The sequence below is a fragment of the Chenopodium album genome, chromosome 2 (genome assembly GCF_948465745.1).
Source record: "Chenopodium album chromosome 2, dcCheAlbu1.1, whole genome shotgun sequence".
Taxonomy (NCBI): domain Eukaryota; kingdom Viridiplantae; phylum Streptophyta; class Magnoliopsida; order Caryophyllales; family Amaranthaceae; genus Chenopodium; species Chenopodium album.
Genome location: NC_137835.1, coordinates 51,023,882 through 51,095,970, shown reverse-complemented (window position 1 = coordinate 51,095,970; position 72,089 = coordinate 51,023,882). Strand labels below are relative to the sequence as shown.

Genomic DNA, 72,089 nt, shown 5'->3' with positions numbered 1-72,089 from the left:
AAAACACATTCAAAAAACTTTTTGAATCAAAAGAAAGTCAAACACATTTAAACAAAACTTTTTGAATCAAGTGAAAGTAAAACACATTCAAACAAATCTTTTTAAATCATATGAAATTCAAACAGATTCAAACATAGCTTTTTGAATCAAATGAGAGTCAAACACATTCAAATATATCTTTTTGAATCGAAATAAAGTCAAACACATTCAAACAAAGTTTTTTCAGTCAAATGAAAGTCAAACACATTCAAACAAAGCTTTTTGAATCAAATGAAAGTCAAACACGTTCAAACAAAGCTTTATGAATCAAATAAAAGTCAAACACATTCAAACAAATCTTTTTGGATCGAAAGAAAGTCAAACACATTTAAACATAGCTTTTTGAATCAAATTAAAGTCAAACACATACAAACAAATCTTTTTAAATCATATGAAAGTCAAACACATTCAAATATATCTTTTTAAATCGAAATAAAGTCAAACACATTCAAACAAAGCTTTTTGAATCAAATGAAAGTCAAACACATTCAAAAAAACTTTTTGAATCAAATGAGAGTCAAACATATTCAAATATATCTTTTTGAATAGAAATAAAGTCAAACAAATTCAAACAAAGGTTTTTTAATCAAATGAAAGTAAAAAACATTCAAACAAATCGTTTTGAATCAAATGAAAGTCAAACACATTAAAACAAATCTTTTTGAATTAAAAGAAAGTCTAACACATTTAAACAAGATTTTTGAATCAAATGAAAGTCAAACACATTCAAACAAATCTTTCAAAAACAAATGAAAGTCAAACACCTTTAAACAAAGCTTTTTGAATCAAATGAAAGTCAAACACATTCAAACAAAGCTTTTTTGAATTAAATGAAAGTCAAACACGTTCCAACAAAGCTTTTTGAATCAAATGAAAGTCAAATACAATCAAACAATTATTTTTGAATCGAAAAAAAGTAAAACACATTCAAACAAAGCTTTTTGAATCAAAAGAAAGTCAATGAAATTCAAACAAAGCTTTTTGAATGAAATGAAAGTCAAGTACATTCAACCAAAGATTTTTGAATCAAATGAAAGTCAAACACGTTCATACAAAGCTTTTTGAATCAAATGAAAGTCAAACACATTCAAACAATTCTTTTTGAATCAAAAAAAGTACAAACACATTCAAAAACTCTTTTCGAATCAAAAGAAAGTCAAACACAATCAAACAAAGCTTTTTGAATCAAATGAAAGTCAAACACATTCAAACAAATCTTTTTAAATCATATCAAAGTCAAACACATTCAAACCTAGATTTTTGAATCAAATGAAAGTCAAACACATTCAAACAAAACTTTTTGAATAAAATGAAGGTCAAACACATTCAAATATATCTTTTTGAATCGAAATAAAGTAAAACACATTCAAACAAAGCTTTTTGAATCAAATGTAAGTCAAACACATTGAAACCAAACTTTTTGAATCAAATGAAAATCAAACACGTTCAAACAAAGCTTAATGAATCAAATGAAAGTTAAACACATTCAAACAAAATTAAACTTTTTGGATCGAAATACAGTCAAACACATTCAAAGAAAACTTTTTGAATCAAAAGAAAGTCAAACACATTCAAACAAAAGTTTTTGAATCAAATGATAGTTTAACACATTCAAACAAAGCTTTTTGAATCAAATGAAAGTCAAATACATTCAAACAAAGCATTTTGAATCTAATAAAAATCAAACACATTCAAATAATTCTTTTTGAATCGAAATAAAGTAAAATAAATTCAAATAAAGCTTTTTGAATCAAAAGAAAGTAAAACACATTTAAATAAGCTTTTTGAACCAAATTAAAGTCAAACACATTCAAACAAATCTTTCAAAATCAAATGAAAGTCAAACACATTCAAACAAAGCTTTTTGAATCAAATCAAAGTCAAATACATTCAAACAATTCTTTTTAAATCGAAAAAAAAGTAAAACACATTCAAATAAAGCTTTTTGAATCAAAATAAAGTCAAAGACGTTCAAACAAAGCTTTTTGAATCGAATGAAAGTCAAACACATTCAAACATATCTTTTTAAATCAAATGAAAGTCAAACGCATTCAAACATAGGTTTTTGAATCAAATGAAATTCACACATATTCAAACAAAGCTTTTTGAATCAAATTAAAGCCAAACACATTAACATCAATCTTTTTGAATCGAAATAAAGTCAAACACATTCAAACAAAGCTTTTTGAATCAAATAAAAGTCAAACACATTCAAACAAAGCTTTTTGAATCAAATAAAATTAAAACACATTCAAACAAATCTTTTTGGATCGAAATATAGTCAAACACATTCAAACAAAGCTTAAGAATAAAAGAAAGTCAAACACATTCAAAAAATTCTTTTTGAATCGAAGAAAAAGTAAAAACACATTCAAAAAACTTTTTGAATCAAAAGAAAGTCAAACACATTCAAACAAAACTTTTTGAATCAAGTGAAATTCAAACACATTCAAACAAATCTTTTTAAATCATATGAAATTCAAACAGATTCAAACATAGGTTTTTGAATCAAATGAGAGTCAAACACATTCAAATATATCTTTTTGAATCGAAATAAAGTCAAACACATTCAAACAAAGTTTTTTCTGTCAAATGAAATTCAAACACATTCAAACAAAGCTTTTTGAATCAAATGAAAGTCAAACACGTTCAAACAAAGCTTTATGAATCAAATAAAAGTCAAACACATTCAAACAAATCTTTTTGGATCGAAAGAAAGTCAAACACATTCAAACATAGCTTTTTGAATCAAATTAAAGTCAAACACATACAAACAAATCTTTTTAAATCATATGAAAGTCAAACACATTCAAATATATCTTTTTAAATCGAAATAAAGTCAAACACATTCAAACAAAGCTTTTTGAATCAAATGAAAGTCAAACACATTCAAAAAAAGCTTTTTGAATCAAATGAGAGTCAAACACATTCAAATATATCTTTTTGAATAGAAATAAAGTCAAACACATTCAAACAAAGATTTTTGAATCAAATGAAAGTCAAACACATTCAAACAAAGCTTTTTGAATCAAATGAGATATAAACACATTCAAATATATCTTTTTGAATCGAAATAAATTCAAACACATTCAAACAAAGCTTTTTGAATCAAATGAAAGTCAAACACATTCAAACAAAACTTTTTGAATCAAAAGAAAGTCAAACACATTCAAACAAAAGTTTTTGAATCAAATGATAACCAAACACATTCAAACAAAGCTTTTTGATCATCAAATGAAAGTCAGACACATTAAAATAAATCTTTTGGAATCAAAATAAAGTCAAACACATTCAAACACTAAGAAAAGGGAAGATAAAGGAGAAAGAAAAGAGGAAGCAAAACTAAGTAAAAATGTTTAGAAACAGGGCCAAACAAGTGCAAATGAGGGGAGAATCCTTAGAGAAAATGGATAAAAGAGTGGCATAAATGCCACTCATCAAAATCCCCCACACTTGCCTTTTGCTTGTCCTCAAGCAAGGAATACTAAAACAAAAAGACAACACACACAACAAGCATAATATGACAAGGGTTAAGAAAATCAATCAAGCTTCACGATGGGAAATGCTCCAAATAGACTCCAATATAGAGACATGTAACAAAGAATGCTTACTTTTCTCAACTCAAAGAGGCGGGACACGTTCTAAGATGCTCATGGTTGAAGGAGACAAACCTAAGCTAAGCGTAGAGAACTAATGATTTCATCCTCCGCCCTAGCCCCAACCAATACGGTCCGCGTTCTCTCCACTAGCTTCAAATCATCCCCAAGTTAGCTCCTCATGATTCCTCGAGGGAACCGGAAAAAGAAATTTTTATGTGGAATCATAAGGTTATCCCGACATCTCAACAATGCACACTCTCTCCATAGGGTTGAAATCTATCTCCCTCCACCGTTCTTTGACCACGCCCCCCCTAAAGTCCAAGGGTCTTAACTAGGGTTGTAATGTTATGGCTAGGGATCAAGGTTGGGAATAAATTTGAAAATTTTGGTGGCAAATCCTAAGTGAAGCATAAGAGTGCCATCTCTCAAGAACATCCTAAGAATTGAACCAAGTCTCAAACTTACAACCTTTCAAAAAAATCACAAAACATTACTTCATCCCTTTTTATTTAGTTCACTTATTATATATTATATACATATATATATATATATATATATATATATATATATATATATATATATATATATATATATATATATATATATATATATATAATTTTATTTTTTTTTATTTTTCTTTTTTCTGGTTTTATGAGTTTCAACCTCCTTGTCAAACCTTTTGCATACTCTTTTCACGAATACCCCTTCAAGACCATATTTGAACCAAATTACACAAAATCAACATTATCAAACTCGAACCTCACAAGCCGATGCTTCACTAACTACAAGGGTTGGTAGAACATAGGCCGCTAGGTTTGTAATATGGTTAAATCAAGAATGGGGAAATAAGGCTCAACATGGTAAGCAAGTGGGTGAATGTAAAATGAAAACCAAATTTGTAACAAAACATAAAGAAAACAAAGAAAATTGAGAAGAAATTTTTCTTCCTCCTCTAAGGTTATATGGTCACGATTTTGGGAGCTAGATACCAACGCAAAGATTAAGATATGCATAGTCAAGGATCCTAAATGCCGCTCACAAGAGTGATGAAGGCTTGAACAAATGACGCTCACATGGGATAAGAAATAAGCAAATACCAACCTAGGGAATCCTATTCACTACGGAGATCAACACCATTTTACCACTTTCCCGTGAACTAGGGGTTCAAACGTCCTCAAGAGTTCTAAACCGGGCTACCTTAGCTTACAATGTGTCTAATTCAACCCTAAGCACTCTCAAACCGTGTAATCCCTCATCAACTAGGAAGGTAAGCATTCAAAGTCATGTCATCAAGAAGGTACACAAGTCCACAAATCCAAATGAATGAGTAAATCCACATCAGAAATATTTCAACTTGTCATGATCATGCTTGTCATACAAAAATAAAAAAGATAAAAAAAAAACAAGAAAAGCACACAAAAAAGGTAGGAAGAAATTAAGAAGGTTCATACTCGAGGCATGTAATCCAAATAAATCCCAATCGACATACAAGTGATCGTTGATATCAACATCAACGATCCCAGATTCCTTAGAACCAAATACCAAATGCCGCTTGAAATAGAAGACAAGGTAATATATCCAATCTCACCAAGGGAGCTAGGATGCTCCTTAACTTCCTTCATCTCCGCTTTCAAGCTTCAAGAAAGGTGAGCCAAACAAAAGAAACTACAACAAAACAAGAAAAAGTTAGAAAACAAAAAAAAAGACTAAAGAAATAAACAAAAAGAAGAAAAATAAATAAAAAAAGGCTATCTACAAAGTTTGGATTAAGGGGATTTGGATTTTCGAGAATTTAGATTTTTTTTTCTTGGGAGCATCTCCACCTACAAAAACTCAGGAATCATAAAAAAAATCATCAGAAATCAGCAAAAATAATCATAAAACATCATCATCATCACCATCACATCACCACATCATCATCATCACAACATCACCATCTCATCACATCACCGTCACATCATCATCACAACATCACCATCACAACGCCATCAACAATAACAAGGCCACTATCCTCACTATTCTCCTTATGTGCAAGCTACTACCCTACCACTCTACCCTCCTATGTACAATTCAACCAACCAAAAGGACATCCTCCCCCACACTATTCTTTTGCTCGTCCTGAGCAAAAGTTACAAGTTAGAAGACCGGGGGGGAGGGAAGGGAACCCTCATCACGGGTTATCATCTCCGCGCCCCCTAGGTTGAGGGGGGTTAGCAGGATCAAACCTGGGAGTGTCCATGAAAGGGTGGAAGGGTTGGTTGAAGTGCTCATAGGGCCACCCCTGGTCACCCCAACTGCCATCAAAAGGAGTAGGGGTAGATGTGGATGCCGGGTCATAAGCCGGATTACACCCACCCGGACGATAGGAGTCGTATGGAGGGGTGCCAACGCGTTGGGTAGGGTCGATGGGACCTTCCCAATAGGCGTAGCAAGGGGGGGGGGGTGGGGTTTTGAGGGTCATAGGGCCCCCAATGATTGACCGGACCCTCTTGAGGAGGGTGGTAAGGGTAGTTAACATAGGGCGCTTGAATGCCCGCTTGCACAAGATTGTCATAATTTGCCCTCGCATAGTACCCCCATTGTTCAATGGAAGCTTGATTGTCTCGACGAATATCATCGAGGGTACTACGAGGGGCATTTAGATCAAAATGAGGAATGGAAGAAGAGGAAGATGCCTCACCTCCCCCGCTAAGGGGGGGAACGGTTTGCTCCTCACGGAGGAACGACGGAGGTTGAGGAACTCCACCCCGGGCTCTAGTTCGTCTCAGCTCATTGGCGATGTTTTGCTGAGGGATCTTCCATTTGAGAGGAGCGGAGTGGTCCACCGTAGTGAGGTCGGGGTCCGGGAGGACATACCATTCGATCTCCATATCGATCAAGAGGATGAATCGGCGCTTGCTAGTGGTGTAGTTGAGGAAGCGGCTGTGACGGAGGGCGCTTATGGAAAGAGAATAGGAAGGGAACTCGTCGGTGAGCTCTTCTCGGGTTTGGTGCATGGGTGGGAACAATTTAATTTGATCTTTTTATGCTCCATTCTTCAAAGAAAGAGCAATGATAGTAATCATGCCACCCATAAAGATCTCATCACCGAGACGGTTATCCCTAGTATCCAAGAGCCGTTGGATGAAGGTGGAAGAGCATTGAAATTTGAGCCGCTGAGGGTTATCGGCCAAGAATAGGCAAGCAACCTCATCTTTTACCATGGAGCCGAGGTTTGCTTTGAAGAATACGGCATATTGGAGAAGCCGTACAAAATACCTCAAGGCTATGTGAATGATATTGTTGACCTTTGAGGCATTAGTTTGAGACCTATCCTTGTTGGTGATACTCCTCCACCACTCTTGCTCGTTGTAAGGTATGCGATGAGTGGAGGTCATTTCGGATGGGTGATCAAGTCCGGTGGCATGCCAAAAGAATATCTCATTTAGCTCACTTTCCGTTAAAGAGTGATCCTTGTTGAACATTCTAAAGTGAATCATAAGTTGAGGATCCTCATCAACATCCTCCGGCTCAATGACTTCCTTGCGAAAGAAGGCAAGGAATTCCAAGGTTACACGCTCGTAAGTGTAAGCGTGGAGGTGAATGAAGTCACCCCATCCAAAGTTCTGAGCCAACCTGACCACCTCATCCAAAATACCTAGCTTCCTCAAAGTTTGGGGGCAAAAGAATCTTGTAGAACGGATTGGACGCTTGATGAGTGACTCATAGATGGGCCAAAATTGCTCGTCCGAAGCAACAATGCCGTGATCATTGATGCCGGGAGGAAGTGGGAATTGTGGTCCTGAAGATTCTCCCACTCTCTTCCTCTTTGACTTTCCTTTGCCTTTGCCGAACATTTTGATTCTACAAATTAACCAAGAGCATATCATTAGAACAAATTGATAAGGAACGACATAAGAAGCCAAGTAGCTAGCCAAGGAAAAAGTGTATGCATGAGAGTATACAATTCAAGGCATGCATGAATACATTTGAACCAAGGCTTGAATAAGAATTCGTATGTCATTCATATATGAGTCCTAACAAAGTCTAGGTAAAATTTTGCATGATGTCCCCTAATTTTCATGATAACCATTCATCAAACCATCATAAACAAACCAAAACAATGAATAACAATCTCCAACAACATCCAACTCATGAATTTCTCAATCATAAAATGGTAACATGAACACCCTAGTCTGAAATCAACATTCTTAAGCAAAGACATTGAGATAAAAAAAAAAAACCAAGGCAAATGTTTCGGGGGTTTTTGTCCCTCGGGAGAGTTATAACACTGAAACTGGATTCAACTGAGGATGCCTGTACCTGCAAAGCAAACGGACCGCCGGATGGTCGGTGGTCCGCCTCCGAAGATTAAGTCAGTAAACGTTCGGAGATAAAACGTGCGGAAGTAAAGTTATCTGCTTGGATTCCAAGCTCAGGTAAAGTGCTGTGTGTTCCTTGAAAACGACAGCTCTGTGGTAAGTGACGTATTGTCTCGTATTGCGTGTCAAAATTCTCTCTCTCCCTGTCATAAATGACATAATGTCCCTATTTATAGGGTCCTTTTGAAAAGTGTGCCTTCCTAGGATCTGGTGACCTAGTAATTAGGTCACGCCGTTTTGCGGCGCCTCGGGATTTGGGCCTTAGAAGGCCGCCATCCCAGGGCCAATGCCTGAGTGACACGTGTCACTGTGCCCAAAGGATTTTGAAGCACTTTTTGTGTGACACGTGTCGCCACCTGAATGGTCCCTGCTGGACCTTCAGTCCACGTAGGACGGAGAAGAGTCCACCCTCCACGTGTCATCATTCCATAGGTCCAAATGGGACCTATACGGAGGACACGTGGCACTTTCTAATTGGGCCACCTGGCCGGGTATAAAATACCCAAATCATTTGCCCCTCACAGGGGTCACGTGCATTGCACGTGACTCCTGTGACAGGTGTCAGTATCTGAGTGGTCAGATTCGAAAATTTACTAGAGGGAAAAAATTAGGGTTTTACCCCCCTATAAATAGTAAGGTTTGACCCCCCCTCTTGGATTCACACCTTGGCGAATCTCTGGAGAATCTTGGACTTTTTGACTTAAAGAATCTCAAAATTCCCTAAGCGTTTTTCTAGCATCCGACACTCGGCTGCCAGTTCGACCGTTCTTTAGTCAACCAGGCGTCTTTCTCCCTTCTTCTAAAGGTAACGCCTGTATTTTCTTTTTACTCTTCATTTTTTCTTTGTTTTCGAAAAAATGGCTCCCCAATTGCATGCGGCACGGCGTAGGATAGTGATCAGCCGGTCACCGGGAACGACTGAATCTAGAACTAGCAGTGCCGAATGCTTGGCCAAAGACCCTGCTTTGCGAACTTCTCCGAATCCGACCGTTTCCGTGTCTGTGCAGGACACTATGGCCAAAATCAAAAGAACAGCAAGGCAGTGTAGCTCCGATGGAGTTTTCTACCATTCGGATGGGTCGACTGTTTTTTCAGACGACTCAATAAGAGTGCCTCGAAGTGAGCTGTCGGAACACCCTGACAGCCCTTCCTATCTTCCTCCTACCCCCACTTATTACCATTCGCCCACATCTAGTGGAACTCCCAGTGATTGAATCCTGGGGGAGGCGGATGAAGAATATCAACCCGGGCCTTCTAGACAGGTGCCGGAAGAGAGTCTAGGGGAGGACCCCGCTGGCACCAGTCGGCGGTCCCCTAGCTCTGATGAGAGCTCTGATGACGAGTCGGCCTCGTCATCTTCTACAGAGAATGCCTCCGTAACTTCAGAGGAGGCTAGATCAAACATAGATTCTGCCAGAGAGTCCCTGGCAGTGGATAGGGGGGAAAGCTGGGCCGAGCCGAGTGCTTCCAGGCGCTTGGAGAGAGCCCCCTACTATCAGCATGTTCCGCCAGGCAGGCGGAGCGCCATGGCATCCGGCCTTGCCAATTTTAGGCGCAAGGTCGTCCTAGGCTATGGCTACACTTTGTCGGTCCCTAACGAGGGCGACACCATAACCTGGCCGAGCCTGGCCAGCTATCAAGACAAAGCATTTGGCTGCTATGAAGCGGCCTTCCAAGCTGGCCTCCGCTTCCCTCTCCATCCGGCCGTGGAGAGGATCTTGGACGGATACCAACTGGGTATCTAGCAACTTGTACCCAACTCCTGGATCAATATTCTGGGGTACGTTGCCGCCTGTGAGATGCTGCAGGTGGAGGCGAGCTTTGAAGCGTTCGCCCACATGCACTATCTGAGCAGGGCGCCTGCTAGGGGCGGTGAAGGCTGGTACACCTTGACCACTTGCAAGGGGTACATGATGGCTGTTGGCAAAGAGAACAAGTGGAAAGACTGGAGGACTAAGTTTTACATAGTCAAGTCTGCCGACAGCCGCCTGAACCAAAAGTATAACAGGTGGAATAAGGATCCACCTCTCCTAGCAGGCAGGAGCGCATTGCCGCCTATTCCCAGGCGGGCAAAGGAGGAGATCATGGACGCGAGGTTGTTTACCGTGTCCGTGTGGACGAATGATGAGGGGGACAAGGAGGTCACCCCTCAATGCTATCTCCCTTTGTACAAGTGGTTTGAAGAAGGGACATTCTTAGCCGCCTGTGGGCTAAGTTCTGAGATGCCGAGAGGTAGTCGGTCGTCTATTTTATATGCAATTTACTTCTGCTTTTCAGTGCTTGTTTAATGATGCTAATCACTTGTTCATTTTTGCAGACAAAGCAATGGAAAAGCTCTCGGCCACAAGGAAGCCGGCTGTATCTGCTGCTCGATACAGGTCGAATGTCTTAAACAGGGCAGAAGTAACCACTCACACCAAAGTGGACGAGCAGAAAACTGGCGGCACCTCCAAGGTAGAAAATTGTTGTACTTTCATTTCTGACCAATCTTAAATTTGCCCGAATGATTTCTAACTTGCGTTTATCTTGTGTTGATGTAGGGTGCGCCTTCCAAATCTCCTTCAAAACCATCCGACCCTAAAATCCAAAAGACTAGGGCGGGTGATGTGAGCGCATCCGGCAAGGGCGGCCGGAAGCACATTGCTCATAGGCCCAAGAAGGGCCCAGACGCCTCTTTTCTCGAAGCTGAAAAGGAGATCAGCAAACCGGATGCCCAGAGGGCATCGAAGGGTGGCTTTAAGCAACCCACCACTGTTGTCGGCTCAGCAGGAGAGAAGAGGAGCCTGGGGAGAGAGGAGGAACAGAAGGACGACGGTAAAATCCATTCGCCTCTATTGTTCTTCCATTTAGATGTACTTGAATTATTTTTCTAACTTTCTCTCCTTCTCAGTTCCTGTGCAGAGGCCGACTGTAGTCCAGATAACCAAGTCCATGCTGAGGGCGGTTGATCCTGACGACAAGGCGTCTGTCAGAGGAGTCGGCACCCTTGACTTGGATGGCATCTTGGGGAACCTCTGCGAGGTATGAGTCTTAGCTCAATTTTTTTTTTTTTTTTTTTTTTTTTTAGCATTATTTCTTTTTTCCGCCTGGTTTTAACCATTCGGCTCTTTTGCAGGCCATGCTGCGCGTCCAAGGGCTCAGGCAACCCCTCAAGGAGAAATCCAAAGAGGTAACAGTCGCTAAAGCTCGGGCCGAGTCCGCCTTGGATCGAGCTCAATTTGATATTGCTCAGAATGAGTATCTGACGCTTGATATGATGTATTCGCAGGCGGAAGCCAATATGCAGGTGAAGAAGGACCTGGACTCGGCCCGCCTGCGCATCACTTCCCTTAAGAAAGAGATTACCAATCTTAAGCAGAAGCTCGAGCCTCTTCAAGATGCCAAAGAAGAGGCCGAGAGAGCCAAGCAGAAGGTGGGCCGCCTGGAGCAGCGCCTCAGCAACCAGGAGCATCAGCTGAAGTCCAAGTTTGAGTCCGTGGCTGATCAAGAGAGAGAGGCTCTTGTTAAGCAAATGATGAGCGATTATGAAGCCATCATGCGGGACACTTGGGCGGCTGTACAGTCGGACTCGGACTATCAGATTTGGAAATCCAAATTTGACGAAGCCAGCAAAGCATTCGACGCTCGCCTTATTGAAGAGGCTGAGAATGCTGAGGCCGAGGAAATTTCTGGGTCCGACTCTTCTGGGGAGTCGTCCTCTGGTGGCGAGGAGGAGGATCAGGCGGAGGAGCAAGAGAAAAAGGATGAAGAGCAGCCGAAGGACGACAGGCCGGCTGCCACTGAAGAGGCTCTCCCCTGATCACTTAAGCTTTTATGCTTTTCTGCGGCCGAATGGCCATGTACTTTTCTTTTCCGGCCTGTGTGCCGAGTATTTGTATCTTTACCGACCGAGGGGTCGGGTAATTTGACAATCTTTCTGGCTTTGCCAGATAACAATCTTAACCAATCGTCAGGTGACGATTGGTCTTTTTAATTTGAATCATTCGGCCATCTGGCTGAAGTTATCCATATTGTTGTCCTTTGCATTTTGAATTTTTCATTTCATGTTTTTGGCCAAGTATTATAACCTGTATACCATGTGAATGTTCTTGCCCCTGGACGGATGTCGAGTGGTTTCGGTTTATTGGATTGATTGGCTTAGAAATTTTTGATACTTAGAAGAGTATGCATGGTTTCTAAGTCAATCAATCACTATGGTGATTTCCCCAAACCACGCGGCAGACGTCCATCCAGAATTGGCAAACATAAAGTGTTCATTCGGCCATTGGCTCGAACTAACTCAAATTTCCAACTTAGCTAATTTGCTAAGGGTAAACCTCCGCCTATTCTGCCCCATAAGCAAAAACAAGCGCCTCCGTGTTGTATATTTGGAGTATCAACCCGAAATATACAAGGGATAAACCAAGATAAGTAAGACTAATGAACCAAATAGCTTCTTAGCTACAGTCACACCACTAAGAAACGAAATGGGTTCCTAAGATCACAAGCCAACTAGTAGTCTAAGCTAGTTAACTAAGCAAAGGAATTGAAATTCCAAATCCAAGAATTTCTGGTTTGTTTCTAATCCAAGAAACGAGTGTAAAACACAAAGTTTGTTTGTTCGAATAATCTGATTTTTTCATTCACATTTGCTTGCTATTTATAGTAAACAAGCATCCTTAAGTACAAGCTAATTTAAGTGGCTGTTTAGCTCACTTGTTACACGCCTAAGCTAAAGCTAAGTACAAATCAGCTTTTTGTTGTCTAGATACATTAATAAAAGAAGCCTTATTTAACTAGATACATCAAAGAGAAAATGGTGGCTTATAACCTCCAAATTAAGGCTGAAATAAAATCAGAATTAAGAGAGTGTAACTCCCCTTAATTCACGCCCATCCAAGCAGCAAGTTGGAGATGTATTTCCTCCAATATTCACGCCCAAATTCAAACAGCAAAGAAGTGTAACTCTTCCTTGGTTCAAGCCTTGAAATAAGCTTGAATGTATGTGGACAAGGGTGTACTTGGACGTCCTTTAGTTGCTCCAAAAGCTGACTGAATTAAACAGCCAATTGAAGGCTGAAATTAAGGCTTAAGATGCTCCAATGTTGACTGATATCAATGGCCACTTGAAGGCTGAAGTTAAGGCTTGTAATGGCTTGTAATTCCTCTTTGAAAACTGATTGTAACTCCCAAGTCAAAGCTTTGAAATTCCTTGTAAAAGAATTTCGGATTCCAAGCTTAAATGGCTGCCATTTTGATGTATCTTTTGCACTTGTACTTTTGTGTGAATGTGACAATATTTTTTTGAACTAAAATCAGCTAAAAAGAACTAAGAAAAATATAACTAATTTGCAAACTTAAAATGACTAAAGTTTACAATTTATTCAAAGCATAAAAAGAACTAGAATAAACTAGTTAATAAGAACAACAAGAAATTCAAGGGATTGAATATCTTGCTGCCCATGGATAGAATGCATAGCACCAATACATGATGCTACGTCTTGAACCAAAGAAATGTCCATAACCAAGTTGTTAGGCTTGGCTACAACACTCCGGCCATAGGCCTCTTTGAGATAAAATGCTAAGTTTGTAACTTAACCAATTTCCTTTAAAAATAATTGTCCGCCTGTCTTGCCCCATAGGCAAGGATCAGGCGTCATCTGGCCAATAGCCTCAATAAGTGTTAAGTAGTTAACTTAACTTGTATATTAATCAAATATTCCGCCTGTTTTGCCCCTAAGCAATAAAAGGCGCATCCGGCTTTATGCCTCGCTTAGCCTCTACTTATGAAACAGTGACCATTTCTGAACTGCGCTAGATAGAAAATTCCGAACTGCGCTAGATAGAAAACTCAGGTCTTTTAGATTTCATTTTCGATTAAAACAAACGACTGCGAATGCTGCCTTAGCATTCGGTAGGGCTGCTTGATATATTCGTAGAGCAATGTGCCACCCAAATGGGAGATGCTTCTCCTCGACGAATTCGCCCAAATGGACGTCGCCGGTTATCTGACTCATGTTGGAGCAGACGGTCATACTCATGTTGGAGCAGACTGTGACCATTCGGTCTCTTTTTGTTTATTAACATCCGGCCATGGGCCTCATCATGATTTTATCTGGCCTTAGGCCTCTTAAATGATTAAGTAAATATTCGTCAAGTGTTGGTGTAAACTTGATGAATTTCGTAGGAACGACTGTTCTAAAACAATCGGTTCCTTCAGAAGGATTGGAATGTCTGTTGTTGAGACAAACGCTCTACAAACGTATTGGCCGTCTGTATTGTATACAGGCGACACTAAGAGCTTAAATAAAAAGACAAGTTGGGAAATGAAGGCATATTCTCATTAACAATACGTGAGATTTACAAAATTGAGGTTTTTACATGCGTACTTAGAAGTAGTACTTTTTCAAGTTGTCTACATTCCAAGTTCTGGGCAGCTGCCTGCCGTCTGGGTTTTCCAGGCGGTAGGTGCCGTCTCTTACTTCCTCATAGATTCGGTAGGGGCCTTCCCAATTTGGGGTTAGCTTTCCCTGTTCGTTCGTCCTATCGACTGCCTCCATTTTCCGTAGCACAAAGTCCCCCACTTTGAGAGGACGCTTGTGTACTCTTTTGTTGTATGCCCGAGTCATTCTCAGACGGTATATCTCATGACGCAAGGCAGCATTGCCCCTGCGCTCTGGAAGTGAGTCCAATGCTAGGCGCATGGCCTCCCAATTCGCCTCTTCATCATACAACATGATTCGAAGGGTCGGCTCATAGTGCTCAATGGGCAGAACAGCTTCTGCACCATACACCATTAGGAATGGGGTTTCTCCCGTTGCCTCTTTAGCAGTCGTTCTGATGGACCAAAGGACGTGTGGTAATTCATCCGCCCAAAGGCCACCAGCCCGCTCAATTTTCTTTTTAATCCCGTCTGAGATTAACTTGTTGAAGGCTTCGACCTGGCCGTTTGCTTGCGGCCGGCCGACTGATGCGAAGAAGCTTGAGACCCCCTGGTCTCCCAGCCAAGTCTTGAGTTGAGGCGTCTCAAATTGAGGACCATTGTCAAAAACCATAGACATGGGCACCCCGAAACGAGTGATTATGTTCCTCCAGATAAAGGAAATGACATCTTTAGTCTTGATGTTTTTTACTGCCTCAGCCTCTACCCACTTGGTAAAGTAATCCACAACCACCAATATATAGCGCTTGCCGCCTGGTGCAGTTGTATATGGCCCCAGAATGTCCATGCCCCATTTGGCAAAGGGTATTGGGCTGTGGATGGCCGTCAGGTCTGTAGCCAGACGATGGATGAGCTTGCCAAACTTTTGGCACTTGTCACATTTTTTCACCATTTCCATGGCATCCGACTCCAGAGTTGGCCAAAAGTAAAGCCGCCTGGCCTTGGCCGCGAGGGATCTGCCGCCTATATGGGAGGCGCAGAATCCCGAATGCAACTCTTCGAGAACTTCCTTCCCCTTTTCAGGGGTAACACACTTCAACAGGGGTTTCAAAAAGCCAGCCCTGAAGAGCTCTCCTTGTCGCACCTCGAAGTTAGCTGCTCGTTTTTTTAGAACAGCCGCCTCCCGTGGTGAGTCAGGGAGCGTGCCGTCTGCAAGATAGGCCCGGATGCTGTCCATCCAGGTTGAGCTTCGGTCAAGAATTCCAATGGGGTCTTCCTCAGATATACTTCTTTTTTTCCATGACCTCCCAGAAGACTGACCGAGGCGTTTCACAGGAGGCGGATGATGCCAACTTGGACAGAGCATCCGCCTGATTGTTTGAAGACCTAGGCACTTGAGTTAGATGAAATTCTTCAAGTGACCCAACTTCACTCTTGACCGCCTGCAAATATTTTATCATGGCCGGATGAGTGGCCTCGTACGTTCCATTAACTTGGAGTACGACCAGTTGAGAATCAGAGCAGGCGGATATCTTCTTCGCCCCTGCCGCCTTGCAATACCGGATGCCGGCCAGCAGGGCCTCATACTCGGCCTCATTATTAGAGACCTGAAACTTGAACCGTAGTGCGTACTTGTACTTATCTCCTTCAGGAGATTGACAGATAATCCCCGCACCACAGCCATTCACAGTGGAGCTCCCATCCACATACACTTTCCAGACCTGGTCCGTATTGTCCGGAACAACCGGCCTTGTCATTTCGACAATAAAGTCAGCGAATGCTTGTCCCTTTATTGCCTTCCTTGATTCGTAAGTGATTTCTAATCCTTGCATTTCAATCGCCCATTTGAGCATTCGTCCAGAAGACTCCAAGGTTGTGAGTGGCCGTTTGATCGGTTGGTTAGTATAGACCTCTACCGCATGCGCCAAGAAGTAAGGTTTAAGCTTCTTGATGGCCATGTAAAGGGCAAGGCCGAATTTCTCAACCATGGGGTACCGAAGCTCCGCATTTCTCAAAACATGGCTTATGAAATACACCGGGAGCTGGATGCCGTCTCTTTCAGCTAAGAGGACAGCACTGAGGGCATGATCAGAGACGGCTAAGTACATGAAGAGCTTCTCTTTAGGCAAAGGGCTGACAAGCCTCGGCAAAGAGTGCAGATGAGTTTTTAGCCTTTGAAAGGCCGCCTCTGCATCATCCCCCCATTCAAAGTTTGTCTTCTTTTTGATTGCCTGGAAAAAGTAGAGACACTTGTTGTTGTATATTTGGAGTATCAACCCGAAATATACAAGGGATAAACCAAGATAAGTAAGACTAATGAACCAAATAGCTTCTTAGCTACAGTCACACCACTAAGAAACGAAATGGGTTCCTAAGATCACAAGCCAACTAGTAGTCTAAGCTAGTTAACTAAGCAAAGGAATTGAAATTCCAAATCCAAGAATTTCTGGTTTGTTTCTAATCCAAGAAACGAGTGTAAAACACAAAGTTTGTTTGTTCGAATAATCTGATTTTTTCATTCACATTTGCTTGCTATTTATAGTAAACAAGCATCCTTAAGTACAAGCTAATTTAAGTGGCTGTTTAGCTCACTTGTTACACGCCTAAGCTAAAGCTAAGTACAAATCAGCTTTTTGTTGTCTAGATACATTAATAAAAGAAGCCTTATTTAACTAGATACATCAAAGAGAAAATGGTGGCTTATAACCTCCAAATTAAGGCTGAAATAAAATCAGAATTAAGAGAGTGTAACTCCCCTTAATTCACGCCCATCCAAGCAGCAAGTTGGAGATGTATTTCCTCCAATATTCACGCCCAAATTCAAACAGCAAAGAAGTGTAACTCTTCCTTGGTTCAAGCCTTGAAATAAGCTTGAATGTATGTGGACAAGGGTGTACTTGGACGTCCTTTAGTTGCTCCAAAAGCTGACTGAATTAAACAGCCAATTGAAGGCTGAAATTAAGGCTTAAGATGCTCCAATGTTGACTGATATCAACGGCCACTTGAAGGCTGAAGTTAAGGCTTGTAATGGCTTGTAATTCCTCTTTGAAAACTGATTGTAACTCCCAAGTCAAAGCTTTGAAATTCCTTGTAAAAGAATTTCGGATTCCAAGCTTAAATGGCTGCCATTTTGATGTATCTTTTGCACTTGTACTTTTGTGTGAATGTGACAATATTTTTTTGAACTAAAATCAGCTAAAAAGAACTAAGAAAAATATAACTAATTTGCAAACTTAAAATGACTAAAGTTTACAATTTATTCAAAGCATAAAAAGAACTAGAATAAACTAGTTAATAAGAACAACAAGAAATTCAAGGGATTGAATATCTTGCTGCCCATGGATAGAATGCATAGCACCAATACATGATGCTACGTCTTGAACCAAAGAAATGTCCATAACCAAGTTGTTAGGCTTGGCTACAACATTCCCCCCTTCTTGAAAAGAGTTTGCCCTCAAACTCGGCAACTCTTCAAACTCATCATAGTAAGGTGATAAATCAGCCACATTAAAGGTGCTAGAAACACCATAATCTCCGGGCAACTCAACTTTGTAAGCATTATCATTCACCTTTTCAACAATAGCAAATGGACCATCACTACGAGGACTAACCTTGGAACGCCTCTTGGAAGGAAATCTTTCCTTTCGAAGATGAATCCAAACCAAATCACCAGGTTGAAAACGGACCTCCTTTCTCTTCTTGTCATAGTAGGCTTTAGTCTTTGCATTAGTTTGTTCAATTCGAGAACGAACTTGCTCATGCATAGACTTGATTTCTTTGGCACGCACCTCGGCATCATGACTAAACTTGTTAGGTGAGGGAATGGGAGCAAGATCAATAGGAGTACAAGGATTGAATCCATACACAACTTCAAAAGGACTCAAACCGGTTGTCTTGCTAGGCACTCTGTTGTAAGCAAACTCCGCATGAGGGAGCATCTCTTCCCATTGCTTGGGACGTTTAGTAGCCAAAGTTCGCAACAAAGTTCCCAAAGTTCTATTAGTCACTTCGGTTTGACCATCTGTTTGAGGATGACTTGAAGTGCTAAAGTTCAATTTCGTGCCCATCTTCCTCCATAATGTAAGCCAAAAATGACTTAAGCATATGAGAAAGGAAAGATTTCCAGGAAAACGCAAGAATAAGTTGATGCCTAGAAGTGAAGGTCCTTTCAAGATTGTTGAGAAGATCAATGACAATGCTTATAAGTTAGAACTTCCGGGAGAATATGGAGTTAGTGCTACATTCAATGTTGGCGATTTGGCTAAGTATATTCCTGATGAAGAACTTCGAGATTTGAGGACAAATTCTTTCGAAGAAGAGGAGGATAATGCAAGTCTAAGCATGGAGAACTTCGAAGATTTGCTTATCATGCATCAAGATAGCTTGTCCCTAAACATTGATTCAAGCCAAGCATTGCATGGACACTTTCTTGGATATCAAAGCAAAGCCACGGTTTGCTTAGTGACTTTTCTTGGAGTCTAGTTCACTTTCTTGAACTTTCTTGAATTTTCTTTACTTAGATTTTGCTTACAAGTTTTTACCTTTCACTTGAAAGGGTTTTTCTTGGTTCAAGCATTAGGATCTTTAATCTTTACTTAGTTGCTTTTAAAATCAGTTAGTTAGCAAAATAAATCAGTTTAGGCGTGTGCTTGTTCTCCAAGGAGATTGGCATATGCTTGTGCTCCAAGGTGCTTGCTCTTCAAGCAAGTTAGAATTCTAGTTTAATTAGGATTGAATTAGGGACTTGTCCTAATCTTCCTAGGTAAACTAAGTCTTATAAATAGGGCTGTAAACACACGAATAAACATACATAGATTAATATTCAGATTTATTTCTTAAGTTGCATACTTGAGTTTTGGTTGATTGCGATCAATTGCTGTTTTGCTTGTTTTAGTTAAAACATTCGTTTAGATTGATTAATTAGGTGGATTCTTAATTGATTAATCTTAGTTTTTGTTTAATTCTTGGTGGATTTCCTGTATAGAATTAGACTTAAACATATCCCTTGTGTTTTGTTGATTTTCGGATCAATAATTCACATCAATCACTCACCATGGATTTAGGTACACCATGCAAACGAACAATCTCATTGAAAAACAAGTTAGCAACATGAGTAGCATCATAAGTTGTATGACAAGAAATAAAATGAGCCATTTTAGAAAAACGGTCCACAACAACCATAATGGAATCTTTCTTTCGTTGGGTCATAGGAAGTCCCACAACGAAATCAAGACTAACATCTTCCCATGGAGCTTGCGGAATAGGTAAGGGCAAAAGATAGCCTTGTGGAAGACTATGACTCTTGGCCTTTTGACATATCACACATCTCTTCACAATGAACTCCACATCACGAACCAATCTAGGCCAATGAAAGTACTCTTGGACAAGAAGAGTAGTCTTCTCTATGCCAAAGTGTCCCGCCATTCCTCCTTCATGAAACTCTTTGATAAGAGATTCTCTTAGGCTTGATCTTGGAATGCACAACCTGTTTCCTTTGAACAAATAGCCATCTAAAATGTAATAATCTTTGTAAGCATGATTAGAACATTTTAGAAATAAATCACCAAAGTCATGATCATTTTTGTAACTTGCTTTCACATCTTCAACACTAATCACTTTTGCCTTGAAAGAATTCAAGAGTGTGTATCTCCTTGAAAGTGCATCAGCTCCTTTGTTCATGGCGCCTCTCCTATGCTTGATCACAAAATGAAAAGCTTGCAAATACTCCACCCATTTGGCATGGCGTGGTTGGAGTTTTTGTTGGCTTTGAAGATATTTGAGAGCTTCATGATCTGAATGAAGGATGAACTCCTTGGAAATGAGGTAATGTCTCCAATGGTCCAAAGCACGAACAAGAGCAAAGAACTCCTTATCATAGGTGTTATACTTCCGTTGTGCTTCATTGAGTTTTTCACTAAAGTAGGCAAGGGGACGCCCAACTTGTGACAAAACAACACCAATACCAACTCCACTAGCATCACATTCTACTTCAAAAACTTCATCAAAGTTAGGTAAAGAAAGAATAGGTGCACTAGTAAGTTGATGTTTTACCTCATCAAAGGCCTTTTGAGCCTTATCATTCCAAACTAACTTCTGATTTTTAGTTAGCTCGGTGATAGGTGCCATGAGAGTACTAAAATTTTGCACAAATCTCCTATAGAAAGAAGCAAGTCCATGAAAACTACGAACTTGTTGAATTGTTTGTGGCGTGGGCCACTCACGAATTGCAGCAACTTTCTTTTCATCAACTTCTATGCCTTGAGATGAAACTTTGAAACCAAGAAAAATAACTTGGGAAGTGAAAAAATGACACTTCTCTAAGTTACCATATAGTTGCTCACGAGCAAGGGCTTCAAAAACCTGTTGCAAATGCATAGCATGCTCTTCTTCTTCCCTACTATACACCAAAATATCATCAAAATAGACTACAACAAATTTACCCATGAAAGGTTGCATAACCTGATTCATAAGGCGCATAAATGTAGATGGTGCATTAGACAAACCAAATGGCATCACAAGCCACTCATAGAGGCCCTCCTTTGTCTTGAAAGCGGTCTTCCATTCATCTCCTTCGAAAATTCGAATTTGATGATAGCCACTTCTCAAATCAATTTTAGAGAACACTTTAGAACCATGCAAATCATCAAGTAAATCATTCAACCTTGGAATAGGAAACCGGTACTTGATAGTGATTTTATTGATTGACCTACTATCAACACACATTCTCCATTCTCCATTTTTCTTAGGTACAATCAAAGTAGAACAAGCACATGGACTAAGAGACTTACGAATAAGACCCTTTGATAACAATTCCTCCACTTGTCATCTAATTTCCTCGGTTTCTTTGGGATTGGTTCTATAGGCTGGTTTGTTTGGGAGCATGGATCCGGGTACAAGATCAATCTTGTGTTGGATGTCACGCTTTGGGGGTAATCCATGAGGGATATCTTTGGGGAAAACATGGGAATAGGTTTTGAGAAGAGAGGTGAGGAGTGGGTGGTTTTCTTCTTTGGACGGTTGAGAGGGGATATCAAGTTGGCTCAAAATGAAGTGTTTGTGACCTCTATATTCATGGAATTCAGATTTTATGAGAGTGGTGAGGGAAGTGGGAGGTGTGGATATGGGGTGATCATTTTTGAGGATTAAAGGGGTAAGGACAATTTTCTTTCCATCCTTAGAAAAGGAGTAGGTGTTTTTGTAACCATCATGCATCACACGCCTATCAAATAACCAAGGTCTACCAAGTAAAACATGACATGCATCCATAGGCACAACATCACACCATAATTCTTCCTCATAAGTTTTACCAATGCTAAATGATAACAAGACTAGTTGTGTGACATGAATCCCTTTACTATGACTTAACCATTGAATTTTATATGGTTTAGGATGAGGGATAGTTTTCATTTTCAACTTGTTTATCATAACTTGCGAAGCTACATTGGTACAACTACCTCCATCAATAATCAAAGTGCATACCTTTCCACCAATGGTGCAACGAGTGTGAAAGATTGCCTCACGTTGCAAGCTCCCTTCTTGGTCCAACATATTGCTAAGCGTACGTCGAACCACCAAGCATTCTCCTTCATCCGGACCTAGGCACGCATACTCATCATTCTCTTCAAGATTGCTGTCCTCTTCAACCTCTAATTCGTTCTCCTCTTCATACTCTACCAAAGTACAATTTTTTTTATTTGGACAATCACTAGCCATATGTCCAAGGCCTTGACACCTAAAGCATCTTCTTGGGGCTGGTTTTGGGTTGGAATTTTGGGTGTTTTTGTGAAGGTGGTTTAGAAGTAGGCTGATTGGATGTGGGTTTGAAAGGTGGGAAATTGGATGTTTGCTTTCTTTGGGGAAATGAGGTTTGAGATGCAAAACGTGATGATTCACTTTTGCCTCTTGCTTTTTGTTGCTGCTCAATCTTATGTGCTAAGATAATGAGCTCTTCAAGGGTGGTGTAAGGGTGTAGTTCGGCCACATTGGCTATTTTTGGGTCAAGTCCGCCTAGGAACCGAACCAAAGTTTGAGGCTCATCTTCCTCTACTCCACACTTCATAACAAATCCTTCAAACTCCCTAGCATATTCCTCTACTGATTTCGTACCTTGCTTAAGGTTATGGAATTTTGAAAAGTTTTCTTGCACATAGTATGTGGGAAGGAACTTTTGTTTCAACAATTTCTTCATCTTAACCCATGATCTCACTTTTTCTTTGTCTTGCCTTTCCCTCTTGGCGCACACACTAGCTCACCAAGTTGAGGCATATTTTCGTAGCTTCAAGGCCACAATTTTCACCTTTTTCTCTTCCGGTGTTTGCTTATAGTCAAACACTCTCTCCACCGTTCTTAACCATTCTACAAACTCATCAGCATCGAGTTTGCCATCATATTCAGGAATGTCTGCTTTTATGTCATTATTAGGCCGTGACCTTTCTCTTTCATGAGAAGGTCTATCATTGTGATTGAAATTAGATTCACTCAATTCTTCATCACTATGATTGGGTGAGCCCTCTTTTTGATGGCGCAACTTAGTAGAAAGATCTTTTAACTGATCTTGCAAATATTGCATTCGTTGCTCCATATCTTCTTTCTCTTGTGCAACCTTATTGACATATTCTTGCCAATTAGGGGGTGGGATGTCGGACATGGTTTGTGTTTGGGGTATGTGTTTGGGTATGTGTTTGGGGTATGTGTTTGGGTATCTGTTTTGCTAGATCCCCCTCCTTCTAGCGCCAAATGTTGTATATTTGGAGTATCAACCCGAAATATACAAGGGATAAACCAAGATAAGTAAGACTAATGAACCAAATAGCTTCTTAGCTACAGTCACACCACTAAGAAACGAAATGGGTTCCTAAGATCACAAGCCAACTAGTAGTCTAAGCTAGTTAACTAAGCAAAGGAATTGAAATTCCAAATCCAAGAATTTCTGGTTTGTTTCTAATCCAAGAAACGAGTGTAAAACACAAAGTTTGTTTGTTCGAATAATCTGATTTTTTCATTCACATTTGCTTGCTATTTATAGTAAACAAGCATCCTTAAGTACAAGCTAATTTAAGTGGCTGTTTAGCTCACTTGTTACACGCCTAAGCTAAAGCTAAGTACAAATCAGCTTTTTGTTGTCTAGATACATTAATAAAAGAAGCCTTATTTAACTAGATACATCAAAGAGAAAATGGTGGCTTATAACCTCCAAATTAAGGCTAAAATAAAATCAGAATTAAGAGAGTGTAACTCCCCTTAATTCACGCCCATCCAAGCAGCAAGTTGGAGATGTATTTCCTCCAATATTCACGCCCAAATTCAAACAGCAAAGAAGTGTAACTCTTCCTTGGTTCAAGCCTTGAAATAAGCTTGAATGTATGTGGACAAGGGTGTACTTGGACGTCCTTTAGTTGCTCCAAAAGCTGACTGAATTAAACAGCCAATTGAAGGCTGAAATTAAGGCTTAAGATGCTCCAATGTTGACTGATATCAACGGCCACTTGAAGGCTGAAGTTAAGGCTTGTAATGGCTTGTAATTCCTCTTTGAAAACTGATTGTAACTCCCAAGTCAAAGCTTTGAAATTCCTTGTAAAAGAATTTCGGATTCCAAGCTTAAATGGCTGCCATTTTGATGTATCTTTTGCACTTGTACTTTTGTGTGAATGTGACAATATTTTTTTGAACTAAAATCAGCTAAAAAGAACTAAGAAAAATATAACTAATTTGCAAACTTAAAATGACTAAAGTTTACAATTTATTCAAAGCATAAAAAGAACTAGAATAAACTAGTTATTCAATCCCTTGAATTTCTTGCTGCCCATGGATAGAATGCATAGCACCAATACATGATGCTACGTCTTGAACCAAAGAAATGTCCATAACCAAGTTGTTAGGCTTGGCTACAACATTCCCCCCTTCTTGAAAAGAGTTTGCCCTCAAACTCGGCAACTCTTCAAACTCATCATAGTAAGGTGATAAATCAGCCACATTAAAGGTGCTAGAAACACCATAATCTCCGGGCAACTCAACTTTGTAAGCATTATCATTCACCTTTTCAACAATAGCAAATGGACCATCACTACGAGGACTAACCTTGGACCGCCTTTTGGAAGGAAATCTTTCCTTTCGAAGATGAATCCAAACTAAGTCACCGGGCTGAAAATGGACCTCCTTTCTTTTCTTGTCATAGTATGCCTTTGTCTTTGCATTAGCTTGTTCAATTTTGGAACGAACTTGCTCATGCATAGACTTGATTTCTTTTGCACGCACCTCGGCATCATTGCAGAACTTGTTTGGTGAGGGAATGGGAGTGAGATCAATAGGAGTGCACGGATTGAATCCATACACCACTGCAAAAGGACTCAAACCTGTTGTCTTGCTGGGTACACGATTGTAAGCAAACTCCGCATGAGGAAGCATCTCTTCCCATTGCTTGGGACGTTTAGTAGCCAAAGACCGCAACAAGGATCCCAAAGTTCTATTAGTCACTTCGGTTTGACCATCTGTTTGAGGATGACTTGAAGTGCTAAAGTTCAATTTCGTGCCCATCTTTCTCCATAATGTAAGCCAAAAATGACTTAGAAATTTTGGATCACGATCACTCACCATGGATTTAGGTACACCATGCAAACGAACAATCTCATTGAAGAACAAGTTAGCAACATGAGTAGCATCATAAGTTGTATGACAAGAAATAAAATGAGCCATTTTAGAAAAACGGTCCACAACAACCATAATGGAATCTTTCTTTCGTTGGGTCATAGGAAGTCCCACAACGAAATCAAGACTAACATCTTCCCATGGAGCTTGCGGAATAGGTAAGGGCAAAAGATAGCCTTGTGGAAGACTATGACTCTTGGCCTTTTGACATATCACACATCTCTTCACAATGAACTCCACATCACGAACCAATCTAGGCCAATGAAAGTACTCTTGGACAAGAAGAGTAGTCTTCTCTATGCCAAAGTGTCCCGCCATTCCTCCTTCATGAAACTCTTTGATAAGAGATTCTCTTAGGCTTGATCTTGGAATGCACAACCTGTTTCCTTTGAACAAATAGCCATCTAAAATGTAATAATAATCTTTGTAAGCATGATTAGAACATTTTAGAAATAAATCACCAAAGTCATGATCATTTTTGTAACTTGCTTTCACATCTTCAACACTAATCACTCTTGCCTTGAAAGAATTCAAGAGTGTGTATCTCCTTGAAAGTGCATCAGCTCCTTTGTTCATGGCGCCTCTCCTATGCTTGATCACAAAATGAAAAGCTTGCAAATACTCCACCCATTTGGCATGGCGTGGTTGGAGTTTTTGTTGGCTTTGAAGATATTTGAGAGCTTCATGATCTGAATGAAGGATGAACTCCTTGGAAATGAGGTAATGTCTCCAATGGTCCAAAGCACGAACAAGAGCAAAGAACTCCTTATCATAGGTACTATACTTCCGTTGTGCTTCATTGAGTTTTTCACTAAAGTAGGCAAGGGGGCGCCCAACTTGTGACAAAACAGCACCAATACCAACTCCACTAGCATCACATTCAACTTCAAAAACTTCATCAAAGTTAGGTAAAGAAAGAATAGGTGCACTAGTAAGTTGATGTTTTACCTCATCAAAGGCCTTTTGAGCCTTATCATTCCAAACTAACTTCTGATTTTTAGTTAGCTCGGTGATAGGTGCCATGAGAGTACTAAAATTTCGCACAAATCTCCTATAGAAAGAAGCAAGTCCATGAAAACTACGAACTTGTTGAATTGTTTGTGGCGTGGGCCACTCACGAATTGCAGCAACTTTCTTTTCATCAACCTCTATGCCTTGAGATGAAACTTTGAAACCAAGAAAAATAACTTGGGAAGTGAAAAAATGACACTTCTCTAAGTTACCATATAGTTGCTCACGAGCAAGGGCTTCAAAAACCTGTTGCAAATGCATAGCATGCTCTTCTTCTTCCCTACTATACACCAAAATATCATCAAAATAGACTACAACAAATTTACCCATGAAAGGTTGCATAACCTGATTCATAAGGCGCATAAATGTAGATGGTGCATTAGACAAACCAAATGGCATCACAAGCCACTCATAGAGGCCCTCCTTTGTCTTGAAAGCGGTCTTCCATTCATCTCCTTCGAAAATTCGAATTTGATGATAGCCACTTCTCAAATCAATTTTAGAGAACACTTTAGAACCATGCAAATCATCAAGTAAATCATTCAACCTTGGAATAGGAAACCGGTACTTGATAGTGATTTTATTGATTGACCTACTATCAACACACATTCTCCATTCTCCATTTTTCTTAGGTACAATCAAAGTAGGACAAGCACATGGACTAAGAGACTTACGAATAAGACCCTTTGATAACAATTCCTCCACTTGTCTTCTAATTTCCTCGGTTTCTTTGGGATTGGTTCTATAGGCTGGTTTGTTTGGGAGCATGGATCCGGGTACAAGATCAATCTTGTGTTGGATGTCACGCTTTGGGGGTAATCCATGAGGGATATCTTTGGGGAAAACATGGGAATAGGTTTTGAGAAGAGAGGTGAGGAGTGGGTGGTTTTCTTCTTTGGACGGTTGAGAGGGGATATCAAGTTGGCTCAAAATGAAGTGTTTGTGACCTCTATATTCATGGAATTCAGATTTTATGAGAGTGGTGAGGGAAGTGGGAGGCGTGGATATGGGGTGATCATTTTTGAGGATTAAAGGGGTAAGGACAATTTTCTTTCCATCCTTAGAAAAGGAGTAGGTGTTTTTGTAACCATCATGCATCACACGCCTATCAAATAACCAAGGTCTACCAAGTAAAACATGACATGCATCCATAGGCACAACATCACACCATAATTCTTCCTCATAAGTTTTACCAATGCTAAATGATAACAAGACTTGTTGTGTGACATGAATCCCTTTACTATGACTTAACCATTGAATTTTATATGGTTTAGGATGAGGGATAGTTTTCATTTTCAACTTGTTTATCATAACTTGCGAAGCTACATTGGTACAACTACCTCCATCAATAATCAAAGTGCATACCTTTCCACCAATGGTGCAACGAGTGTGAAAGATTGCCTCACGTTGCAAGCTCCCTTCTTGGTCCAACATATTGCTAAGCGTACGTCGAACCACCAAGCATTCTCCTTCATCCGGACCTAGGCACGCATACTCATCATTCTCTTCAAGATTGCTGTCCTCTTCAACCTCTAATTCGTTCTCCTCTTCATACTCTACCAAAGTAACAATTTTTTTATTTGGACAATCACTAGCCATATGTCCAAGGCCTTGACACCTAAAGCATCTTCTTGGGGCTGGTTTTGGGTTGGAATTTTGGGTGTTTTGTGAAGGTGGTTTAGAAGTAGGCTGATTGGATGTGGGTTTGAAAGGTGGGAAATTGGATGTTTGCTTTCTTTGGGGAAATGAGGTTTGAGATGCAAAACGTGATGATTCACTTTTGCCTCTTGCTTTTTGTTGCTGCTCAATCTTATGTGCTAAGATAATGAGCTCTTCAAGGGTGGTGTAAGGGTGTAGTTCGGCTACATTGGCTATTTTTGGGTCAAGTCCGCCTAGGAACCGAACCAAAGTTTGAGGCTCATCTTCCTCTACTCCACACTTCATAACAAATCCTTCACACTCCCTAGCATATTCCTCTACTGATTTCGTACCTTGCTTAAGGTTATGGAATTTTGAAAAGTTTTCTTGCACATAGTATGTGGGAAGGAACTTTTGTTTCAACAATTTCTTCATCTTAACCCATGATCTCACTTTTTCTTTGTCTTGCCTTTCCCTCTTGGCGCACACACTAGCCCACCAAGTTGAGGCATATTTTCGTAGCTTCAAGGCCACGATTTTCACCTTTTTCTCTTCCGGTGTTTGCTTATAGTCAAACACTCTCTCCACCGTTCTTAACCATTCTACAAACTCATCAGCATCGAGTTTGCCATCATATTCAGGAATGTCTGCTTTTATGTCATTATTAGGCCGTGACCTTTCTCTTTCATGAGAAGGTCTATCATTGTGATTGAAATTAGATTCACTCAATTCTTCATCACTATGATTGGGTGAGCCCTCTTTTTGATGGCGCAACTTAGTAGAAAGATCTTTTAACTGATCTTGCAAATATTGCATTCGTTGCTCCATATCTTCTTTCTCTTGTGCAACCTTATTGACATATTCTTGCCAATTAGGGGGTGGGATGTCGGACATGGTTTGTGTTTGGGGTATGTGTTTGGGTATGTGTTTGGGTATGTGTTTGGGGTATGTGTTTGGGTATCTGTTTTGCTAGATCCCCCTCCTTCTAGCGCCAAATGTTGTATATTTGGAGTATCAACCCGAAATATACAAGGGATAAACCAAGATAAGTAAGACTAATGAACCAAATAGCTTCTTAGCTACAGTCACACCACTAAGAAACGAAATGGGTTCCTAAGATCACAAGCCAACTAGTAGCCTAAGCTAGTTAACTAAGCAAAGGAATTGAAATTCCAAATCCAAGAATTTCTGGTTTGTTTCTAATCCAAGAAACGAGTGTAAAACACAAAGTTTGTTTGTTCGAATAATCTGATTTTTTCATTCACATTTGCTTGCTATTTATAGTAAACAAGCATCCTTAAGTACAAGCTAATTTAAGTGGCTGTTTAGCTCACTTGTTACACGCCTAAGCTAAAGCTAAGTACAAATCAGCTTTTTGTTGTCTAGATACATTAATAAAAGAAGCCTTATTTAACTAGATACATCAAGGAGAAAATGGTGGCTTATAACCTCCAAATTAAGGCTGAAATAAAATCAGAATTAAGAGAGTGTAACTCCCCTTAATTCACGCCCATCCAAGCAGCAAGTTGGAGATGTATTTCCTCCAATATTCACGCCCAAATTCAAACAGCAAAGAAGTGTAACTCTTCCTTGGTTCAAGCCTTGAAATAAGCTTGAATGTATGTGGACAAGGGTGTACTTGGACGTCCTTTAGTTGCTCCAAAAGCTGACTGAATTAAACAGCCAATTGAAGGCTGAAATTAAGGCTTAAGATGCTCCAATGTTGACTGATATCAACGGCCACTTGAAGGCTGAAGTTAAGGCTTGTAATGGCTTGTAATTCCTCTTTGAAAACTGATTGTAACTCCCAAGTCAAAGCTTTGAAATTCCTTGTAAAAGAATTTCGGATTCCAAGCTTAAATGGCTGCCATTTTGATGTATCTTTTGCACTTGTACTTTTGTGTGAATGTGACAATATTTTTTTGAACTAAAATCAGCTAAAAAGAACTAAGAAAAATATAACTAATTTGCAAACTTAAAATGACTAAAGTTTACAATTTATTCAAAGCATAAAAAGAACTAGAATAAACTAGTTAATAAGAACAACAAGAAATTCAAGGGATTGAATATCTTGCTGCCCATGGATAGAATGCATAGCACCAATACATGATGCTACGTCTTGAACCAAAGAAATGTCCATAACCAAGTTGTTAGGCTTGGCTACAACAATCTCACCCCAAGGGAAGTGAAAAATGTTGGTTGTATCCCAAAAGAACTCCACCAGAGCACGAACCACGTGGTGACTCCCGTCAAAAGAGTACATGGCCTGCATGGCCCGAAACAGGGCGATCAGCCCACAAGACTCCCAGAGAAGTCGCAACCCCTCATCTACGCTGAAGAAAGTGATGTATAGCTTGCCTAGGGTGTCGTTACCCAAGTCGTGGCAACACGTCCTACCAACAGTAATCCCGTGGCGCACCCTCTCAGAAATGTGGTGGTCAGGGGCAAAGTACAGTGTCCGCTCATCCCACTCGGGGAAGGGACCAAGAGAAGTGGACGGGTCGGCGTCCTCCTCAACAGGCTCTTGCTCCCGTCGCGTGTCTCGGGACCGTGAACCTGAACCTCGCTGTCTAGCCATACTACATTGTGCAAAATTGACAAAAGTTAAGTTTCTATAGTATCTAAGGTGATGCAAGTCTAAGCATGGAGAACTTCGAAGATTTGCTTATCATGCATCATGATAACTTGTCCCTAAACATTGATTCAAGCCAAGCATTGCATGGACACTTTCTTGGATATCAAAGCAAAGCCACGGTTTGCTTAGTGGTTTTTCTTGGAGTCTAGTTCACTTTCTTGAACTTTCTTGAATTTTCTTTACTTAGATTTTGCTTACAAGTTTTTACCTTTCACTTGAAAGGGTTTTTCTTGGTTCAAGCATTAGGATCTTTAATCTTTATTTAATTCTTTAATTTTTATTTATTTATTTAGTTGCTTTAAAAATCAGTTAGTTAGCAAAATAAATCAGTTTGGTGTATGCTTGTGTGCCAAGGTGCTTGCTCTTCAAGCAAGTTAGAATTCTAGTTTAATTAGGATTGAATTAGGGACTTGTCCTAATCTTCCTAGGTAAACTAAGTCTTATAAATAGGGCTGTAAACACACGAATAAACATACAGAGATTAATATTCAGATTTATTTCTTAAGTTGCATACTTGAGTTTTGGTTGATTGCGATCAATTGCTGTTTTGCTTGTTTTAGTTAAAACATTCGTTTGGATTGATTAATTAGGTGGATTCTTAATTGATTAATCTTAGTTTTTGTTTAATTCTTGGTGGATTTCCTGTATAGAATTAGACTTAAACATATCCCTTGTGTTTTGTTGATTTTCGGATTAATAATTCACATCATCTTTGGTATCAGAGCAGGTTTGCGCAACTTCGGAAAAAATTAAACTGGGAACAATTGGCTGGGAATTTTTACGTGATCCTTTTTGCATTGAACTCTAAAAACGTCCAGCTATCACCATATAAAATTTCATAATTTTTAGTTGAGTAACGCGTTCTACACAGCCTCAAACTTTTGGTGTTTGTGCACTGATTTGCGGATGGGAGTCCGGTTTTTGTGTTGCCTAGTTTTCCTTCAAGATTCGATCTTTTAATCAAGATTTTTGCATAAACTGACTTGGTTTGTGTAGGAATCATGAGTGACGAGGAGGTTCCACAAGTTCCAAGGGGATTAACCTTAGAACAGGCTCAAAATCTTAGAAGAGACAGGCGAATTGACGAATTGGCAGCAAGGATGGATGAGATATTAAAAAGGCTTGATACTCTTGCTGGAGATTCTTCAAGGAAAGGGAATTCTAACCCTAATTCTGGTTCAAGTGAGGAAGAACAACCAAGGAGGAACCCAAGGAGGCCACGAAATAATTATTCCTCAAGTGATGAATCACCAAGGCCTAGGAGGAGAGATCGACCAAAGGATGATGATAGGAACCTTAGATTAGATCTTCCCGAATTCAATGGGAGTATGAATGAACCTGAAAAATACCTTGAGTGGATTAGAAGGGCCGAGACACTATTTGATTACAAGGAGTATGATGAAAGGAAAAGATGCAAATTGGCTGAATTAAAACTGACCGGTTATGCTAGTCTTTGGTATGATAATCTAAAGAAGAAGAGGCATAAGGAGGGGCGTGCAAGAATCTCAACTTGGGAACAACTCAAGAAGCACATGAAAAAAAGGTTCGTACCTAGTGATTATATTCAAGATGTTTATCTTAAGATGCAACTTTTTAAACAAAATTCTATGACTGTTGAGAATTATATTGGTGAATTTGAAAAGGTATGCATGCTATGTGGCTTAGAAGAGATTGTTGAGCATAAGATTGCTAGATTTATTTCGGGGTTGAATGATAATATTGCTGAAAAAGTTGAATTGCAACAATATTGGTCCTTTGAGGATGTTTGCAAGGTAGCTTTGAAAGTTGAAAAACAGATAAAGGGGAAGAAAGGGACGTACACTAAGTCCTTTGTAAAGGGTTTCACTAAAACTTTTGAGAAGAACAGCTTGGAGAAAAGTGGTTCTAGTTCGAACTACAAGGAGACTAAATCAAAATTTGAAGCTCCTAAAAAGCTTGTTGAAGATAGGAAGTGCTTCAAGTGTGGTAGTGTTGGTCACATTGCAACTAATTGTCCATCAAAAAGAGTAATGACTGCTCAAGAGTGGGAACAAGAACAAGCTAAGTGTGAGCAGGGTAGTGACTATGAAGAAAAGAACGAAGAGGAAAACTTTGAAGAAGAGGAGGGGCATGTTGACGAAATTGATCCCGAGACTCATGGTCAAAGTTTGGTTCTAAGAAGGGCGCTACACTCTAAAACCGTACCTATGGAAAACAATCAAAGGGAGAAAATCTTTCTTACAAGGTGCAAGGTAGAAGATAGGTTGTGTGACATGATCATAGACACGGGGAGTTGCACTAATGTGGTATCTACTACTTTGGTAGACAAATTGAAGTGGCCAACTACTGAACATCCAAGCCCTTATAAGCTTCATTGGCTTAATAATTCGAGTGATGTTAAGGTAACTAAACAAGCCTTAATCTCCTTTTCAATTGGTAAATTTCATGATAAAGTTTTGTGTGATGTTTGTCCTATGGATGCTTGTCATATACTATTAGGCCGTCCTTGGCAATATGATAGATTTGTGAAGTTTGATGGAAGGACTAATGTGTATGTTGTGAGAAAAGGAGAAAAAGAGAGACCGGTTGCTTTAAAACCTTTAATATGCAACAAGTCTTCTAATGTTACCTCTAATTCGAAGAATTCTTATTTGATTAGTGAGAGGGAATTAGAAAAAGAGATTTGCAGCAACAATGTGGTATATATACTTGTTTCTAATGAGATTCGAATTGATCAAGATAAACAAGCAAAGAGGCCGTATGAATTGGAATCTGTTTTAGAAGAATTCAAGGATGTCTTTCCTAAGGAATTACCTCCGGGACTACCTCCTATTCGTGGGATAGAGCATCAAATTGACTTGATTCCGGGAGCACCATTACCTAATAAGGCAGCCTATAGAAGTAATCCGGAAGAAACAAAGGAGATGCAAAGGCAAATTGAAGAGCTTATGACTAGAGGATACGTGAGGGAAAGTATGAGCCCTTGTGCCGTGCCTACTTTACTTGTCCTAAAGAAAGATGGGAGTTGGCGCATGTGTATTGATAGTAGGAGTGTGAATAACATCACTATCAAATACCGATTTCCTATTCCAAGATTAGATGATCTACTTGATGAACTACATGGTTCAAAGTTGTTTTCTATGGATTTTATTGTGGGATTGCCGAGAACACAACGGGGGAAAGACTCTATTATGGTTGTTGTGGATAGGTTCTCTAAGATGGCTCATTTTGTTCCTTGTCACAAAGTGGATGATGCTATGAAAGTGGCGGAATTATACTTCAAAGAGATTGTTAGATTGCATGGAATTCCAAAAACTATTGTGAGTGATCGAGATACAAAGTTCATGAGTTTCTTTTGGAAGTCTCTATGGAAGCTTGTGGGAACTAAATTGCTCTTTAGTACATCTTACCATCCACAAACTGATGGACAAACCGAGGTTACTAATCGTACTCTTGGTGCGCTTTTGCGTGGGTTAGTGAGTAAGACACAAAAGGATTGGGACATCAAGTTAGCTCATGCGGAGTTTGCTTATAATAGATCACCTACATATGCTACCAAACATAGTCCTTTTGAGGTAGTCTATGGAGTCAATCCGAAACTTCCAATTGATCTTGTTCCATTGCCTAAGGGTGAATTAATTCACAAAGATGCCGAGTCTAAGTTGAAGAGTATGCTGAAATTACATGCTCAAGTTCGAAAAAGAATAGAGAAAGAAAATGACATGTACAAAGCTAGAGCAAACAAGCATGGACGGCAACAAAGTTACAATGTTGGAGACTTGGTATGGTTACATTTGAGAAAGGAAAGATTTCCAGGAAAACGCAAGAATAAGTTGATGCCTAGAAGTGAAGGTCCTTTCAAGATTATTGAGAAGATCAATGACAATGCTTATAAGTTAGAACTTCCGGGAGAATATGGAGTTAGTGCTACATTCAATGTTGGCGATTTGGCTAAGTATATTCCTGATGAAGAACTTCGAGATTTGAGGACAAATTCTTTCGAAGAAGAGGAGGATGATGCAAGTCTAAGCATGGAGAACTTCGAAGATTTGCTTATCATGCATCATGATAACTTGTCCCTAAACATTGATTCAAGCCAAGCATTGCATGGACACTTTCTTGGATATCAAAGCAAAGCCACGGTTTGCTTAGTGGTTTTTCTTGGAGTCTAGTTCACTTTCTTGAACTTTCTTGAATTTTCTTTACTTAGATTTTGCTTACAAGTTTTTACCTTTCACTTGAAAGGGTTTTTCTTGGTTCAAGCATTAGGATCTTTAATCTTTATTTAATTCTTTAATTTTTATTTATTTATTTAGTTGCTTTAAAAATCAGTTAGTTAGCAAAATAAATCAGTTTGGTGTATGCTTGTGTGCCAAGGTGCTTGCTCTTCAAGCAAGTTAGAATTCTAGTTTAATTAGGATTGAATTAGGGACTTGTCCTAATCTTCCTAGGTAAACTAAGTCTTATAAATAGCTGTAAACACACGAATAAACATACAGAGATTAATATTCAGATTTATTTCTTAAGTTGCATACTTGAGTTTTGGTTGATTGCGATCAATTGCTGTTTTGCTTGTTTTAGTTAAAACATTCGTTTGGATTGATTAATTAGGTGGATTCTTAATTGATTAATCTTAGTTTTTGTTTAATTCTTGGTGGATTTCCTGTATAGAATTAGACTTAAACATATCCCTTGTGTTTTGTTGATTTTCGGATTAATAATTCACATCATAAGGTTCACCTAGCCGCATGATACTATGTTCGCAAAAAAACAGAGTATTAGTACTAAAATAGAGCACAATTTCAATTCAAGCATATATGGCATTTTTCAAGCACCCAAACAATTTCTTACAATATTATGATAATTATTGTGACAAATTTGGACAAGAATTGCTAGCAAGAACATCAAGAACGAGCCACATTGTTTTCCCGACCTTAAGAGGTTCAACAATGGTGAATTGTTTGTTTCTTCACCAAATTAAGTCAAACAAGTCTCAAAATACTCCCAAGGTAATATACAAACATAATCAAGCAATTTCATGGCATAAAATTTGGCAAACAAAGCAAATTAAGCAATATAAGTTTTGAATTTTCAAGAAATTTGTGAACAAACATGTGCGAAATTCATCAAAATTCGAGTGAGTTTTGAAAAAAATTACATAGATCAGGAAAGTAGATGAACAAATCTTTGATATGCAATAAATTTGAGCGAATTTGGTTAAGAAACAAGAAAGAACAAGCAATTCGAACTCTCGCGGTGAAACTCGAAGGAAAAAAGAACAGTTGCGGCGAAATGAGGAAGAAAAGGGATTTATACAGAATTCCCGATTCAGGCGCTAAACGACAGCTTTGTTGCCTTGCGACAGAGTGCAGCGTCTGGCGACAGGGCAAAATCGCGGCGCTAGCGGTGTTGCAGCGGCGACAGAGCTCGAAGCCACTCAGAACGGTTATTTCGACCTTGTACAGCAATTTTGGGTTCCTTGGTACGCTAGTTAGCCCCTATAAGCAATTTGACATGATTTGGTAATCGGCTCAGTTACAATCGCAATAAGTGATCGACCTGATAAATGATCGTCTCACTTAGCTTAAAGCGCCTAAACATTGGCTCATTGCAAAGGCACCGACATAATGGTTCATAATACAAAGGCACCGACATAATGGTTCATAAACAACTGAAGCACCGACACACTGGTTCAAAATCAGCAAAGCGCCGACGCACTAGCATAACAAAGAAAGGATCGACAGGCGTTGGTCTTCGGTGATACTCTTTAGGGTATTGTCGCAACAAATGAGGATAGTTTCAGGCGAAGCAATCTTCGGTCATGTTCCCTGGCTTGCGGAAGATGGTCACAAAGCGCTAGAAGGTCGTTTCAGGCGAAGCAATCTTCGATGGGGTTCTCTAGCTTGTACGGTGGAATTGGAGGCAGTTATAGGCGTAGTAGTCTTCAGGCAGTATCTCTAGCTTGCGGGAGATCGTAAAAACAAACAGCAGGATGGCGTTCCCTAGCTTGTGGAAGGTTTTTACAACACCAAATGCAACATAAAACGGTTACCTCCAAAGACGTGTGCTCGACGGTGCAAGATACGCGTTTCTTAACTCTCTTATCTGTTTTAAACTAACGCTAGTTTGCAGGTATCGGCGTTATAAGAATGATTCGCAGAACGTTCTGAATCATTCTCCGTCCCTATCGCTACTTTGACTTTTGTTTTCGAAACTTACGTTTCTCCAAACATAGTCAAAGTGGGGGCTTCTGTAGACACCCATTTGTGTCTCCCCAAAACCAAACCCAGTGATGAGTACCTTTCACGTCGAATCATAATCGAATGAAGTGAAAGTGTGGAAAGTCTAGTGTTGCGGTTAGTTTTTAATTCTTTTCTTTGTCTCTGTTTTTGAAAACCTATTTTATGAAAATATCCAATCCAGTTTATTTTGGTCCATAGAAAGGATCCAATAAAAGTGTAGTTGGGTCGGGTTCAAAAAGAGCTTTCCAACGATATATTACAAGCCCAATTCCGATGAATAATGAGGAAGTTATGGCTAAATTACTAAACTGGGCCCGGTTTGATTCTTATATGCGGCCCAATGATCTAGAGGAGGGCCTTTTATTGATTTATCATTCCTAATGCGATTAGAATTGATTATAGTCTTCTAGAATCTTCTAGAAGGTTCTTTTAAATCCTAATTTGATTAGCATTGATAAATTGACTTTTAAGAGTTTTAATTGGAATAAAAGAAGTATTTTTTAAGGAAATTACAGTTTTACCTTCTCGTACACTTAAATTTTATCAAAACAAGAAAACGCGTGGAAAACTGATTACAGCGCCGTACGACACGTCTTAATTTGATGTTTTGAATGACAACAATGATTCCTAGTATCATGTTTAAGGGAGAGCTGATACACATACAATTATTGTATGTGGTCCCTACATACAATACCATTAGAATTTTGACACATCATCAAAAAGGGGAGAAAACTAGGAGTTAAATATAAATTGAATTCAAATAAAACTTGGACCCATAATTTTAGCCAATAAAAACATGACAAATTAAGGTTGTATGTAGAGACCACATACAACAATTGTATGTGTAGCCTTTACCTGTTTAGGGTAAAGGTTATAATACCAAATATGCTTATTATGATTTCTATGATGCCTTTTATTGTCTTTTCTAATATTCATGTTAGTATCATGTTAGGGCTATATATTTGATCTTCGATATTTAGTGACATGTTAGGGTTTGTTATTAATCTTGTTAGTATCATGCCTAGGATCTTGCTATTAATATTATGCTTTAACATGATTATGATAATTATGATTATGATTATTTTCATGATTATTATTATTTTGATTATGATTATTATGTTGCTTTATTATACTACCTCCGCTTCATGTTACTCACAACAAAGGACATGTTTGCGGAGGCCGAGGCAAAAGATTGAAAGCTTGATTATGGAAATATAAGGGTATATGTTTAACTATTAATCCAACCCAAAAAAAACGAAAAAAAAAAATCAACCTTAATTAAATTAAATACCCCACCACCATCCACACCACCAAGCAGCAACCCAAGCCACCCACCACAACCCCAGCATCACCGAAACCACCCACCACTACCCCAGGATCACCGAAACCACCCACCACCACTACTCAGCATCACCGAAACCACCCACCACCACTACTCAGCATCACCGAAACCACCCACCACTGAAATCGACGAACCCGACACCACAACCACCACAGACGCACCCCAGCACCACCACGAACTGATCAAAACCCAGCCGTCGCAACCCACCATACCATCCTTGAAAACCCACACAACCACGAAAACCGTAGAACCCCCCCCCCCCCCCCACCACCACCACCAACCAAGTGAAACCACACAATCTTGAACCCACCAACACGAAAATCCTAAAACCCACCACCACCAACCCACAAACCATGAAAATCCTAGAACCCACCACCACCACCAACCCACAAACCACGATTATCCTAAAACCCACCACCACCAACCCAACGAAACCACTCAACCTTGAACCCACCACCAACCCACGAACCCACGACGCCACCGCAACCCACGAATCTAGCAACCTGGAACAAACTTACCATGAACCCACAAACCCTTCTCTATCATCGATTACAACATTAATTAGTCAAATTTAACCATCAAAACTCTAGATCTAGAGTATTGATGGTTAAATTTGACAAAAAAACCTTCGAATTTGGGTTTCATAGCCAAATGAGGAAACAAAAGGCAAAGGAAGAGAGAGAAAACAAAGGCGGCGATGTAGGTGGTGGTTTCCATTGAAGATGTTGGTGGTGGTAGTCGGTGGTAGTGGCGGTGGTGATGGTGGTGGTTTCCATTGAAGGTGGTGATTATGAAGGAAGAGAGAGAAAACTTGTGAAAGAAGATGTTGGATGTAGATGGAAGGGAATGAATTAGGATGAATATGGTGATAAGGTGAAATTAATTAACCTTAGAGATTAAGGTAATAAGAACAAACTTATAATTTAATTAGGATGTTTATTAAAAAAAAAGTAAGGGTACAATTGTCATTTTATGGTCAAAAACTTACTAAAAAAGGAAAGAAAATAATTTGTTGCGAGTAATGTGAAGAAGTCATTTTAGGAAACTGTTGCGAGTAATCCGAAGCGGAGGTAGTATATTTGTTGTTATTGCTTGATCACACCTTTTATGCATGTTTAAAGGGAATTTGTAATTGTAATCACGCTTAATAAGATAATTAATAATCTTGTTTAGCGTTAATATGATTATAATCCAAGTGATCGCCAATAATAGTTTTGTTTGTGCATTAATATTCAACCGACATAGATTAAACAAGTTTAGGGTTAACCTATTGATTGCATGTTAGTCAGAAAGCGCACATGAATACGAGAAGAATAAAGTAGAGGCCTATTATTAGGGCAGGTTCAATCTCTTTTAGGTTGGATTTGTACCTTCATCCCCGAACTTCAAGTCATGGTTCCAGACCTATTGGAGTTAACGATCCTAAGGGGTGTAACCTTCACCCTATGAACGGTTTACAAGTTCCTAAAACTTGTTGCCGACTCTTTTGCTCTAGCTTCCTTCCCTTTGGACGCCACCATGCTTAAGTGTATGATCACAGTGGGGTTCAAATTTGGGGTAATGCTTGAAATATTCCCTACAGTTTGACATTCATTAAATTAAAAAAGATTTGTTTAAATGTATTTGACTTTCATTTGATTCTTTTTGCTTTGTAGAATGCATTTGTTTTTCATTCGATTCAAAAAGCTCTTTCTAAATTGGCTTGACTTTCATTTGATTTAAGAAGCTTTTTTTTAATGTAATTCACTTTCATTTGATTCCATTAGCTTTGTAGAATGCATTTGTTTTTTCAATTGATTCAAAAAGCCTTGTCTGAATTGGTTTGATATCATTAAATTTAAAAAGATTTGTTTGAATGTATTTGACTTTCATTTGATTCCATTTGCTAAATAGAGTGTATTTGACTTTCATTTGATTCAAAAAGCTTTGTCTGAATTAGTTTGATCTTCATTTGATTAAAAAAGCTTTGTTTAATGTATTTTGTTTAGGGTAAAAATACCCCATGTACGTGGACCAATCCCATAGCGACACGTGGCCCAATCAAAGGGTGACACGTGTCACTATGGGAAGATGTCGCGTGTCCAAGGCATACAGAGCCCTTGAAATCAGCATTAAAAAGGCCTTATTACATCATGGCCCGAATTTCGAGAGATATTCATAAAAGCCGCAAAACGACGCTCCCATATTACACGTTGCATCGCGTGATTGCTCAGCCAATCATGTCACAGAATTTTAGGGTACAAACCCTAAAAAGGCACAAACTCCCACCCCTATAAATACCCCAATCATCTATGATGGGAGGGGTGGATTACGACATTACAAGCAAGAGCATTAAATAGCTCCAACTTCTCTCTACTTTCTCTCTCTAGCCTTTTCCGTTTCAGATCTCTAACTTGATCGTCGGAGGAGAATATTCCGATAAAGGAATATTCGTTCATTTTGCACGTGTCCCAGTCTCATTGCCCAAAGAGCGTGACCAGTATCCGAGGAAATCCAAAAAACACCCAAAACATTTGGCGTCGTCTGTGGGGATACTCGTCCGTTATGGCAATAGATGGTCAGACACCTAATCCCGGCCCTCGTCCAGGCGAGGACGGCCATGTAGAGGACATAGTCCCTATAATCCTTACCAGCGATCCATTGACTGCCTCATTCCAAGAGGCCGATGATCCTCCTGTTACCGCTGCCTCTCTGAAGGCCGCGCTCAACAAACTTCGGAAGGAGTTTGAGAGCAACCAAGCTTCTACCTCTAGACAGCCGCTCAGGAAGGAGGGATAAAGATCCCCAATTAAGCTCAAAACAAAGCAACCAATGTGACAGATGCTGGGAACACCCCATTTCGCCGGCCGAACGGAAGGTCTCCGAGGGTGCCACGAACGAATTTCTCTGATCTGTTGGCGAAAACCCAGTCGGCTGGGGGGGAGGGGTAGACAGCCTCGAAGAGAGGAGACAGAACCGTCTAGAAGATCGAAGGACACAAGGGACTACCTCCAGCATAAGCAGCGGGAATGTGCCGCTTACTCGGACACGGCCTCAACTCCCACAATGCCGGATGAATTTTCCAATCACTCCTTTTCCCAGCATAGCAATTCGGCCATCTCCAGCAGGAGTCAAGCTGTGCGTACTCAAACCCCAATTCCAGTGCAATCACCTCAGTATCAGCCCCCTCGGGGTCTCAACGGCATTCTACAGCCGAGCCACCAGGTCTTCGGACAATATGAGTTGTTCGGTCAGACGTTCGGCCAAACTCCCTATTTAGCCAGACAACCTGTGCAACCTTTGCCAATTGATTGGCAGATGTGATTACTGACTCTTAGAGATAAGCCGCCTCCGTTTCGCAAGACATTTTAACTGCTCCTCAGCCGCCGAAGGTGAAAAGTGTACTCGTGGGAGCCTATGATGGCACGGGCAACCCCGAGGAACATATCACCTCGTACAGATTCCTGATGTACTTACAAAGTGTAGATGATGCTACCTAGTGCAAATGCTTCCCGACTACTTTGAAGGGTGCGGCGCAGGATTGGTTCAATAGCCTTCCGACCGGCTGTATTAATTGCTTTACTACTCTTAGTTTGCTGTTCGTAGCAAATTTCTCTTACAACATACCACCTCAAAAGACAAGTCTTAATTTGGCAACAATTGTCCAAGGAAAAAAATGAGGGCTTACGGTCGTACGTCTAGAGATTTAACCAAGAAAAAGCCCAAATTCATAATCTGCCGGATGAAATGGCTTACTCTGAATTTCTCTAGGGATTAAGGAATAATGGTTTTAAGTTTGACTTGGTATGAAAAAAGATTTCGGACAAACGCAGGTGTTCTGCGGGAAGCCGAAGCTTATATTGAGGCAGTCGACTTTTGTTCTCTTACAAAAGCAGTGGCACCGGCCAAGGGAGCTGAGAAGAAACAATCTACTCACCAAGACTTGGTTGGAAAAAAGAAAGATGGAAACAAAAGGAAAGAAGTTTGGGTGGCCGACGGCCAGCAGTAGAAATCCAAGAAGGTCAAATCGTACGAGCGCCAGTATGAGTTCAACAAGGACTTTTACTCCATCCTGATGGAAATCAAAGACAAATTTGAATTTGAAAAGCCCCAACCGCTAAGAGGCCCGACTCAGTACAGGAATAAGAACAGGTACTGTCATTACCACAAGGACGTGGGACATGACACGAACGATTGCATCAATTCGAAGAGATTGTTGGACAAGCTAGCCGAGAAGGGCATGCTGAACTCTTATGTGATGAAGTCCAAGTTCACGTACACACGGACAGACAACACGTCCGAGAAAAAGTAGAAAAATGATAAAGATTATGGGAACAGTACCGATTTGGGCTTTGTGGCCGTGATATCGGGGGGATTTGCCTCACGTGGCCCCACCATGAAGGGAATTAAGCAGAACGCCTGGAATTTAGGAAAGGTGATGCAGGCGGACGCTGTAAAGGCTGAACCCTTCCCTGAGGTAACTGTGTCTGAAGCTGACCAGGGGGAAGTCAAAGCCCTGCACAATGACCTAATGGTATTCATTATGAAGATAGCCAATTTAAAGGTGGGCCGAATACTAATAGATACGGGCAGCTCATCCGATATCATCAATATGGCCGCCCTGAAGAATTTGAAGTTACCAAAAGATGCTCTGAAGGACATCACTCATCCCTTAGTAGGATTTGGGGGAAACATCATTTAACCAGTCGGACAGATAGATCTTCCAGTCCGATTTGGGCAGAAAGGAGAAGGGAGGGACATGGTCGTTCGATTCCTGGTGGTAAAAGAGTTGACTAGCTACAATGTCATACTCGACCGTCCCACCCTAAATGCTGCAAAGACTATAATCGTCCCCCATTTAATGTTATTAAAGTTTGAACATTCGGACGGAAAGATTGGCTCGATTCAAGGAAGTCAGAAAATGGCAAAAGAGTGCAACCAGATAGCTGTTAAGCCAACAATTCACGGACATGGAAAGCCGTCCGAGTTGAAAGGGGAAGGACCCCCACTCCAAGCATACCAGGCCGGCCAAAAGCGAAAGCAGGTGATGACCAACCAAGCATAACAACTAATGGCTGTCGGCCAGGCTGAAGAACAGAGACCCCAGCCAGCCGGCAACCAACAAGATGTAGTGCTTGACCCCGATCAACCAGGTCGGACAGTTAGTGTCGGCACTAAAGCTATGGGTCTACTTGAAGATGAGTTGGTTCAGCTATTGAGAGAATTCAAGGATGTTTTTGCATTCAAAGTTAGTGAAATTCCAGGTATAAGTCCTAACCTGGCCGTGCATAAGTTGGCTGTGGATCCATCTGTGAAACCTGTCCGCCAGAAGAAAAGAAATCATGGAGAAGAAAGGAATCAGGCGGCCGTAGCTGAGGTGAGAAAGTTGTTGGACGCCGGTTTCATTCGGCAATGATATTACTCTAATTGGGTGGCTAATGTAGTACTTGTGAAGAAGCCGAATGGAACTTGGAGAATGTGCGTAGACTATACCGATTTGAACAAGGCATGTCCTAAGGATAGCTTTCCCTTGCCAAAGATTGACCGTTTTGTTGACTCTACGGTCGGGCATGCCCTCATGAGCTTTATGGACGCATACTCCAGTTTCCAACAAATTCCTCTATGGGAAGAAGATCAAGAAAAGACCGCATTTGTGACTGAGCAGGGGTTGTATTGCTACAAGGTAATGTCGTTCGGCCTCAATAATGCCCTTGCAACATTTCAGCGACTTGTCAACACGGTCTTTAGAGATCAGCTCGGCCGGAATATGGAGAAGTACATTAACGACATGATTATCAATTCAAAAGAGCCGGCCGACCATCTGAAGGATCTACGAACGAGAAACATTTACCGAACTCAGGCGGCATAAGATGATGTTAAACCCGAAGAAATGTGTCTTTGGTGTTGAGTCCGGTAAATTTCTCAGATTTTTAATTATCAACGTGGAATTGAGGCTAACCTTGAAAAAATTCAAGCTTTTTTGGACATGAAGTCTCCAAGAACAATCAAAGAAGTGCAAAGACTGACCGGCTGTTTGGCAGCACTCCGTCGGTTTCTGTCAAGATCAAGGGACAAATACCGATACTTTTTTCAAACCATAAAAAAGAAAGCTATGTTTGAGTGGACCGAGGAGGCAGAGGAAGCATTCGTACAGTTAAAATGTCATCTACATACATTGCCTCGGCTCGTCAGTCCGCTCAAGGATGAGAAATTGTACATCTATCTTGCTATCTCGGAGCATTCCTTAAGTGTCGTTCTGCTTGTTGAACAGGAAGGCCACCAGATCCCAATCTACTTTATCAGCCATGTGCTACACAATGCCGAGCTTAGGTACTCCCTTGTTGAAAAATTTGGGCTAGCATTGTACATGGCATCTAAAAAGTTGCGGCCTTATTTCCTGGCACATTCAATAGTGGTTTATACTAATCAACCACTCAAGAAGCCGTTTGCAACTTTAGAAGCTAGTGGTCGCATGCTTAAGTTGGCCTTAGAGATAAGATGTTTTGACATTGCGTTTGAGCCGAGAAAAGCCATAAAAGGGCAAGAGTTTGTTGATTTCTTGACTGAGATGATATGGCCGGATTTACAACCGATCGGAGACCAGATCTAGAAGGTGTTTGTAGATGGTAGTGCAACAGCAACTCGATATGGTGTCGGAATTATTTGTCAATCTCCCGAGGGGGATAAGTTTGAGTATGCGTTGAGATTTCAATTTCAAGCCTCGAACAAAGAGGCCGAGTATGAAGCTCTCCTGGCCAGGCTTAGAATGTGTAAGGTGACACGAGCAACAAAAGTGGACGTGAGCTCGAACTCCCTACTGGTAGTCGGCCAGGTGAATGGCGACTTTGAGGCAAGGGAGCCGGCCATGATGAAATACTTGAAGATTGTTAAAGAGGAGGCCAAGGGCCTAGAGCATTTTTCTCTGCAACAAGTTCCTCGTTCGTCTAATCATCAAGCGGACGCCCTCTCCAAATTAGCATCCTCAGCATCATGTGAAACTCCCATATCAGTGTTTTGGGATGTGAAAGAAAAGAGGAGTATTGATGCCGAGCCAGTACAAATCATTGATAGAAGCTCTACTTGGATGGACGGAATCATTTCCTACCTAAGGGATGGATTACTGTCGGCCGATCCTAAAGAGAGTTGGCTGATGAAGAAGAGGGCGGCCTGGTTTGAAATGAAGCACGAGGAGTTGTTTAAGAAAGCTTTTGTGAAGCTGTACCTGAAGTGTATTACTCGTGAAAAGGGGCATGATGTGCTGGACGACCTTCACTAGGGGTAGTGCGGCTCCCACATTGGAGGATGAGCCCTTGCTGAAAAGGCCACCCATCTAGGATACTACTGGCCGAGCTTAAAGTCGGACGCCATGAAAATGGTGAAGAAATGTGACAATTGCCAGAGATTTGCAACCTTGATCCATCGCCTAGCTAACAGTTTGTTGGCCACAAGTAGTCCGCTCCCCTTTGCTAAATGGGGGATGGACATCTTAGGTCCGTACACGCCATCATATGGACAAAGGCGATATGTATTTGTAGCAGTAGACTACTTCACAAAATGGGTAGAGGCCGAGGCCGTTCGGGGCATCAAGTGGACGGATGTGTAAGCTTTCATATGGAAAAGCATTATTACTCGGTTTGGCGTACCTCAGTCAATGGTATTCGACAATGGACCCCAGTTCAAAACACCTCAACTCAAGGAATGGTTGGGAGACCAGGGCATAGCTCATTGCTTTGCTTCGGTCGGACGACCGCAAGCCAACGGCAAGGTAGAAGCATATGACAAGTTGATCTCCAATGGTATCAAGCGCAAGCTTGAAAACGCAGGCGGCCTATGGGCTGATGAGCTGGTCAATGTATTATGGTCCATACGAACAACAACAAAGAGCTCCACAGGAGAAACCCCATTCTTTTTTATCTATGGCGCTGAGGCAGTTCTCCCAATTATGTACGAGCCTACTCTCAGGGTGGTGTTATACGATGAAACGGCCAATTAGGAGCCTACTCTTAGGCACGAAATTTATCGCTTGAGGATGACAAGGGCATATAATCACCAAGTGTCAAAGCGTCCACTAAAAATGGGTGATCTGGTACTAAGAAAAATGGAGGTTGTAGGCCGGGCAAATGAAGATGGCAAGCTGACCCCAAACTGGGAAGGGCCGTATCGAATCAGTGAAGAAGTCCAAGATGGCACTTACCGTCTTGAAGCCTTGAACGGCCGTCCAATTCCGCGTACATGGAACACGGACAATCTCAAAAAAATCATGTTTAGAAGTTTTTGTACTTTGCCAAAAAGATGTATATATAGCTAGGTCTTGATGACCGAGCCCTATAATTAAAGCCGTACGGCCTAACAATGTAATCTTGACAAAATTAATGAAAGTCAGGCATTGTTATCTGATTGAGTTACTTGTTTTTGCATTGCGTACGTCCCTGTTAAATGAATCAAAGGCCGGGTAAAAGCCATAACAATGCTGCTTGCAACATAGCAACATGACTTATTAAAGCTAAACGGGATTATTTAAGATATAGCAAAACGGTCACAAAGACTGCAAAATAATATATACTTTGATAAGTACAGACAAGCGTTCGTCTCCCATTGGGACGGACGGAGAAAGGCACAGGGTACCCTAAATCCGTCAAGGGTATTTACCTTCTTAAAAGGGAAGCTAGGGCATACCTAGGAAAAAAAACCCCAGCCAAACTTAGAAATTTTAAAGTTGAGATATTACTTGAAATTTCCTGAGTATGCCCGAGCGATAGATTCAATGGACGGCTCACATGAGGCCCATAATACGGCCGCAATAGTAGTTGATTCGACGTTACACCTAGTCCAAGGGCAATCATTACTATGATTTGATTAACTTGTTAGTAGTCATACCCTTTGAGGTATAAAAACTACCAAGTCAATCAAACCATTTAGAATATGGACTAGGCGAACGCCGAATAAAGGGGCATACCCCCCCCCCCCCCCCCCCGTCGTACGAAAATCCAAAAATGCAAAAAAATGACTAAGTATGAAATAGATGAAATAGAAAACCGCTAACAAGGCGGCAAAACTTGCATTAATTAAAACCGCTCAAAAGGCGGCAAAATATCTTACAAAAAACCGCTCAAAAAAGGCGGCACTTAATAAAAAGAAAAAGAAAAATTGTTCAACAAAAGCAGAAAAATGAAAAGCTGAAATCAAGGGATGGCCTAGGCTGTAGTTAGCTGGGTCTTGCCCTTGGACGGGCTCCTCAGAGGCAAGAAGGGACGTATCATCAGCGGGATCTCCTTTGCTTTCCTCTTCGCCCTCAGCTCCGTCCGCCCCCTCCTCATCCTCCTCATCTTCTGAGGTAGCTGGTGTAACGTCCAACTCGAGAGAAGGCTGGCCGACCTTCTTAGCCTGTTCCCCGAGGCATACGAAGTTGAGGCATTTGGTGAAGCGCTCCTGATAGTAGGTGGCGTCACCTTTATCCACCATGAGCTCAAATGCCTCAACGAAGTGGCTCTTCAACCTATCCTCAGCATTCTACTCGATGCGGACGACCTCGTCTGCACTTGAGGGCCGAGGTGTTTTCAGCTATTGGGTTAAGTCCTCAACGGACTTTTTTAAAGTCTCCACCTCGGCCCGGAGAGCGTCCGCCTCTTCCAAGGCCTCTTTCAAATTCTTTTAGGCTAAGGCCACATCATTTTTTAGCTTCTTAGAGGCCTAGAACCGTTCTTTCTAGCGCTGGCCGTCTAGGACAGCCTGATCCCTTTCTTGTCTTATGGTCTCCCTGGCCAAGGTCTCTAGTTCGAGAGCCTTGCCTAGCTGGACCAGATCTTCAGCTTATCCCGGGTCTCAAAGTAAGTGCGCTGGACGGCGGCCGTCCCAGTAACGGCGTCCTGGGCCTTTTGGACCTTATCCCAGGCTCTCTTCAGCTTCTCATTTTCTTTATCCTTCCACTCAAGGAAGGCGGTCAGCCGCAGGAAGAGCTGCGTACAAGACAAAATAAGTTAGCAAAATAAAAATGAAAAAATATTCTAAGTATGAAAGTTGGGAAAGCTACCTCAGCGCTGTAGTAAATCATAGGGCCAAGGAAGCCCTCATGAATCCCCCGCAGCTTGTCTCGCTGCTCAGCTGGGACGGCCTTGGCCATGGCTTCTCTCATGGCCTTTCTGTCCGCCCAGTTAGAGACTGGCCGAGCAGCTTCATATTTAATTCCTCCGTAATATCTGCACACGGGCATAAAAGAGTTTAGCTTTGAGTAAGCAGACTTAAAAAGGAAAGAGTGTGCAAAGCAGTTTAAACTAACCGTTTGAGAAGCTCGGAGGAGAAAGTGGGTTGAAGGTGAATGGAGGAGGCGGTGCAGGCTCGTCACCCTCCTCACCTGTGCGGCCAGGTTGGTCACCAGCCGACTAAGAGGCCTCAAGCCAATCAGATTTTTGGACTATTTGGACGGGCGGAGTCACTTCGGGCCCGGTCGATTTTGTCGGGGTCGACTTAACCCTATCGTCCGTTTTCACGGACTCATCATGGACCGGCTTGGCGGCCAGATCCACGGACTTGGAGACCCCGCTATCACCCAGCCGGAGTTGCTCTCCTTTGGACTGCTTAGAAGCAGTCCGCGACTTAGTCTTTGTCGCGGTGGTGGAAGTGGTCTTAGTTACGACCGTCTTCCTTTGCTTAGATGCCTTCCCGTCCTTGTCATTTTTAAAGCCGAGGACGGCTGATTTTGTTTGGCCCTTGGGGTTGGAGTTGACAGCTGTGAAGAGCAAGCAAAAGTTAGACTCAATAAAACTTTGTCAACGTCCGTGTAGATACAGTTGGGATCCTGCTCCCAACATACTAAATCGAACGAAAAAAAAAATTTGGAACAGCGTCCGTGCAGGCTCTAGAAGAAGCCTCCTTCCAACCTAGCAACACAAACGCTAGACCTCGAAAGGTTTCATACTACCTTGGTTTGCTCGTACATCTTTTGACGAGCCTTGTATCTGGCCAAGTCAACCCCCCTTCTGCTCGGGATCTAGCATAGCGTACGCCTCAACTGCAAAATAGAAGAGGAAAAAGAGTTAGAAAATTTTTGAAGAAAATAATGAGAGTACAAGAGAAACCTAGACATCCCGCCTTGGGGAAAGTTCTTGTACAGGCCGCAGGCCGACATGAATGTTGGGTCCCTAAGCCAACTAGCCAATGGAACCCAATTGTTGGGCACGACCACCATCTTTCCGTTCTTCTCCACTCTATTGACCCCAAATTATTCAAGGTGGTACATTTAGCTGGGGTGGACGGGTGGCTTGTACGGCTTATGGACCCCGCGGCCTAGCTTGATCAGCTTGGCATTGAATTGGTTCATCCTAAGGTTGAACTCCACATCTTTGGTCTTGACGCGGTAGAACCGATTCTTCTATTCTCGCCACTTGGAGACGCGGTCAACAACCACCATATAGTCTTTGGTGGTGCTAAGGATGAACCAGCCATACATGTGCTTCTCCAGCTTGGTCATGGAGTGCGTCTCGTAGAAAACCAAAAAGTCCGGCTTAAAGGCCTTGCGGATGCACGTCACCAGGTACCCGAACACATTCAGCCACCTATTGGGTATCATCAAGAATAGGGCTATATTGTACTCGTCCAGAATAGTGCGGACGAAAGGGTGAAGGTAAAAATGGAGCCCCACATCAAAGGCGGCCCTATAGACGCAGAAGGCTTTACGCGGTCACGGAGTGAGATTTCCGTGGCGCCGCCAGTTCGAAGCCTTCACCCAAATGGAGGAACTCCTTGTACTCTTCGAATCCATCGTTGAGGTAGCCCAAGGCTGTGTTACCCACTGTACAGGCGTACGGATCCTTAAAGTTGTCTATATTGGCGACCGCACCTTCGGCCGCCTCCTCCCCTTTGGCCATTTCGCCTTCAGCCTCGGCCTCTTCTTCAATTTCCTCATTCTCTTGGTGAGGGGCAGTACCAAATTCGGAGGACAGCACTCTGTCCAAGTCAGCTGCGTCGGCCGAGCTTTGGCTTCTAAAGACGTGGCTGCCCCCAGCTGAAGGAGGCTCTTCAGAAACTAAGGGACTTTTACCCTTGTCTTTAGCAGCGGCTGCCCTAGTTTCCAAAGAAGGGCCACTGCAAGGGGGCAGGTCGGACGGTCCATTGATAGAAATTCCAACTCTTGGCCTGTCCGGCCTGCTATGTTGGAGATGGGGTGGTAAGGGAACTGAAGAGGACGAACCAGTAATGGCCGCCCTAGAAGAGGAAGGAGGCCTTTCACGTGATCGCAACCCGCCGATTGTCTGGCCGAGTTGGCTTGTTGTGAGGACCTAGGTTCAGGGGTTGGTCCGGACACCCCAATGGCGGAAGAAACGGCCTGTGCACGTTGGTGCTCTTCAAAAGATGAAGTTACTTCCACGGCTGAGCAATGAGTGCTCGTGGAAGCGGTCGTGGGAGTAGTAGAAAGAGTCTCTAAGTCTGTACAGCTGGGGTCATAAGGAGTTCTAGGGTTCAACATACTACTGTCTGGAATTCTGGCCGCATGGAGATCTTGTGTTTGCATCGTTCTTGCCATGTTCGACTGCAGGGACAGAGAAGAATAAGTGGAGGTGAGTTGGTACGCACTAGAAATGGACCCTCTCCATGAAGGAGACGACTCGTCTCCGTCAACTCTAGACTCCTCAGTCCCAGGCGAACGACCGGCCTCATGAGGAGAAACGGACGAAGCCAAGTGTTGAGCCAGATTTAAAAAATGAAAAGCAAAAAAAAAATAATACAAGGAAAAAGGGAAGAAAACAGGCGTCCTACCTCTGTACGTGTAGAAAATTTGAAAAGTCTTGAGGGTTGACCAGAAAACTCAAATGCACGGCGGAGCTCTTGAAGATTCAAAGGAAAAAGCACTTTCTCTCTCTAAAAGCTCTTATCTCTCTTTAAAAATCACAAAGTTCCAAAGTGTGAAAATGAGGTCAAAATCCCTGTATATATAGGCAAAATTTATGGGGGCATAATAGTAAATTCACCTTTCCCGCCTAAGGAAGCTGAACGGTTATAATTTGAAAAATTAACCTAGAATTTGAGGGGGAAAAAGGACAACGCTGTTAGAATGAACGGAAAAAGAGACGGCATAATAACAGCGTGTCCAAAATGACGGACAAAATCGACAAAACTAAAGCTTCCATCTCAATAGATAGACGTCCGCTCTTCCCTGAAAATTGAGGCGGCGTACCTATTCCGCTTCTTTCTCAGAGATAGGCGTCCGCTAGAGAATTCTTAGGCGGACGAAAGCAGTATGCCAGCCAAATGCGACCAACTTCAAATTGGGCGGACAGATCCAAGTACCTCTACAGACTGCCAAAACCCTGTATATTCGTACATATCAAGGCGAGTAAAGATCGGAGGAGGCGGCCATTATCGTATGAGCCACCCCTCTGAGGGGAAAATGTTTAGGGTTAAAATACCCCATGTACGTGGACCAATCCCGTAGTGACACGTGACCCAATCAAAGGGTGACACATGTCACTATGGGAAGATGTCGTGTGTCCAAGGCATAAAGAGCCCTTGAAATCAGCATTAAAAAGGCCTTATTACATCATGGCCCAAATTCCGAGTGATATTCATGAAATCCCCAAAACGGCGCCCCCCCCCCCAATATTACACGTGGCACCGCGTGATTGCGCAGCCAATCACGTCACATAATTTTAGGGTACAAACCCTAAAAGGGAACAAACTTCCACTCCTATAAATACCCCAATCATCTATGATGGGAGGGGTGGATTACGACATTACAAGCAAGAGCATTAAATAGCTCCAACTTCTCTCTACTTTCTGTTGTATATTTGGAGTATCAACCCGAAATATACAAGGGATAAACCAAGATAAGTAAGACTAATGAACCAAATAGCTTCTTAGCTACAGTCACACCACTAAGAAACGAAATGGGTTCCTAAGATCACAAGCCAACTAGTAGTCTAAGCTAGTTAACTAAGCAAAGGAATTGAAATTCCAAATCCAAGAATTTCTGGTTTGTTTCTAATCCAAGAAACGAGTGTAAAACACAAAGTTTGTTTGTTCGAATAATCTGATTTTCTCATTCACATTTGCTTGTTATTTATAGTAAACAAGCATCCTTAAGTACAAGCTAAACTAAGTGAAATTTCAGCTCACTTGTTACATGCCTAAGCTAAGCATCAAAAACAGATTTTGTGTCTAGATACATCAATAAAAGAAGCTATGCTTAACTAGATACATAAGCTTAAAAAGTGGCGGCCACAACCTCCTCAATTAAGCCTCATCAAATCTGAAATAAAGAGCATAACTCTCCCTTGATTCACGCCCATCAAAGCAGCAAGTAAGAGCATAACTGATGTGAATTATTGATCCGAAAATCAACAAAACACAAGGGATATGTTTAAGTCTAATTCTATACAGGAAATCCACCAAGAATTAAACAAAAACTAAGATTAATCAATTAAGAATCCACCTAATTAATCAATCCAAACGAATGTTTTAACTAAAACAAGCAAAACAGCAATTGATCGCAATCAACAAAAACTCAAGTATGCAACTTAAGAAATAAATCTGAATATTAATCTCTGTATATTTATTTGTGTGTTTACAGCCCTATTTATAAGACTTAGTTTACCTAGGAAGATTAGGACAAGTCCCTAATTCAATCCTAATTAAACTAGAATTCTAACTTGCTTGAAGAGCAAGCACCTTGGCGCACAAGCATACACCAAACTGATTTATTTTGCTAACTAACTGATTTTTAAAGCAACTAAATAAATAAATAAAAATTAAAGAATTAAATAAAGATTAAAGATCCTAATGCTTGAACCAAGAAAAACCCTTTCAAGTGAAAGGTAAAAACTTGTAAGCAAAATCTAAGTAAAGAAAATTCAAGAAAGTTCAAGAAAGTGAACTAGACTCCAAGAAAAGCCACTAAGAAAACCGTGGCTTTGCTTTGATATCCAAGAAAGTGTCCATGCAATGCTTGGCTTGAATCAATGTTTAGGGACAAGTTATCTTGATGCATGATAAGCAAATCTTCGAAGTTCTCCATGCTTAGACTTGCATCATCCTCCTCTTCTTCGAAAGAATTTGTCCTCAAATCTCGAAGTTCTTCATCAGGAATATACTTAGCCAAATCGCCAACATTGAATGTAGCACTAACTCCATATTCTCCCGGAAGTTCTAACTTATAAGCATTGTCATTGATCTTCTCAATAATCTTGAAAGGACCTTCACTTCTAGGCATCAACTTATTCTTGCGTTTTCCTGGAAATCTTTCCTTTCTCAAATGTAACCATACCAAGTCTCCAACATTGTAACCTTGTTGCTTTCTATGCTTGTTTGCTCTAGCTTTGTACATGTCATTTACTTTCTCTATTCTTGTTCGAACTTGAGCATGTAATTTCAGCATACTCTTCAACTTAGACTCGGCATCTTTGTGAATTAACTCACCCTTAGGCAATGGAACAAGATCAATTGGAAGTTTCGGATTGACTCCATAAACTACCTCAAAGGGACTATGTTTGGTAGCATATGTAGGTGATCTATTATAAGCAAACTCCGCATGAGCTAACTTGATGTCCCAATCCTTTTGTGTCTTACTCACTAACCCACGCAAAAGCGCACCAAGAGTACGATTAGTAACCTCGGTTTGTCCATCAGTTTGTGGATGGTAAGATGTACTAAAGAGCAATTTAGTTCCCACAAGCTTCCATAAAGACTTCCAAAAGAAACTCATGAACTTTGTATCTCGATCACTCACAATAGTTTTCGGAATTCCATGCAATCTAACAATCTCTTTGAAGTATAATTCCGCCACTTTCATAGCATCATCCACTTTGTGACAAGGAACAAAATGCGCCATCTTAGAAAACCTATCCACAACAACCATAATAGAGTCTTTCCCCCGTTGTGTTCTCGGCAATCCCACAATAAAATCCATAGAAATATCTTCCCAAGGTGAATCTGGAACAGGTAAAGGAGTATACAAGCCTTGATGAAAAGTAGCCTTCGCTTTTTGACAAGTTGCACACCTAGAAATAACTAGTTGCACATCCGTGAGCATCTTAGGCCAATAGAAGTGTTCTTGTAACATACTCAAGGTCTTTGTAATGCCAAAGTGACCAGCAATTCCTCCCCCATGAGCTTCTCTAACAACTAGCTCTCTAATAGAACACTTAGGAAGACAAAGTCGATTTCCCTTGAAAAGAAAACCATCTTGCAGCAAATAAGAACCCACGGCTCCTTTAGAACACTCTTCAATCAATGTAGCAAAATCATCATCACCTTTGTAGTATTCTTTGATCAATTCAAAACCAAGTAGCTTGCTATTTAGAATTCCAATCAAAGTGTATCTTCTAGATAATGCATCAGCCACAACATTCGATTTCCCTTCTTTGTACCTTGAAGAAAAATTAAATGATTGTAAAAATTCAACCCATGTAGCATGTCTAGGATTGAGCTTTTGTTGTCCATGTATGTACTTCAATGCTTCATGATCAGAATGCAACACAAAGTGATTAGGTCGGAGATAATGACTCCAATGATCTAAAGCTCTAACAATGGCATAGAACTCTTTATCATAAGTAGAATAGTTCAATCGAGCTCCTCCCAATTTCTCACTGAAATATGCAATAGGCCTCTTCTTTTGGAGTAAAACTGCTCCAATTCCAACTCCACTAGCATCGGTTTCAACTTCAAAAGGACTTGAGAAATCTGGTAACGCAAGTATAGGTGCTTCACATAGCTTCTTTTTAACCAACTCAAACGCACTTTGAGCTTCTTTAGTCCATTCGAATTTACCCTTGTCCTTCTTCAAACATTCGGTCATAGGCGCCACAATACTTGAGAAATTCTTGACAAATCTTCTATAGAACGAAGCTAGACCATGAAAAGACCTTACTTCACTCATATTAGTAGGAATAGGCCAAGTTTTAATAGCCTCTACTTTTGAATGATCAACTGAAACTCCATCCTTTGATACAACATAACCAAGAAAAGTAACACTAGGCACTAAGAAGTAGCATTTTTCAAGCTTAGCATAGAGTTTCTTCTCTCTTAACACTTCAAACACACTTGTTAGATGATTTAGATGATCATGCAAATTTTTAGAGTATATCAGAATATCATCTAAATAAACAACAACAAACTTGCCAAGGAAAGGTTTAAGTACCTCATGCATCAACCTCATGAAAGTGCTAGGTGCATTAGTGAGTCCAAACGGCATCACCAACCATTCATACAACCCTAACTTAGTCTTGAATGCTGTTTTCCACTCATCTCCTTCTCTCATTCGAATTTGATGATAACCACTCATAAGATCAATCTTAGAAAACAACTTTGAACCATGTAGTTCATCAAGTAGATCATCTAATCTTGGAATAGGAAATCGGTATTTGATAGTGATGTTATTCACACTCCTACTATCAATACACATGCGCCAACTCCCATCTTTCTTTGGGACAAGTAAAGTAGGCACGGCACAAGGGCTCATACTTTCCCTCACGTATCCTCTAGTCATAAGCTCTTCAATTTGCCTTTGCATCTCCTTTGTTTCTTCCGGATTACTTCTATAGGCTGCCTTATTAGGTAAGGGTGCTCCCGGAATCAAGTCAATTTGATGCTCTATCCCACGAATAGGAGGTAGTCCCGGAGGTAATTCCTTAGGAAAGACATCCTTGAATTCTTCTAAAACAGATTCCAATTCATACGGCCTCTTTGCTTGTTTATCTTGATCAATTCGAATCTCATTAGAAACAAGTATATATACCACATTGTTGCTGCAAATCTCTTTTTCTAATTCCCTCTCACTAATCAAATAAGAATTCTTTGAATTAGAGGTAACATTAGAAGGCTTGTTACTTATCAAAGGTTTTAAAGCAACTGGTCTCTCTTTTTCTCCTTTTCTCACAACATACACATTAGTCCTTCCATCAAACTTCACAAATCTATCATATTGCCAAGGACGGCCTAATAGTATATGACAAGCATCCATAGGACAAACATCACACAAAACTTTATCATGAAATTTACCAATTGAAAAGGAGATTAAGGCTTGTTTAGTTACCTTAACATCACTCGAATTATTAAGCCAATGAAGCTTATAAGGGCTTGGATGTTCAGTAATTGGCCACTTCAATTTGTCTACCAAAGTAGTAGATACCACATTAGTGCAACTCCCCGTGTCTATGATCATGTCACACAACCTATCTTCTACCTTGCACCTGGTAAGAAAGATTTTCTCCCTTTGATTGTTTTCCATAGGTACGGTTTTAGAGTGTAGCGCCCTTCTTAGAACCAAACTTTGACCATGAGTCTCGGGATCAATTTCGTCAATATGCCCCTCCTCTTCTTCAAAGTTTTCCTCTTCGTTCTTTTCTTCATAGTCACTACCCTGCTCACACTTAGCTTGTTCTTGTTCCCACTCTTGAGCAGTCATTACTCTTTTTGATGGACAATTAGTTGCAATGTGACCAACACTACCACACTTGAAGCACTTCCTATCTTCAACAAGCTTTTTAGGAGCTTCAAATTTTGATTTAGTCTCCTTGTAGTTCGAACTAGAACCACTTTTCTCCAAGCTGTTCTTCTCAAAAGGTTTAGTGAAACCCTTTACAAAGGACTTAGTGTACGTCCCTTTCTTCCCCTTTATCTGTTTTTCAACTTTCAAAGCTACCTTGCAAACATCCTCAAAGGACCAATATTGTTGCAATTCAACTTTTTCAGCAATATTATCATTCAACCCCGAAATAAATCTAGCAATCTTATGCTCAACAATCTCTTCTAAGCCACATAGCATGCATAACTTTTCAAATTCACCAATATAATTCTCAACAGTCATAGAATTTTGTTTAAAAAGTTGCATCTTAAGATAAACATCTTGAATATAATCACTAGGTAAGAACCTTTTTTTCATGTGCTTCTTGAGTTGTTCCCAAGTTGAGATTCTTGCACGCCCCTCCTTATGCCTCTTCTTCTTTAGATTATCATACCAAAGACTAGCATAACCGGTCAGTTTCAATTCAGCCAATTTGCATCTTTTCCTTTCATCATACTCCTTGTAATCAAATAGTGTCTCGGCCCTTCTAGTCCACTCAAAGTATTTTTCAGGTTCATTCATACTCCCATTGAATTCGGGAAGATCTAATCTAAGGTTCCTATCATCATCCTTTGGTCGATCTCTCCTCCTAGGCCTTGGTGATTCATCACTTGAGGAATAATTATTTCGTGGCCTCCTTGGGTTCCTCCTTGGTTGTTCTTCCTCACTTGAACCAGAATTAGGGTTAGAATTCCCTTTCCTTGAAGAATCTCCAGCAAGAGTATCAAGCCTTTTTAATATCTCATCCATCCTTGCTGCCAACTCGTCAATTCGCCTATCTCTTCTAAGATTTTGAGCTTGTTCTAAGGTTAATCCCCTTGGAACTTGTGGGACCTCTTCGTCACTCATGATTCCTACACAAACCAAGTCAGTTTATGCAAAAATCTTGATTAAAAGATCGAATCTTGAAGGAAAACTAGGCAACACAAAAACCGGACTCCCATCCGCAAATCAGTGCACAAACACCAAAAGTTTGAGGCTGTGTAGAACGCGTTACTCAACTAAAAGTTATGAAATTTTATATGGTGATAGCTGGACGTTTTTAGAGTTCAATGCAAAAAGAATCACGTAAAAATTCCCAGCCAATTGTTCCCAGTTTAATTTTTTCCGAAGTTGCGCAAACCTGGCTCTGATACCAAAGATGATGTGAATTATTGATCCGAAAATCAACAAAACACAAGGGATATGTTTAAGTCTAATTCTATACAGGAAATCCACCAAGAATTAAACAAAAACTAAGATTAATCAATTAAGAATCCACCTAATTAATCAATCCAAACGAATGTTTTAACTAAAACAAGCAAAACAATAATTGATCGCAATCAACAAAAACTCAAGTATGCAACTTAAGAAATAAATCTGAATATTAATCTCTGTATATTTATTTGTGTGTTTACAGCCCTATTTATAAGACTTAGTTTACCTAGGAAGATTAGGACAAGTCCCTAATTCAATCCTAATTAAACTAGAATTCTAACTTGCTTGAAGAGCAAGCACCTTGGCGCACAAGCATACACCAAACTGATTTATTTTGCTAACTAACTGATTTTTAAAGCAACTAAATAAATAAATAAAAATTAAAGAATTAAATAAAGATTAAAGATCCTAATGCTTGAACCAAGAAAAACCCTTTCAAGTGAAAGGTAAAAACTTGTAAGCAAAATCTAAGTAAAGAAAATTCAAGAAAGTTCAAGAAAGTGAACTAGACTCCAAGAAAAGCCACTAAGCAAACCGTGGCTTTGCTTTGATATCCAAGAAAGTGTCCATGCAATGCTTGGCTTGAATCAATGTTTAGGGACAAGTTATCTTGATGCATGATAAGCAAATCTTCGAAGTTCTCCATGCTTAGACTTGCATCAATAACCTTCCCTAGAATCACGCCTCAACCAAGCAGCAAGTAAGAAGCAAAGCAGCCCCTTAATTCACGCCCATTTCAAACAGCAAAAAGAAGTGTAACTCCTCCTTGATTCAAGCCTTGGATCAAGCTTGAATGTATGTAGACAAGAGTGTATTTGGACGCCTTTTGATGCTCAATGCTGGCAGCAAGAAACGCCCATATGAATGCCCACTTGATGGCTTATAATTCCTGCATTGATGCTGCTTGTAACACCCATTTGAAGCCTTGAGATTCCTCCAAAAGAATTTCGGATTCTATGTTGTTTTCCATGCTTAAATGGCTGCCTTCTTCATGTATCTTGTACTTGAACTTTATGTGAATGTAACATTACATTTTGAACTTTAGCAAACTAAAGAAAACTAAAGAAAAATGCAACTAATAATGCAACTAATTTGCAAACTTAAAATAAGACTAAAGTTTACAATTTATTCAAAGCATAAAATGAACTAGAATGAACTAGTTAATAAGAACAACAAGAAACTCAAAAGATTGAATATCTTGCTGCACATGGATAGAACGCATAGCACCAATGCATGATGCTACGTCTTGAACTAAAGAAACGTCCATAACCAAGTTGTTAGGCTTGGCTACAACACTTTCTCTCTCTAGCCTTTTCCGTTTCAGATCTCTAACTTGACTGTCGGAGGCGAATATTCCGGTAAAGGAATATTCGTTCATTTTGCAGGTGTCCCTGATGTGCAATATACCCCTCCAACAAGTTGTTATGGTATTAGACTCGGATGAGAAACAATTCACCTTGAAACAACTTAAAATTGTGAAATTAACCAAAACTCAAGAACACACTCAAAGTTCTGGGTTCTTAGGCTAGAGACAAGACACACTCAATCTCTCCCTAATCTTGTCACTCAAGAACTAACTCAAAGCAACAAGGAACAACACTCACACTTTGGACAAACACAAAGAAGAATGTTAGGCAACCTCACGGTTTTTTTTTTTATGTCTAACTCAATACCCCTTTTATTTCTGGTTTGCTCTCCAATTTATAGTGGAAAGGAGCAGCAAATTAACACACCAAAAGACAAGGAAAAACCGTCAAAAATGGAGAGCCAAAAGCCAACAGTTTTCCCTAATTCTAGCTAAGCATTAAATGCTCTAATAATGCCTAATGATGGTGAGTTGACTTCTTCCTATTGCAACCGGCCAAAGAGCTCAACTCTTGGCATTATTTCAGCAAATAAAATAATAAAACTTAAGCTAATAATAATAAGTAAATGGACCATGAATCACACGCCCAAAATAGTAGTGAAAATGGGCCAAAGTGTGAGTTGTGCCATACGCTTTTTCCTACAAGCTTCAATCTTCAATCCACCCATGAAATGCAACATAGAATTTCAGCCTTAGAAGAAAATGGATAAAACCCAAGAGTTTCCAATACTAGAGCAACAGGTTCATGAGACAAAGATGTTGATTTTGGATCATTTCCCCTTTCTTAAGAAAAGTTTGCCCTCAAACTTGAATCATCCAAGTATGGTGACAAATCCCCGACATTGAAAGTAGCACTAACACCCATCAACTCATCTGGAAGCTCAATTTTGTAGGCACTATCATTCACCCTCTCAACAACTCTAAAAGGACCATCAGAACGAGGCATAAGCTTGTTCTTGCGAAGCTTAGGGAACCTCTCCTTCCTTTAATGTAACCAAACCAAGTCCCCGGGATGAAAAATAGGTTGTTTGCGTTTCTTATTGGCTCGCTCTTGGTATTTTTTATTCATTTCCTCAATCCTTTTCTTCACTTGCTCACAGGTTTTTTGAAAGGTTTCCACCCTCCTTTTAGCATCTTTCTCCACAATATCACCTTTAACAATAGGGACAAGATCAATCGGCACAAATGGATTCACTCCATAAACTACTTCAAATGGGGACTGAGAAGTAGTTAGGGAATGAGCTCTATTGTAAGCAAACTCCGCATGGGCTAATTTTATGTCCCAATCCTTTTGCGTTTTGCTCACAAGTCCTCTCAACAATGTACCCAAAGTTCTATTTGTTACCTCTGTTTGCCCATCAGTTTGAGGGTGATGAGAGGTACTAAATAGCAACTTGGTACCAACTAGTTTCCATAGGGTTCTCCAAAAGTGACTGAGGAATTCGGAGTCCCTATCAGATACTATACTTCGAGGAATGCCATGGAGTTTGACAATTTCCTTGAAGTACAGTTCAGCCACCTTCAAGGCATCATCAGTTTTATTACAAGCTACAAAGTGTGCCATTTTAGAAAATCTATCTACCACTACCATGATGCTATCTCTTCCCCTTTGCGTCCGTGGCAACCCTACAATGAAATCCATACTAACACTTTCCCATGGAGCATCAGGAACCGACAATGGAGTGTAGAGACCCTTAGTGAAGTGTCCTTTAGCCTTCTGACAAGTAGCACATCTCTCAACAACATGAGTAACATCCTTAATCATTCTAGGCCAATAGAAGTGTTCGCCTAAAATATCAAGGGTCTTTTGTATCCCAAAATGTCCGGCCAATCCCCCACTATGGACTTCTCTCACCAACAACTCCCTTACTCCACTCTTCAGAACACACAACTTGTTACCTTTAAAGAGGTAACCATCTTGTCTTACGAAATCCTTAGTAGGACTCTCCATCTCACTAGCAAAGTCGGGATCATCCTTGTAGTACTCCTTGAGTTGATCAAACCCCAAGATTTTAGCATCTACCATGGAAAGCAAGTAGTTTCGTCGAGATAATGCATCAGCCACGACATTACTCTTACCATCTTTGTACTTGGAACTGAAAGTAAATGATTGGAGGAACTCCACCCATTTAGCATGCCTCTTGTTGAGCTTTTGTTGCCCATGTATGAACTTTAGAGCCTCATGATCGGAATGAAGAACAAATGGCTTTGGTCTAAGGTAGTGAGACCAATGATCAAGCGCTCTAACTATAGCGTAGAACTCACGGTCATAAGTGGAATAGTTCAACTTTGCCCCATTCAATTTCTCACTAAAGTAACTCACGGGCTTCTTCTCTTGAATCAAAACAGCACCTATCCCAATCCCACTTGCATCACATTCTACCTCAAATACCTTGTTAAAATCTGGAAGCACAAGTATAGGAGCATTGCATAGTAGAAACTTGACCTTCTCAAAGACCCTTTGTGCCGCTTCATTCCACCCGAATTCACCTTTCTTTGTCAGTTCTGTGATGGGAGCCATGATGGTTGAGAAGTTCTTAATGAACCGCCTATAGAATGAGGCTAGTCCATGAAAACTTCTAACTTCGTGCACATTGGTTGGAGCCAACCAAGATTGGACCGCTTTCACCTTTTCCGGATCTACATGTACCCCCTCTCCTGTTACAATGTATCCTAGGAATACAACACTAGGAGTCATGAATACACATTTCTCAAGCTTACCATACAACTTCACCTCCCTCAATTTTTCAAACAACCTCCTTAAATGAATTACATGATCTTCATTGTTTTTACTATACACAAGAATGTCATCTAAGTAAACAACAATAAAATCATTAAGGAAAGGACGGAGGACTTCATTCATCAATCTCATGAAGGAGCTTGGGGCGTTGCAAAGCCCAAAAGGCATCACCAACCACTCATACAACCCTTGCTTTGTTTTGAAAGCCGTTTTCCACTCATCTCCCTCTCGAATTCTCATTTGATGGTAACCACTCCTTAAGTCAATTTTTGAAAAGACTAAGGCGCCACTCAACTCATCTAACATATCTTGCAAACGAGGCATAGGGAAGCGATATTTGATGGTTATATTGTTAATGGAACGACTATCAACACACATTCTCCAAGTACCATCTTTCTTTGGCACTAAGAGAGCAGGAACGGCGCAAGGACTAAGGCTCTCCCTCACATAGCCTCTCTCTATCAATTCATTCACTTGTCTTTCAAGTTCCTTACTTTCTTCCGGATTACACCTATAGGCAGCCTTATTGGGCAAAGGTGCTCCAGGAATCAAGTCAATGGCGTGCTCAATGCCCCTTATAGGTGGGAGGCCTTTGGGCAAGTCATCGGGAAAAACATCGTTGTACTCTTCTAACAATTCATTTAGTGTGGATGAGTCATTACAAGTAGTACCAAGTTCATCTTTGGTTCTCACAACCAAAGCATACCCTCCCCCATTCTCTTCCACTATCTTCTCAAATTCATTACAAGTTACAAGATAGTTGCTTTTCTCTTTTTCTTTTTTAGCAACTTTGGGAGGTAAAGGCAATAATCTAACTCTCCTACCATCTCTAGTAGTTACAACATACATATTAGATCTACCTTTATGCTCCGAATCATGATCAAACTGCCATGGTCTTCCAAGTAGTAAATGACAAGCATCCATAGGTAGTATGTCGCACCACCTCTCATCTTCAAAGCCTCCAATGGAGTAGGACACCAAAGCTTGTTTCTTGACCCTTATCACCGTGCCATCATTCAACCAATTCAGCTTGTATGGCTCATCATGATCTCTAGTTGTAAGTTTCAACTTACGCACTGCTTCGGAAGAGATTACATCGGTTTGCGCACCACCATCAACGATCACATTGCAAGTCTTCTCACCTATCTTGCATCTAGTGTGGAACAAGTTGTTCCTTTGTTTCTCATCAACTTCCGGCTCACTAAACAATATTTTTCAAACCACCATCATATTCATTTCATTCTCTGGAGGTATATCCTCCTCAAAGTCTTCATCAAACTCTTCATCTTCCTCTTGTGTAACAAAATTATAGACTTTATCTTCTTCTTCAAATAGTGCACATTGTGAGGCAGTCAACACATTTTTGCTAGGGCACTCGGATGCTATATGCCCTCTACCATGACACTTAAAGCACTTTCTCCTAGTAGCAAGTTCACTAGGTGAAATTACATTCTTTTCTTTCCCTTTGTCAAACTTAGAACCAAAAGAGGAGGACTTGTTTTGAAAAGAACCACCTGTTTTGTTTTGAAATGTACTCCCCTTTGAGTAAGTAGGAGTAAATTTCATAGGACTTTTGGAAGAAGAAGTTTTGGGCTTCTCTTCTCTCAATTGAGTTTCATAACGAATAGCCAATTTGCAAACATCACTAAAAGTGGTATAGTGAGTCACTTCCACCTTTTGGCTAATATGCTTCGAAATACCTTTTATAAAACGAGCAATTTTGAAGGTCTCCTTCTCTTGCAAGTCACACACCAAACACAACTTCTCAAATTCGTTAATGTAATCTCCTACACTCATATTTTCTTGGGAAAGATGGGTCAATTTTAAGTATTGTTCTTGTTCATACTCCCTATTTACCCATTTATCCCTCATCTTCTTTTTCAACTTCTCCCATGAGTCAATTTTTTCTTTTCCCTCTCTCCTTCTATTTGCCTTGAGGTTTTCATACCATAGGGCAGCGAGTTTAGTGAGTTTAAGCACAGACAATTTGAATCTTTTTTTATCATCAAACCCCTTATACTCAAAAACGGTTTCAATTTGCCTCACCCAATCTAGAAAGGCCTCACTATCATGCCCCCCATCAAATTCTGGTAGGTCAATCTTAAGTCCCCTATCTTCATCAAACTGCCTAAGATTGCTCCCACTACTCACATCCTCATTTTCTAACTCGTTCAATTTTCTAGTTGTTTGCAACACCATTTCGGCAATTGCATCCATCCTAGTATTTTGCCTAGCCTTCTCCTCCTCACTTTCTTCTGTTTTTCTCTCCAAACTCTCCAATTTGTCAGTAATTGTTTTCAACATTCTAGCAACCTCCTCACTGGCCATGATTTTCCACTATTTTGCTAGACTATTACAATTACAATGATTGAAAAACTGTCGAAAACAGAGACAAATGCAAAATGAAAAGTGCCTTGAGACTCTCAAAAACTTACAAATTCAGAAAATTCAGATTAAAACAACCAATTTGAAAAAAAGAAACTCCTCAAAAGCTCTTCGGATGAGGAAGAAATCTTCTGTTCAAATCTGCCTTCCCGGATTTGCCCCCTTTCTGCGCTGCTTTGAAAGATCTGCCCAGATTAATAGCAAAAAAATTCCAAAAATTCTGAAATTTTATATGCGTATTCTAAACAGAAAAACACCCAAATTGAAAAAAGAATCACTCAATTTGGACAGAAAACGAAGGAGTTATCGCCTTTACAAACCTCAACTCCAAACTGACCGAATCTGCTGCTTTGATCAAAACTCCTTCAAACACGATTTTCCTCACGAAAATCCTTACCTAGGCTCTGATACCAGATGATGTAAATGCAATATACCCTTCCAACAAGTTGTTATGGTATTAGACTCGGATGAGAAACAATTCACCTTGAAACAACTTAAAATTGTGAAATTAACCAAAACTCAAGAACACACTCAAAGTTCTGGGTTCTTAGGCTAGAGACAAGACACACTCAATCTCTCCCTAATCTTGTCACTCAAGAACTAACTCAAAGCAACAAGGAACAACACTCACACTTTGGACAAACACAAAGAAGAATGCTAGGCAATCTCATTGCCCGAAGAGCGTGACCAGTATCCGAGGAAATCCAAAAAACACCCGAAACATTTTTCACCTCCATTTAATTCAATTATCTTTGTAGAATGCATTTACCTTTAATTTGATTCAAAAAGCTTTGTCTGAATTAGTTTGACATTCATTTACTCAAAAAGCACTATTTGAATGTATTTGACTTTCATTTGATTCCATAATCTTTGTAGAATGCATTCGACTTTCATTCGATTCAAAAAGCTTTGTTATAATTGGTATAACTTTCATTTGATTAAAAAAGCTTTGTTTAAAAGTATTTCCTTTTCATTAGATTCCATTAGCTTTGTAGAATGCATTTGACTTTCATTTGATTCAAAAGGATTTGCTAGAATTGGTTTGACATTCCTTTATTTCAAAAAGATTTGTTTGTATTTATTTGACTTTCATTTTATTCCATTATCTTTGTACAATGCATTTTACTTTCGTTCAATTCAAAAAGCTTTGTCTGAATTTGTTTGACTTTCATTTGATTCAAAAAGATTTGTTTAAAATTACTTCACTTACATTTGATTCCATTAGCTTTATAGAACACATTTGACTTTTATTTGATTCAAAAATATTTGCCTAAATTTATTTAATTCTAAAAGATTTGTTTGAATGTATTTAACTTTTATTTTGTAACATTAGCTTGTAGAATGTATTTGACTTTCATTCGATTCACAAAACTTTGTTTGAATTGGTTTGAATTTCATTTGAATCAAAAAGATTTGTTTGTATGTATTTGACTTTTATTTTATTCCATTATCTTTGTTGAATGCATTTGTCTTTCGTTCGATTAAAAAAGCTTTGCCTGAATTGGTTTGACTTTCATTTGATTCAAAAAGCTTTGTTTGAATGTAATTTGCTTTGTAGAATGCAATTGACTTATTTCATTCAAAAAGCCTTGTCTGGATTGGTTTGATATTCATTAAATTCAAAAAGATTTGGTTAAATGTATTTGACTTTCATTTGATTCCATTTGCTAAGTAGAGTGTATTTGACTTTCATTTGATTCAAAAAGCTTTGCCTGAATTGGTTTGATCTTCATTTGATTCAAAAAGCTTTGTTGAATGTATTTCACCTTCATTTAATTCAATTATCTTTGTATAATTCATTTACCTTGAATTTGATTCAAAAATCTTTGTATGAATTGGTTTGACATTTATTTACTTAAAAAGTATTGTTTGAATGTATTTGACTTTCATTTGATTCCATTATCTTCGTAGAATGCAGTTGACTTTCATTCGATTCAAAAAGCTTTGTCTGAATTGATTTGACTTTCATTTGATGAAAAAATCTTTCTTTGAAAGTATTTCTTTTTCATTTGATTCCATTAGCTTTGTAGAATGCATTTGACTTTCATTTTATTCAAAAAAAACTTTGTCTGAATTGGTTTGACATTTCTTTATTTCAAAAAGATTTGTTTAAATGTATTTGACTTTCATTTGATTCCTTTATCACTGTACAATGCATTTGACTTTCATTCATTTCAAAAAGCTTTGTCTAAATTTGATTGACTTTCTATTGATTCAAAAAGCTTTGTTTAAAAGTACATCACTTCATTTGATTCCATTAACTTTACAGCATACATTTGACTTTTATTTGATTCAAAAAGATTAGTCTGAATTTTTTTGACACTCATTAAATTCTAAAAGATTTGTTTGAATGTATTTGACTTTCATTTGATTCCATTAGCTTGTAGAGACTTTCATTCAATTTAAAAAACTTTGTTTGAATTGGTTTGACTTTCATTTGATTCAAAAAGCTTTGTTTGAATGTAATTCACTTTCATTTGATTCCATTAGCTTTCTAGAATACATTTGACTTTCATTCGATTCAAAAAACTTTGTTTGAATTGGTTTCACTTTCATTTGATTCAAAAAGCTTTGTTTGAATGTAATTTACTTTCATTTGATTCCATTAGCTTTGTAGAATGCATTTGACTTTTCATTAGATTCAAAAAGCCTTACTTTTTATAGGTTTGACATTCTTTAACTTCAAAAAGCTTTGTTTGAATGTATTTGACTTTTATATGATTTCATTAGATTTGTAGAATGCATTTGACTTTTCATTTGATTCAAAAAGCCTTGTCTGAATTGGTTTTATCTGAGTTGATTTGACATTCATTAGATTCAAAAAGCTTTCATTGAATGTATTTAACTTTCATTAGCTTTGTAGAATGTATTTGACTTTCATTTGATTTAAAAAGCTTTTGCCTAAATAGGTTTGACATTCAATAAATTCAAAAGATTTGTTTGAATATATTTGACTTTCATTTTATCCCATTAGCTTTCTAGAATGCATTTGACTTTCAATTGATTCTAAAAGCTTTTTGTGAATTGGTTTGACTTTCATTTGATTCCTTTATTTTTGTGGAATGCATTTGCCTTTCATTTGACTCAAAAAGCTTTTTGTGAATTGGTTTGACTTTCATTTGATTCCTTTATTTTTGTGGAATGCATTTGCCTTTCATTTGACTCAAAAAGCATTTTTTAATGTAGTTGACTTTCATTTGATTCAATTAGCTTTGTAGAATGCATTTAAATTTCATTCGATTCAAAAAGCTTTGTCTGAATTGGTTTGACATTCATTAAATTCAAAAAGATTTGTTTGAATGTATTTGACTTTCATTTGATTCCATTAGCTTTCTAGAATGCATTTGACTTTCATTCGATTCTAAAAGATTTGCATAAATTAATTTTTCATATTATTCAATAAGCTTTGTTGAATGTATTTTACTTTCATTTGATTCCTTTATTTTTTGTAGATAGAATTTGCCTATCATTTGATTCAAAAGCTTTGTCCGAATTGGTTTGACATTCATTTACTCAAAAAGCCTTTTTTAATGTTGTTGACTTTCATTTGATTCCATTAACTTTGTAGAATGCGTTTGACTTTCATTGGACTCAAAAAGCTTTGTCTAAATTGGTTTAACTTCATTTGATTTAAAAAGCTTTGTCTGAATGTATTTCACTTTCATTTGATTCCATTAGCTTTGTATAATGCATTTGACTTTCTTAATTTGTTTGACATTTATTAAATTCAAAAAGATTATTTGAATGTATTTGACTTTTATTTGATTCCATTATCTTTGTGGAATGCATTTGACTTTCATTTAATTCAAAAAGTTTTGTCGGAATTGGTTTGACTTTCATTTGAGTTAAAAAGCTTTGGCTAAATGTGTTTGACTTTCATTTGTTTCATTTAGCTTTGTAAATTGGATTTGACTTTCATATTATTCAAAAAGATTTGTTTAAATTGGTTTGACTTTCATTTGATTCAAAAAGCTTTGTTTGAATACATTTCATCTTCATTTGCTTCCATTTGCTTTGTAGAGTGTATTTGACTTTTATTTGACTCAAAAAACTTTGACTGAATTGGTTTGACTTTAATTTGATATAAAAAGCTATGTTGAATGTATTTCACTTTCATTTAATTCCATTATTTTTGTAGAATGTATTTGCCTTTCATTTGAGTCAAAAAAGCTTTGTCTGAATTCGTTTGACATTCATTTACTCAAAAAGCATCTTTTGTTATGTAGTTGACTTTCGTTTGATTCCATAAGAATTGTAGAATGTATTTGACTTTCATTCAATTCAAAAAGCTTTTTCTAAATGGTTTGATTTTCATTTGATTTAAAAAGCTTCGTTTAATTGTATTTCACTTTCATTTTATTCCATTAGCTTTGTAGAATGCATTTAACTTTCATTTGACTCAAAAAGCTTTATCTGAATTGGTTTAACATTCATTTACTCAAAAAGCATTTGTTTGAATGTATTTGACTTTTATTTGAATCCATTAGCTCTGTAGCGTGCATTTGACTTTCCTTTCATTGGAAAAGTTTTATCCGATTTGGTCTGACATTCATTTGATTCAAAAAGCTTTGTTTGAATGTATTTCACTTTCATTTGATTCCATTAGCTTTGTAGAATGCATTTGACTTTTATTTGATTCCAAAAGCTTTGTCTAAATAGGTTTGACATTAAATAACTTTAAAAATATTTGTTTGAATGTATGAAACTTTCATTTGATTTCATTTGCTTTCTAGAATGCATTTGACTTTCATTTGATTCTACAAGCTTTGTATGGATTGGTTTGACTTTGATTTGATTCAAAAATCTTTGTTGAATGTATTTCACTTTCATTTGATTCCTTTATTTTTTGTAGAATGAATTTGCCTTTCATTTGACTCAAAAGGTTTTGTCTGAATTTTTTTGACATTCATTTACTCAAAAAGCATTTTTTTAATGTAGTTGACTTTCATTTGATTCCATTAGCTTTGTAGAATGCATTTGACTTTCATTCGATTCAAAAAGCTTTGTCTAAATTTTTATGGAATGCATTTGCCTTTCATTTGACTCAAAAAGCTTTATCTGAATTGTTTTTAACATTCATTTACTCAAAAAGCATTTTTTGAATATAGTTGACTTTCATTTGACTCCATTAGTTTAGTGCAATGCATTTGACTTCATTCGATTCAAAAAGCTTTGTCTAATTTTTTTTTTGAAGACTGCTTTGTCTAAATTGGTTTGACTTGTATTTGATTTAAAAAGCTTTGTTTAAATGTATTTCACTTTCATTTGATTCCATAAGCTTGGGGTAGAATGAAATTGACTTTAATTTGATTCAAAAAGTTTTGTCAGAATTGGTTTGACATTCATTTAATTCAAAAAGATTTCTTTGAATGTGTTTTGTGTGTTTTTGTCCCTCGGGAGAGTTACGGCTCGAAGACTGGTCTGGCTCGAGTTGTACTTGCAAAAACAACGGAGACTCCTTGTGTTTGGAGCTTTGCTTCCGAAGATCAAGTTGCAACTTGAATAAGAGGAAAAAGTGCAGAACTTTAGGTGGGATCTTCTCGGATTCTGAGATCAGGTGTTCTCTATGAGGGAGAAAATGGATGTAATAAATGATTGATTGTGTCTCCAAAATGAAGAAATATCTCCCTATTTATATAGTCATTCTGGAAAAGTGCCCCTCCTTAGAACACTCTGACCTAGGTTTGGTGGGTTGCACCGCAATTGCGGCTTTCTGTGACCTGTATCTTAGGCCGCAATGATGTATCTTAGGCTGCCACGTGTCAACTGGTGAGTGGTCTACTGTGACCTGTCCAGACTTGACACGTGGACCTCTCTGATTGGTCCACATGTTAGGGTATTTTTATTGTAAACATTTGCCCCTCATAGGGGTGACGTGGCGTGCCACATGACGCCTGTGACACATGTTCCTCCTTGATTGGTGAACAGTAACAATGACTATTAACCTTCTAGGGTGTGACGGGGATGCCCCCGTTTTACCCCTCTATAAATAGGGTTTTACCCCCCCTTCTCTCCCCTCGTTTACACATCTTTGAAAGGTTTTTTAGAGAGAGAAAGTTAGATTCTAGTGAGAGATACTCTGATCCTGCTTGCATTAGATTTTCAAGATTTTTGTGTGCGTTCTTACAACACCCGGTCACCGTCTATTGAAGTTTTCAAATAATTCAGAGCTAAAGTAAGGTAACCGCCTTTACCCTTTTTCAGCTTTTTTCTTGTTTTTTGTCTGTATGCATTCTATTTCCGTCTGTATACATAGTTTATAAAAATTAAAATGGACTCTCTATCCACACACACTGTAACGCCCCATATTGTTGAACTAATAAATTTTGAATTATTATGTGTATAATGTTGTTTTCTATTCAAATCATAACACTTTTAATTTATGATTGATAAGAGTGTAAAACTAATTTGAAATATTAATTGTTAATTATTTATCTACGGTTTTTAGTTGAGCTGGTTGAGGCGAATTATACCGAGGTTACTTTTATGGACTGAACCAATTTTCGGTGTTTGAGCTATAACCTAGGAGGTGTTGGGCTGATTTGGCGTGGGATTGGAGTGGTATACAAGTATTTGAATTGGTTTTTGGAAGTTAGATATTGGGTTCTTTCATTTGACTCTTTAATTGCCAAGTTAATGCTCCCCTTAATTCTTGCCTTCAATTTATATTCTTGTTGTATATTTGGAGTAACACTCGAAATACACAAGGGATAAACCAAGGGATAGTTAAGGCTAAGAACCAAAGGCTTCTTAGATACAGTCACACCACTAAGAAATGTTTTGGATCCCTAAGATCACAAGCCAACTAGTACCCTAAACTAGCTAACTAAGCAAAGGAAATGAAATTCCAAATCCAAGAATTTCAGGTTTTTGTTTCTAATCCAAGAAACGAATGTAAGACAAGTTTTTTTGTTTTAATAATCTGCCTTTTTTTCATTCACATTTGCTTGCTATTTATAGTAAACAAGCATCCTTAAGTACAAGCTAACTTAAGTGGCTATTCAGCTCACTTGTTACACGCCTAAGCTAAGTACAAATCAGCTTTTTGTTGTCTAGATACATTAATAAAAGAAGCCTTATTTAACTAGATACATCAAAGAGAAAATGGTATTTTGTAACCTCCAAATTATGACTGAAAATAAAATCATAAATGAGAGCATAACTCTCCCTTGATTCACGCCCAACAAAGCAGTAATTAGGAGATGTATTTCCTCCAATATCCACGCCCAAATTCAAACAGCAAAGAGGTATAACTCTTCCTTGATTCAAGCCTTGAAATAAGCTTGAATGAATGTGGACAAAGATGCACTTGGACGCATTTTAGTTACTCCAATGCTTGACTGAAATAAACGGCCAATTGAAGGCTGAATTTAAGGCTTGTAATTCCTCTTTGAAACTGATTGTAACTCCAAGTCAAAGCTTTAAAATTCCTTGTAAAAGAATTTCGGATTCCAAGCTGAAATGGCTGCCATTTTGATGTATCTTTGCACTTGTACTTTTGTGTGAATGTGACAATATTTTTTGAACTAAAATCAGCTAAAAAGAACTAAGAAAAATATAACTAATATGCAAACTTAAAGTATGACTAAAGTTTACAATTTATTCAAAGCATAAAATGAACTAGAATAAACTAGTTAATAAGAACAACAAGACATTAAAGGGATTGAATATCTTGCTGCCCGTGGATAGAATGCATAGCACCAATACATGATGCTACATCTTGAACCAAAGAAATGTCCATAACCAAGTTGTTAGGCTTGGCTACAACATTCCCCCCTTCTTGAAAAGAGTTTGCCCTCAAACTCGGCAACTCTTCAAACTCATCATAGTAAGGTGATAAATCAGCCACGTTAAAGGTGCTAGAAACACCATAATCTCCGGGCAACTCAACTTTGTAAGCATTATCATTTACCTTTTCAACAATAGCAAATGGACCATCACTACGAGGACTAACCTTGAACCGCCTTTTGGAAGGAAATCTTTCCTTTCGAAGATGAATCCAAACTAAATCACCGGGC

At 39.4% G+C, this 72,089-nt stretch overlaps 1 protein-coding gene across 1 annotated transcript; it reads right to left on the bottom strand.

Moving 5' to 3' along the window:
• Positions 1-47,618: 47,618 nt before the first annotated feature.
• On the bottom strand, positions 47,619-59,892 carry LOC145572606 (uncharacterized). The gene is made up of 10 exons (XM_081631566.1): positions 59,754-59,892; positions 56,211-56,310; positions 55,712-56,174; positions 55,292-55,486; positions 53,661-55,240; positions 52,914-53,303; positions 49,667-49,911; positions 48,358-48,556; positions 47,861-48,026; positions 47,619-47,786 (listed from the first exon to the last, which is right to left on the bottom strand). The coding sequence occupies exons 1-10, from the start codon at positions 59,890-59,892 to the stop codon at positions 47,619-47,621; spliced, it is 3,645 nt and encodes a 1,214-aa protein (XP_081487692.1).
• Positions 59,893-72,089: the final 12,197 nt, after the last annotated feature.

What these genes read in the sequence shown, in the direction of transcription:
- LOC145572606 (XM_081631566.1), bottom strand. Translation starts at nt 59,892, where the DNA reads ATGCCTCGTTCTGATGGTCCTTTTAGAGTTGTTGAGAGGGTGAATGAT. An exon ending in ATTATGGTTGTTGTGGATAG is followed by an intron (nt 53,304 to 53,660) that starts GTTTTCTAAGAT and finishes TACCAAACATAG; the next exon opens with TCCCTTTGAGGTAGTTTATG. An exon ending in AATGTTGGCGATTTGGCTAA is followed by an intron (nt 49,912 to 52,913) that starts GTATATTCCTGA and finishes GCCCCCTTGCAG; the next exon opens with TGGCCCTTCTTTGGAAACTA.